Consider the following 72089-nt stretch of genomic DNA (forward strand, 5'->3'; position numbering starts at 1 on the left):
ATGCAAGGACGCACTTTTTTAACAGAAAATATGCTAACAATAAAATAATTTTTTAAGTGTCATCATATAAACTTTTAGGGAATTAAAATATACACTAAATAATATTATTTGAGTATTCAAAGAGCATGAATTCCCTAAGCTACTTATTTTGTTCTTTTTGTAAGATCAGTAGTCCATAATATCTTTATCGGCTTTCATTACTTCAATAATTGCAATTAAGTATACTGTTTTTTTCTTCTCTCATAACTTGTGCTGACAGGCCATTCATTTTTGCTGCAGAATTCCAAAGCCAAAGTTGGAGTCTTAAGGGGTGAAGCTTAAACTAAGATTTGGAATGACACTCCTTCACGTTTTGTGAGTATATGCTTCTAACAGATTCAATGCGTCTATGGTTTTAATTTCAGAACTTAGTTTATGATGTTATGCATCTCTTTTTCTATAGTATCAGAAACAATAACTCTCAGCTCATCACTTGTCCAAACCATCATGCAGCTTAGTCCTTCCATATTTGAAGCATCCTATCAGGCATAAGCTACTGAAGGTGCTTGCTTTCGTGTGCTTGTGGCTGTGGTGGAGTACTTGTATTCATGTTGAAGCAGCAAATGACAGTTTAAAGCCTGGTGATACACTGAATAACACAGATACAGCAATACTACGTTCGAAAAAGGGAAAATATTCTCTAGGTTTTGGTTCGCCAACTGGAGATGACAACTGTTACTTGTTTGTATTCAATGTAAATAAGAATGTTCAAGTTTGGGTGAGTGATGGAAACCAACATGTTCACAAGGATTCTGCAGTTCTGTCACTTAACCGCTCAGGGGTACTGAAAATTGAATCTCAACGAGGGAACCCAATAATCTTGTATTCTCCACCTCAACCTATCAACAACACTAAGGCCACCTTGTTGGACACAGGCAACTTTGTGCTTCAACAACTTCAACCCAATGGGACTAAAACTCTCTTGTGGCAGACTTTTGATTATCCCACTGAAACTTTGCTCCCCACCCAGAAGTTAGGTGTTAATCACAAAACAGGCCATCATTGGTTACTGGTTTCATGGTTCACAGAAACACTTGCCAATCCCGGTGCCTTTAGCCTTGAATGGGAGCCTGTGGAACAAGAATTGATCATAAAGAGACGGGGAAAGGTTTGTTGGCGAAGTGGGAAACTAATGAACAATAGATTTGAGTACATTTCAGAGGATGCACAAAGCAGGTTGAAATATACCATTGTGTCTAATGGGGATGAAAACTCATTTTCTTTCACAGCTTCAAATGAAGAGCCTGATCTAATGTGCTCGTTATCAGAAATTGGGCAGCTATATGATGATAAAGGAAACGTTGCAAGGGCTGATTTGTGTTATGGATATAACTACACTGATGGAGGGTGCCAAAGATGGCAGGATATACCCAAGTGTAGTAATCCTGGTGATGTGTTTCAGAAAAATATTGGTTCCCCCAGTTATAAGAATGTAAGCGTTGAAAGAAATACAAGTTACGGTCACAGTGATTGTGAGGCCAGTTGCTGGAGCAGTTGTGCTTGCAGTGGATTCAAGGAATTATATCCAAATGGAACTGGATGTATATTCTTTCATTGGAATTCAGCGGACAATTATACTTCTGACAGTAGTAGTGAAACCTTTTACTTGCTGGTGAACATGTTAACTCATCATAAGGGTAAGCTTCTTAATTATTAGATTGGTTTCTTTAGTTTATACGCCTTGGATAATTTTTAATTCAATCAGGTTTTTTATAACTTAGTCACATACAGTCAAGATTGTCTGCCCCCTAGCAAAAAGAAGTTATTACTTTGTTTGTTGAAAAGTTATATTATAATAACATCATATTAATTGTTACATATGCAAACAATCTATGCAGGTACAAAAGAGTGGAGATGGACAGGTGCAGTAGCAGCAACCGCTCTACTTGCAATTTGCTTATTCACTATTTGCCTAGTCTTAAAGAAGCGAAAATATGTGTTTCAAGGTAGTTAGTTACCTACCACAAAATCAGTGTAGTACATCACTAAACACAATCTTTTCATAATTTATCTATATTTTAATCTTTCTCACATTCATCAAACAGCGAAGAAAAGTCAAAGTATAGTGATGAAGATGGTACATCTGGCAACTTGTAGTCGATCATCTGCAATGGAAGATTTTGAAGATGATTTAAAAAAGGGACATGGCCTAACAGTGTTTAATTATACATCAGTTATGGAAGCAACAAATGGATTTTCATCGGAGAATAAGTTAGGACAAGGAGGCTTTGGACCTCTTTATAGGCCACTTGAAACCAGTGAGGTTATGCATTAACAAGTTTGTGTCAATTAGAGTACTGAATATTTGTTATTTCACGGTCATTTCAGGGAATTCTTCCAACAGGGCAAGAGATTGCCGTAAAAAGACTTTCAAAAACTTCTGGACAAGGAATTGTGGAGTTTAAGAATGAACTAACACTAATATGTGAACTTCAGCATATGAATCTTGTACAACTACTTGGTTGTTGCATTCATGAAGAAGAGAGGATTCTAATCTACGAGTATATGCCAAATCAAAGTTTGGATTTCTATCTATTCGGTGAGGAATATACAAGAGTCCAGTATATTATGTGTTCTTTCGAAGGAGAGAAACAAAAAATTGTTTTCATTGTTACGTATCAATTAGAATACACATAGAGGGAAACTTTTAGTTTTCTTAACTACCGTTTTTCAGTGATGGTTGAGGGCACTCAATACTCACACTAAAATAGTAATTTTTGTTTGGTACACATACTAACTCATTAATATTTATATATTGACGATTGGAAGATTGTAGAAGAGGAAAATTACTAGATTGGAAGAAGCGCTTCAAAATAATAGAAGGAATTTCTCAAGGATTACTTTATCTTCATAAGTACTCAAGACTCAAAGTCATCCAGAGACATTAAGCTAGCAACATTCTTTTAGATGAAAATATGAATCCAAAAATTTCAGATTTTGGGATGGCGAGAATATTCACACAACAAGAATCAGCCTCAAATACCAACAGAATCGTTGGAACTCAGTGAGCTTGATAAATTCTCTTGGTTCCATTTTCTATGAATATATAAAAATCATTTCAACATGTTACAAATTAGTTTTTCTTGCAGTGGTTACATGCCTCCAGAATATATGATGGAAGGATCTTTCTCTATAAAGTCTGATGTATATAGTTTTGGAGTGTTGTTACTTGAAATTGTCAGTGGAAGAAGAAACTTTGGTTGCTATGATGTTGATCGCCCATTAAATCTAATAGGACATGTATGTAAAATAAGTCATATTGAGTTATTATTTTCTTATTGTTTCCTGTGTCTAATTTGAGTAAAATATTGACAGACATGGGAGTTATGGAAAGATGGTGCAAGTTTAGAGTTAGTGGATCCATCAATAAAGGAGTGGATTGATCCTGATGAAGTACAAAGATGCATTCATATTGGTCTGTTGTGTGTAGAACATTATGCAGATGATCGACCCAACATGTCTGATATTGTATCAATGTTGACAAACAAAAGTGCAATAGTTTCCTTACCTCAAAAACCAGTATTCTACGTTGGAAGAAAGATTCTTCATAATAATTTATCTTCAAAGGGGACTTATACTGATTCTGCAGTAGAAATTACAGCTTCTACAATAGGTATGACTGATTCCTAAGAAATAGAATCAAGGTGAATAATTTACTAAAAAGTTGAAAAATAAATAAAATGCTCAAAGTGAAATTTTTAAGTTTCTCCACAAAACACTTCTAATTTGTGATTTTACAATATGTGTGATTCCTTTACAAATGAGATCTTATGCTGGAACTTCATGTTTCTACTAATTGCACTAAAACCCAGTTGATATTCTTAATTTTTAAGTAACAAAAACTGCATTCATAAACGGTATAGATTATTTAGCAACTTCACTTAGGGCCATATTGTAATCGAATTGTTAATTTTTTTGCTAAAATGTGATTGAGATAACAAAAGCAAGGTCTCAAAAAATAGTAAAAAGTAAAAAACTAAGAGATAAGAGAGGAGGGGATGTTATGAAGTTTTCATTACAATGTAATGAAGCACACTGATCATTTCCCTTTTTCTTGACACGTGCAGACAGAGACCACGCATCTTACATGCAGAATTCCAAAGCTGAAGTTGAAGCTTCAAATATGATTTAGGATGGCTTTGTTTTTGTGAGTTTGGTTTTAATTCCAGAGCTTAGTTTAACTTTATTTTACATTTATTTTTCTAGTGTGTACTAGAAGAACCACACTCTCTCGTCCCTTGTGTGACCCTCCCTCCTGCTGATTACTCTTTCCATATTTGAAGCATCATATCTTGTTGTAGTGTAGTACTTATATTCATGTTAAAGCAGAATAACAGTTTAAATCATGATTGTACCACACCTAGCCAAACTCGACCAAATAAGTAAACAATGTGTATATTAAGGCAGCCAAGTTTCCAGCCTTGGCCGAGTTAGCCTAAACTTGTACCGGTTTTAACCTAAACTAAACATCTAAAGGAACAACCTGCATCTCATATCAACAACATAAGCCATCAAGACAAGTAGCCGGCCTAGACCGACTACTCCAGCATATCCGGTAAGATTAGAGCCTAGGTCGACCACTCCAATGAACTTAGTATGATAGAAGCCCCCGCGTTCAATAAACCTTAAGGGCCTGGGTTAGGGCCCAGGCCCACTCACAGCCCAAGCTAGAGCCCAAGTCAAGGCCCAGCCCATGAGATGGTCAAACATCATTAATGCTCTATAAATATACGTGGACCCCAGCAATTAAAGGTACGCATTCATTAATCACTGATTTGACTCTCTGAGAGCTTTGACTTACTTGAGCTTCGGAGACTCTTCTGCAGGTAACCCCTCCTGGGTTCAAGCTGACATGTATCGACTGGGAAGAGGCCAACTGAAGAGATAGCGGACTACATGGTAAGGTGATACTCGTGCCTAACTTATCTTATTTGTCCTCTACAGGAACAATTGGCGCCCACCGTGAGGCACGAGACGAACACCTTTAGTACCCGTTTTTCTCTGAAGATGGTTTTCACCCGCAGCAGAGCTGGAGCGAACAAGCAAGAGGATGCTGGTCCCTCTGGACCTCCTAGCATCACCCCTGATTTGGCCGCCATCCTAGACGGCCAAGCAAAGATGCAACAGGAACTCGCAGACCTGAAGAAGCGCAGTGCTGAAGAAATGGAGGCGTTGAGACAAGAGAACTCCCGCCTCAGGCGAAGGATCGAGGCTGATCCCAACCTGAAGGGAAAAGCCAAAGAAACCTCTAAAGCTGTGAAGTCTCCGGCTTTCCAGCCTACAGAGGAAGAAAGTGAATACAATCCCACCCCCCACACCTTCACCACCACCCAACAGACACCCGTTACCTCTACCCATCCCCATCACTTTCCATCTGGTCAACCGGGGCTTACCGCACCCCCAACACCCGCTGCCACCCTTCCTACCACCCAGATCCCCTACAACATACCCACCGCCCTCCACACCACACATATTCCACCCTATAACCCACAATATCTTCCCACAACCCACATTCCCCCTCACAACATCACCTCCACCTTTCCTGCTATGATCAACCACCTTGTTCCACCTCACATGCCCCCTCCTCACCAGCCCAGACGCCGCCACCCATTCACGGACTTTATCGCCAACACCCCTCTCCCAGCCTAGTGGGAACCCTTCACCCTGGATCGCTATACTGGCGAAACCGACCCTAACGAGCACCTTAAAGTCTCCATCACCCATGTCGCCTTGTACACGTCCCAAGACGCAGTCTTTTGCAAAGCTTTCCCCACCACCCTCAAAGGTCCTGCCCTAGAATGGTTCACATGTTTAGGCAGAAACAGCAACAGTCTTCTGAAAACGAAAAATATTACCTGAATTTGGGTGCATCGATTTCTGGTGTGAGAACACTTGGTGTTATGCACTACAAATAAGGATATTGCAACTTGGAGCAGTGATAGAAACCAACCTGTTGAGCACCATTCTGCAGATTCTATCACCAAACATCTCTGGAGTGTTAAAAATAGAATCTCAACATGGGAAACCAATGGACTCAGGGCACCTCAAGATCGCCACCTTGAAGGACACAGACAACTTTGCGCTTCAAAAACTTCACCCCAAGGGCCAAACAACTTTAGCAGGAGTTGATACAGCTATGATAATGTTGTCATAAGAACCTCTTAACTACATACACTTCACATTGGAATCATGGGATGGGGAAGCATTTATTCTCGCCAACCAATAGGGGACGTAACAAGGTGAAAATTTTGTAAATAAATCAAACTTTTCAAATCTGTTGGATCACGATCATGTCAAAAGCAAGAAACAACAACGATTCTCCATATAACCATCATCAAAAGTCCAAAAATGAAAAAACGATGATGGTTTTTCATAGAACTGTCACCGTTTTCCCCGTTTTATGGTCAAAATTGCGGTCGTTTTCATTCTCTCTTCTTCTTTGCATTTATCTCTTGTCGCTGCTCCGGCACTGTCGTCAACTGGTCTTGCCGCCATTGTTGGTGGTCTCTTTGCTTGCGTCCTCTACATTAGCCCTAGTCGCAGCCTCTTCACATAAAAAGATGAAATTGAGAGCTGGAGCAGGGACAAGGAACAAAAATAGATAATAGGCAATGAATATAATTTATTCAAGGAAAGGAAAATTATATACCATTCTTTCTAATCCCAAGGAGAAAACAATGACAACCCCTCTCTTGGAAATAGGAAAAACTAATACAAGGAGAACCTTAAAGGAGAAACTAACCTTCTCTCTTAGAGGAGAAACTAATATTCTCTCTTAATTCTTCTCTCAAGCAAATAAAGTAAAAGGATTAAAAAGGGAGAGACTTGGAGATGATTTCCTAAGGAAACACGAGACTCCTTTTATAACATTAAAAGTAAGTCCCAAAGTAAGTTCCCATCAATGTGGGACTTCATTTCTCACAATCTCCCACTTGAAGATTTTGATGAAATTAATCAAATCTTCACACCATGCTTTATTCTCTACCTTCATGTTGTTTGTTCTTCTTATAGACTTCAGTAGGATCGAATCCACGTAGACTTCATTGACACATAATTTTGATCCTCTGAAACACAATGCAACACCTGAGGTTCTTCCTAAGGACCTCTTGTTAATACTTCACTGCTCTCCACCAAACCTGCCATGAACCTACTAACCACTCCCACTACTTATGCAATGTCTGGTCTTGTACACATCATAACATACATAAGGTTATCCACCACTGATGCACTCGGTACTCGAGATTTCTCCATCCTCTCTGCTTCACTGCTAGGACTCATACGTGAGGAACAATTGATATAAAGTGGGGTTGAAATTGGCTTGCAATCTTGCATGTTGAAGCGCCACAAGATTATCAGTAAGTATTTCTTCTGAGAAAGCCAAACATTCCTATCTTTTTTTGTCTCGGTGAATTTGCATCCCTGAAATCCTTGTTTGCTGGTTCCAAGTCCTTCTTCTCATACTCCCTAGCCAATTACGCCTTCAATTCCTGGATTTGAACTTTGTTGGGGCCTACCTCTAACATGTCATCCACATACAACATCAATGGTCTAAACACCCAGTCTGTTGTAACCGAGGCTTATGAAGGAATCAAATCTCTAGTATGAACACCTGAGCTCTCTTTAAACCGTACTGAGATTTGTTCAACCATGCAAACCAAGTTTTATTGTTCTTTAAGGCTTTCTGGTTGGAGCATCATTTCATTTCTGCTTAACAATAACCTTGTGGGTAGTGGGACCCACAGGTGGTACCCACAGGTGGTACCCCTTTCACATTGTTAGCATAGCCCAAGCACTTAATTTTCCCAGTTCCAAGCTCTACTCGTGCTTTGGATTCCTTGAACTGGTAACAACACATTTGACTTCCTCTTGATGTAGTACACCCACAATCTCCTGGAGTAATCTTTGATTCTCCTAGTGATAACTCTGGTGATTCCCTTACATTAGAATAAATCAAGTCTTCTTGTGTTTTCCTTTTTCCTGGTAGTCAAACTAGCAATATGCAATCTATGACTATGTTTGTTGGCTTACCACATAGTGCTCGCGTAGAGGTAAAACAACCTTCTTGAGCCCGAGTAAGAGATTATGTTCTGCCTGGATTTGCAAACTTCGCTCTGACTTATACCCAAGTTTACGATGTCACGTCAACACCGCTTCTTCTTGACTTGTCGATGCAACCATTGCATTAGCATCCTACAACGTATCTCCCAAAAGCACATACACATCTGCCATGATCTTCTACGCTTTCATAACTTAGCAGATCTCTCCTCTTCTTCACAAAATATCTTCGTCCTCCGAGGTATTTTCCATACAACCTTGTGAGGTTGATGCCTCAGAGTTCTTTCCTCCATTCTTCAAATGCCAACAATCTTTCTTCACATGCCCTCTTTTGCCACAATGGTAGCATTTGAGATGCTTATTACTTTGACATCTATCATGAGACTGACTCCCACTAGATCCACATTTTGTTGATCTACCTCTCGTCATCACCAAAGCTTCTATTTGCCTTGCACTTTCCACCATATTCTCTTTGTTCTTTCGCCTAGATTCTTCTTCAAGAAGAGCTTCGGCAACATCCTCAAAGCGTAGGAGGTCAATAACGTTGTAATTTGTAATGTTGATGACAAGCTGATCATACGAATAAGGTAAACTCTGAGGTAGAAGCTCCGCACGTTCATTTTCAATTATGTTGAAATTTGCCGCTGAAAGTTGGGCAAACAATGTATTTAGATTGTTGATGTGGTTTGTCATCGATGTGGACTCACTCATTCGAAGAGTATAGAGTTTTCTCTTCAAGAATATTCTTGTGTGAAGTGACTTAACCTCGTACAGGCTTGTGAGAGTATCTCAAATCTCCTTCGCTGTAGTCTTCTCCGCAATGCTGGATAAAACCGCATATGCCAATGCTAAGTGCAAATTTGCTATAGCATTATTATCTATTTCCTTCCACTTTTTATCTGTAATGCCCTCTGGTTTTTCTTCAATTGCTTCTAGACAGTTGTCCTTTCTCAAAATTGCCTTCATCTTCAGTTTCCACAATGAGAAAATTTTCCCATTGAACCTCTTTATCTCGTATCTTGTTGCCATGGCTTTAAAACCGACTTATGCACTTCTCACTATGAATAGTACTGTCTACTGGAACAATGCGTTAGACCGTGAACCAGTGCACCAGGTAATTCCCAAGAAAGAGAGGTGGGTCACTAATGGACACGCTTAAGTACCAAGTCATTCCTAGCCAGAATTTTCCTAGACATGCACTTTCACACTACCACACTTTATCCACTATCACAGCACTATTCTAATGACAATAGCAGCGGAATATAATCATACGAACCAACAGCTCTGATACCACTGTTGGGTATCAAAGTACTAGCACAAGTACTCACAACTAAAATAAAAGATGAAAATAAAGGAACAAAAATAGATAATAGGCAACAAATATAATTTATTCAAGGAAAGGAAAATTACATACCATTCTCTCTAATCCCAAAGAGAAAACAATGACAACCCCTCTCTTGGAAATAGGAAAAACTAATACAAGGAGAACTTTAAAGGAGAAACTAACCTTCTCTCTTAGAGGAGAAACTAATATTCTCTCTTAATTCTTCTCTCAAGCAAATAAAGTAAAAGGAATAAGAAGGGAGAAACTTGGGGATGATTTCCTAAGGAAACACGGGACTCCTTTTATAACATTAAAAGTAAGACCCAAAGTAAGTTCCCATCGATGTGGGACTTCAAGTGTGAGTCTAAGTCCCACATTGGCTAGAAATGAGAAAATAGAGCACTATATAAGAATAAAGACCCATAAACCCATCACCTTAAGGTTTTGGGTTGAGAGTGGTGTCAATGCCTTATGTGGTTGGGCTCAAGTCTCATTTGTGTGTTGTATCTCCCCAGTGATACCCCCTCCTTATAAACCCTAACAAGTGGTATCAGAGCCGGTGGTTGAAACCGACTCAGACGAGTGCAGTATGGTCGTGGTTGGGAATGCTTCCGCTGGAGGGGGATGTACCAATGTGGTTGAAGGGACTCACCGTTGAGGGAGAGATTGTTAGGATTCCAAGTGTGATTCTAAATCCCACATTGGCTATAAATGAGAAAATAGAGCACTATATAAGAATAAAGACCCATAAACCCATCGTCTTAAGGTTTTGGGTTGAGAGTGGTGCCAATGCCTTATGTGGTTGGGCTCATGTCTCATTGGTGTGTTGTATCTCCCCAGTGATACCCCCTCCTTATAAACCTTAACACTACGATGATGGTTCATCATAACAATCATCGTTGTAGATCGATATATGTCAACAATTATATGTGTTGTGTGATATGATGATGATTTTAACATTTTCAAAAATCTATGCTTTTATAATGGATCGATCAACGACAAACTTAAAACTCTCTTTAAAATTCATCAAGAATCGTCCTTAAAGACATATTTTTGTAGTATTGTCTTTTTATCTTGTTTTCTTATGAACCCCTAAATCCTATCAAAGATAAAGAAAAATGTTTAGGGAAAATAAACATGTTAAGAGGAAAGTTTATTCACCTTCTTTATTTTACTTAATTTATTTAAAATTCATGTTTGTGTCTTGTGTTTTTGTATATTTGCTATTAACGTCTTCCCTTTTTGAGGTTGTCACCTTCTAGTAGAATGAAAGGTTATGGAAAAATCTCGTCCAAGGAAGTGTACTCACCACACATTTAGTTTCGCTAAGAAGATCCATTAGAAGTGAAAAAGCAGAGCATCTTGAAAGATCTTTGAGTGGGAACTTATACACACATTAGTAGTGTTTGAATGCATATCAATGCTCTACAATTTCAATTGACTATGACTGATAACTCAACTGGGATATGATACAAGGGGTTGAAAAGGGGAGCTTACTCACTCAATTAAAGTTTTGATGATGTCCAAGTCAAGCAATGTGATTAGACATTGCCTCTAGTAATAAATTAGATCTTTCATTTGAATGAATAATGCATGCTTAGAATAAATGTAAGCCAAGCCTATAACTTCCTAGATCAACAAATCCAATTCTAACTTGTAAAAACCTAAGTGTTATAGAACTCCCTAATGGATTAACAACTTATCTAATGGATTATCGAAGTGCATTGCAACCACTGCAATCAAAATTCAATCACGATAATTGATTAGGTAAAACTCTTAATACATTAATCTAATCAACATAATTCCCTTTTTAATCAAATCTCAAATTCATTTTTACTATACGAGACATAACATACAAAACCTGATTTGAGAGATTGAGAATTGACAATTCTCGAGTTCTTGAAGAGATTATTCTACTTGGTGTCAAAAAGATTAAGGATGGAGTTAATCTTGGGAGATCAAACTTGGCATTAGGGACCAATTGTCATATCTGCACAAAACTAGGTGTACTTGTTCCTTTCTTTTGAATTATTGTTCTTTTCATTGTTATTCACTGTGTAGGTGAATGTCTATCTGTAATTGTGTGTAACATTGCATTTAGGGGGAGTTCTTGATTAGTGAATCAAGTTATTGGGTCATTAGGATGTAGAATTATATAGGTGATCTTGTAATTTTTAGAACTTTGTTGATTTAATGGAATCCTTATAAGCTTTGGTTTCTTAAAATAAGATTGGATGTAGATTCATCTTGAATTGAATCGGTATAAAAATGTTGTTTTCTCTTATTTCTTTCATCTTTTCTGTTATTGCTACATGTTTGAATTAATCCATTAATGTAGCATTGATAAATTGATTAAGCCAATCATAAAGATGGAAAAACACTTCAAGAACATTTTTAAAAAGTAAAATCTTGAAAACCCAATTCACCCCTCCCCCCCTCTTCATTTGTTTGTACTAGACATATCTGAGTTGACACAAGGCTTTAGCTATATAGAGCTAAAAGAAGGAAACAAACTACTAATAACATAATAACTACATAATCTGTTTATAAAAAACAACACATAACAAATAATTGTAGTAGTAACATAAAGCTAAACAAAATACTAATTTACAATATGTAATACACATGGAAGTGAGAAAATGCACCCTTATGAAGATTTTGCAAATGATTGGAAAATATTATTTCTCTCCCTCTCCCTCATAATTAGGGTTGCTAGAAGATAATTTGTCATTTTACTAGGTAGTCCATCATCTTTGTATTATTATTAGGAGGTCTCTCTTAACTTATTTAAAAAGACTCTCTTGATTTATTGTATTGTGCTCATTTCTCTTCAATCTTCTGAGATCTTTTGAACATCTAGACAACTTATTAGTTATGTTAATGTTCATTGAGAAACTTATTAAAACTTTCTTAGTTAACATTAACAAAAACACCTTGCACTTATTCAAATTATAATATGAACTTGGATCACATTTTAACACCAACATTTTTTTGATGGATGTTGGTTAATAAATTGGATTAAATTGGCTAATAAATGAACTTAGATTGGTTAACAAATAATTGGTTATAACCTTAAAAAATAAATGAAGGATTTTTTTGGTCTATAAGGCCAAGCAATGGCGAAACTTGGACAAAAAATTTAGAGGTATCAAATTATTTTTTTATATATATTTTTTTTTAATGAAATAAAAAAACTCACAATTCCCTCTACATTATGTGGAGCAGAATTTGTAATGCAGTCCAAGAAACTGTTGGTATCGTGCAACAAAATGTTTAGCGTTTGGACAAAAATCAAGAGGGGGTGAATTGGTTTTTAAGTAATAAAATTAACACTTTAAAATTTTTCGAAAATTTTACCGATTAATTTGATATTAGTTCCTTTATATTCAATAGTAGATTCAATATAGAGATAGAGAAGAAGATTGAACACAAGTATTTATACTGGTTCAAATCAAAAGATCACACGTCTAGTTGTTAATCTCTTCAAATAAAGAGATTAACTAAATCAGTAACAAATATTAGATTACAATCAGATAATAAAAGATTAAGGAAAGAAAACACCTATCTTGAACATACAAGAGATGAACACCTTTCTCTGAATCACACAGCAGCAGCAGCACTTAATCTCCTAGAAAACCTCCCGGGAAAAGTTATCGCTCTACCCTTACTAGGTTTTTCAAAGCTTCTTTTGAGAACACTCAGAGAATTCTCTTTGCAGTCACAACACTAGCACTCTAGCTTCTAAAAAAGGTAAGTTCAAAGTAATTCTGATGTTCCTTAAATAAGGGTTCCAAAAATTAGGTCAAAAATTGAACAGTCGCGCTCAAACTAACAAGGATAATCGATCGATTATTCCAATGTATTTTCTGAAAACAATATTTTGAGCAGATAATTGATTATTAGAGGTGATAATCGATTATTCCAGTGCTTTTTTGAAAAATTTGACTCAACTCAGGATAATTGATTATCCTAAGTGATAATCGATTATCACATTGATTTTTCGAGAAATCCTAGTTTTTTTTATATTTGCATGTCGATTCTAACTATTCTAAGTACAATTTACAAGATAACTTTAAACGTAAAAACACATGTTCTTCATATTGACTTCCAGATGGCTTTTAGGCTTCTTTTATCATCATCAAAATCTTGCTTCAGCATTTGACTTGTATTTTGCCTTTTGCCAACAAATACATTATTAAATTTTACAAAGTTTTACCATATGTAGCAGAAAACACAAAATTCTTAAATTTTAGGGTTATACTAATTTGGATAAAGATTTAATTAGGGTTCATGTCGATCTCATATAAAAATCCCTAAAACCATAATTAGGGTTCATACTAATATGGGAAAATGAAGAATTTGGGAGAAATATCGTGATAGGAGAATCATAAATCTAAGATATATAAATCATAATAGAATAGAATACTAATCTTCAATCTCTCTGTTGTGCAATCTCCAGTCTCAATTTATCTCTTTACTCTACTTTCATACTTTATTACTTTCTTGATGACTTACTGAGAAATAACCTTATTATGACCAAAGACAAAACCTTATTCCCTTTTGTTAATCAACGTCCATCAAATTGATTTGTGTTTTATTTTTTAAACAATAATATATATATATATATACATAAAATTATAATAAATTTTTTTAAGTTTAATATAAATAAAATAATAATACATAAATATAATTTTAAAATATATTAAAAGATATATAAAAATAAAATTAAAAAAATTTGGGGAGTCGTGGCTCCATAGGTCCTATTGAATGATTGCTAGTGAGACCAAGAGCTTGAACTCCAAGTTTACTCCATGGTAAAGAAAAGGAGGAGAAATTATTTTTAAGAGAGATATTCAACAAATGTAGAAAGATTGAATAGAACCAAAATGTTTCTACCATCTTAGTTTATAATGTTGTGTTCACTTGGCCATATTTATTATTCAGAGGAAAATGATAAGTGAGAGGAATGATTTGTAGGTGATGTAGTTGTTCACTTCAACATATTTGAGGAAGAGGAAGATGAAGGAAGAGGGAGATTCCTCTATTTTCCATTCCTCTCCCCAATGCCATGATTTAAGAAGATATAAGACAAATTACATTTATTCTTCAGTTTATTTTTCTATTTAATTATGATAATAATGTAAAAATATTACTTTAAAATTATGTTACATAAATAATTAATACTGAAAATTTCAAAATTGTTATAAAAGAAAGTTAAAAAAGGAATTATTAATTTTAATTTTTTTATTAAAATATATTTTAATTTATTCATTTCAATATTTTTTTCTAAAATAAATCTAACTCATCTAATTATAATTTTAAATTACTTTTAAAATCAAGGATAATTTGGTAATATTATTTTTCTTTTTATTAAACTTAATTTTTAATCTATTACATCTATTAAATTACTTACAAACTTTTACAAATTTTATTTTTAAGTCCACTCACTTTCATCCCTACATTCCTTCAAGTAAATAACACAATCTTCATCGTCTAATACACTTAAATTCATTGTCTCCCACTCTTTTTCTCAAATTAATGAACATACCAACTACTCACGTTGTTATCTATAACAATAATCTATAACAATAATAAAGAGGATTCTCTCTTTTGTGTCCACATTTCATAATACCAATTCTACCTTTTATAATATGATTATTTATTATTTTTTAAAATTAATGGTTATTTTTACCTATTTTCTATAAAATTGTTTATCTTATTTTTTTTATTCATCAACAATTACATTATTAACATTACATTATTATCATCTACTAAGATACTATTATTCATAATTTAAAAAATGCGTATACACAGGCGCGATAACGCCTGTGTGTACGCTAATATATATAATGTACAAGACATTTTATATATATATATATATATATATATATATATATATTTTTTTTTATATTTTATGTAAATAAAATTGTTGAAAATAATAATTCAAATATCCTAATATATGTAAAAGGTTTACATTTTTTACTATCTATTTGAAGAATTTTACAAGTTTCTTTATTTAACAGTGTTATACATGTTAAGCCATCCTAGTTGTGTTATTTTTTAGGATCCAACTTTTACACTCATTTTAATAAATTATTTACTAACAATAGGTTTATTTTGTAAGGAATATTGGATCATTTAAGTCTGGTATTCATTATCTATAACAATCTTGATAAGTTGACATTTTTTTCAATCATTACATTTGACAGTAACTTTTGATGAATTGATACTTTCACCTAAGTTGTTACAAACAAATCACTGAATAAACATGCCGTCATCAAATCATTAAAATTCAAATGATTACTCTTCATTCAACTTAAGACGACATATCATATAATAAGCTTCATTCACAAAAGATGAAACACTCAACTCAAGATACAACTTTTTTTACAAAATGCAATATAGATTTTGACACAACAAACCAGTGGAGATTTTGAGATAATACTCTTTTAAGTTGTTTGTAAGTAAGAGAGGTAGTGATAAAATACTCTTGTAAGTTAAAAGTTAAAGTAAACAATACTTATTTGTAATATATTGATGACAATGGAATATTTAGAGAATTGCTTGAAAGAGAAGAGGGTGTTACTCTGTTGGAAAGCAAAAATATATAAATATGTACTTATATTTCCTTATATACACTTGTTAGATATGTAGCACAATTGTAAAAATTAAGATATAAAATAATCATAAAATATAATTTTACTTTTTTATACTATATGCTAAGTGTTTGACAAAATAAGAAATGGTCTATTATTAATATTTATTTTAACAAAAAGTAATAAAATATTTAATTAAACGTGTTTTGGTCCCTCGGTGTTTTGAATGAAAATTCGAATTCATCCTATTAAAGTTAATACAATTTTAAAAATTTGTGAATTTAAACAATTTTGCTAAATTTATTTAATATTTTAAATATATTTCAGGATAATATTTAAGTTATTTACACTGATTAATAAATATTTACTTCAATATTAGTTTATAAACTTAATAAAATGTAGTTAGAATATCTAAATTTACTCACATTTTTGAAATTAATATATTAAATTAGACAAAATATAAAAAAGGACTAAAATTTTAAAAATTAAATAATTTTATTTTAATTAAAATAAAAAATTAAAAATATATTTAATCCTATTTTATTTTGAAAAATACAAAAATCCTTTGTCACCGCTCTACAAAATTTCCCTCCCAAAAACACTTTTCGTAAGACTTTTAGGTTTCCTCTAATTCGAAAACAATGGTTCCCGCCGGAGTTGAAAGCCACCACCACTAGGCGCGCCACCGGTTTCATTCATCCATTCATCCATCTATCTTTGGCCGCAATGGACGACGCAAACGCTACGGTGACGACTCTAGCGGAACTCCTTCAGTCTCCTCGCCCTCTTACTGCCACCGCCCATTCCATCTTCTCTTCCACGCCCCCGCCGCACCGCTGCACCACCTGCCCTGTCCTTACAGCTCTTCCCCGCTCAACCGTCCTCGTCGGAACCCTAACCCTCCCCGCCCTCTCCCCTACCTGCTCCTGCCTCCGCTTCTCCGACGCCTCCGCTACCGTCTGCTGCGACCTCCTCCACTTCCGCCCTGCCGCTCTGAACAGGGAAATACGCGTCACCGCCTGGAATTTCATCCCCTTCAAGCGCCACGTCTGTGATGTCGCCCACGGCCTATTAGAGATTATCAGTTGGCGCTTCTCCGACCCCAACCACGGGTCCAACGCTGTGGACTCGCTTCCGCTGGCGCCGAATTGTGTCCGACTATCCGGTGGCAGAAGGAGAAGCGTCCACGGTGTGGTGGAGTCCGTTGGTCCCCTCTTTGTCGTGCCGTGCACCATGGCGGCTAGTACCTCTGACTTGAATTCAGGCTCTATGGTGAACCTGCCAGGGTTTTCAGTGCAATTGGTGTGTTGTGAGTGTAGGTTTTGTTGTTCCAAGGGGGATGTTTTAATTGGCAAATTGAGTGAGAGTAGGAAGGGACATTCTTTTACCAAAATGGAGATTGTGTATTTTTGTGGCAGTGCTTCTTCCTCCTGGCACCCTGCAATCACCAAGCTGATTGACGAACGCGTTGTGGTGTCTGGTTTGAAGAAAAAGCTAGTTTACCTGACGAAGGAGGAGTCTCAAGTGATGTATGTGACTGAAGATGAGTCGGTTCTGCATGTTGGGTCTTGTTTGGAGAAATGCATGCCAAGCCTGAGTGAGATCAAGGGAAAGGGTGAATGTGGTTCTTATACTGGTGTAATTAAAGGTGCGTACATGCAAGGGATGGTTCTGGAGTTGGACCATGATGTGTGGCTTCTTTTAACTGATCAACTGCATACCTCGATGCATGGTCTGAGAGTTGGCTCCGTTGTAAGTGAAGCAAATTTGCCGTTTTCTTGACCTGAGATATCTTTTGGATTGTGAATGTAGCACCATATTGAAGAACACAGTTCTTTTTTCCACTGTCAGGATAAATTTCACCTCCTGAGGTATTTATTGGGTTGTAATGTAGCACCATGTTGAAGAACACATTTCTTTTCCCAGACATCCAATAGGATGTGCTCATTTATCACTTAGTTCATTAGTATGTTGTGGCAATAGGTTGAATTAATGTTAGATGTGTGTGTAAAAGTTTTTTACGTAGGAGTGCTTACAAATTGAACTCGTGAACTATATAATTTGCAACCCATTTTGAGTTTTAAGTTTTGACACCAAAAATCATGACCGTTTGCAGTTATCTGTAAGAAATGTGCATATTGTGAATCCGCACTTTTCATGGACAAAGATAATTATTCTTGGGGCATGCATCAAGACCAGCATTATTGTGCAATCCTTCTCCCCGTGCCAAACTGTGTATGTATTGCTATAACTGTGTTTGCTTGTGTTCTGTTCAAATTGGCATTGCATAAATGCTTAGATTACGACAGTCTGTAGACGTTGAGCTTGGGCTAATGCAAGCAACTGCATGTGACTGAGATACTGAAATATGCATGGTCATGTTCTGAACTGTTGTAAGTTTTGCATAAGACAATATTAGCTGCATATTTTTCAAAAGCTCTCTCAATAAAGCAGCCAAGAAAAGCAATTGATTTCCTTAACAATTTATGCACCAATTGTTCCTTAAATGTTTCTGACCTATTTGTTAAGTCTATTTGCCTATTCATATTCTTTGCAGAAAAGTTATGATTCAGTTCAGTATTGCAGGTGTAATGTAGTTTTTCCTTCTTCCGGTATGCTAGGGAAGTTCATTCAGTCGTTACCGTTTTCTGCAAGACTCTGGTATTAAATAGTTCGATTTACTTTTACTGCAATTGTTTGGAACTTTGAGTTTTAAAAATTGCTGGAATATATGTCATTCCTTTTTCGTGGCAGGGTATTACTTCTTGTCTCAAGCTTCCGGAAAAAGTTTGCTGGTATCTTATCTGACAAGGAGATTTTGGGATCAAAACATGTAATCTTCTTCCTTTGAGTTTAAGGTGTTCTTAGGTTGGCTGAAGCTCTTTGATCTGTTCCATTTCTAATAAATTTAATTATGCAAGGTTTTAACAGAAAGAAGGGCTAGTTCAGATGTATGCTAGTTCACTTTTCCCTTCGTCAATATTTCAAACTCAGGTTCGTCAACAAATTGACAGCTGGGAATATTTCGTTGGTACCAATTTTAAGCCTCAGTTTGGTAATACTGTTTTCCTTTGGTAGCAAGGTGCTCCTGTGTGGCTGTGCACTCATGACTTGAATGGTTGTGCTAGAGTACTAAATTGCAGTTTTCTGAAATTGGTATGTTATTTGTGTTTAAATTTATTTTTCTTCTGATACTTTGTAAAGTTTGGATCTAACATGGTCTATATATAGCATACAGGCTTTACTTCATCCGAAAAAAGAATTTCGTTATGTTTTCATAGAAGGAATTTGTTATTAAACATTGAAGGATAATTACTTCATTTATTACAGGTAATACCGATCTCTATCTTCATTTGTCGCTGTATGCACACCTTGCTAAGAATTATGAAGCCAGAAAATCACTGTAAATTATTGCCTATTGGCAACCAGTTCAGTATTTTATCACGTGAAGCAAGATATAATGATAGATCATTTAGGCGGATCATTCAAAGTGAAGATGTAGGTGTTGTTTTGCTTGGATACCTTAAGGTTAGTGGTTCAATTTATCTTTCATTTCCATGTTTGTGAATAAACCACAATTGTCAATGGTTGTTATTTCTTTTTATTCTTTTTAACGTGGCATGATTTTCTTTGATCTTGGAGGATGTTGATTACTAATAATTTGGTTATCATGCTTTTGGCTTTCTGCTTTGCCTATTCAGGTTGATCCATCGACCAGAAGACTGCAGCTGGTTGATGCAACTGGTGGTGTTGATATTGTTATACCAGACCTTCCCTTAACTTGGAATCCTAACGAAATATTTGAGGTTTGTTGTCCCATATGTGATCCATATTTTCTTAAAGAGGGACTAAAATGAGAATATATTTTTGAAGGACTAAATTAAACACTGCCCTTTGCAGACTTAACATTTCTAACCCTTATAAATTTCTTAGGGAAGAGGTTCTGCTGTACTGGAAAGTGGGTTGCTTTGGTAGACTCAAATGAGGGTTCAACTGATTTCATAATTTAGTGGAGACTTGTAGCCAAGTATCTAATTTCTTTTACAAGTTGATTTTGTGAGGTTGAGTTAGTTTTATTAATTATTTTTCTTGACAGTTTGAAAATAGTGTTTAAAAGTTCCTAACTTAATCACATAGGATTAGGTAATTAGGCCGTCCACAGAATTATGTGTTTAAACTAAAAACAGTCATTTTGGATTTCAGGTGACGGACTATGAGGTTTTTATGGACAACATAGACGAACCTATGGATCTGATCGAAAGGCTTGGGAGTGAATCATTATCATGTAGAACAATCTTTAATTGCTCCAAAGCAGAAAGAGAATTAAGCACTCCATTTTTTGTTTGCTGTCATTGGAAGAATGTTAAATGCAGAAACATTCCCCTTTACTCATGCATAAATAGTAAGAATGAAAGTGAGACACTAGAGCCTGGATCCTACTATTTGCTTAGAGTATCTCACAAATTTCCTCTTCAAGAAAAGGTTTGCTTGTGTTATATTTAGTCAGAAATTATAGTCATTAATTTCATTATAAACTGCTATCAAGTCTTCATAAGAACAGTTTCATGGTAAAAAAGGAAGTGTAGAGTTAAAGATGAGAAGATTGTGAATATCAGCTTAGACTAATGTGTTTAACCCTTTCAGATTTTATTTCTGGAAGTTTAGTTTCTCTGCAAGTTTAATATTATTATATGACAGCCTGGTGGCCTGTTATATTTTACGTCTTTTTGTTTATTTGTTTACAACTAATCTTTCTTTGTTATGATAATTTCAAAATCCATATTACATAATTAAATGCCTTATGGTCAGTTGAGATTCTTTAAAATCTTATTAAGAATCCAATCTGTAGAAAACTGAAGATTTATGCTTTGTGAGACAATGAATGAAGAATTTTCCAATATTATAGTTTCCTTGATCCAGTAAATGTCAAATTTGCCCATTAATACTTAAGAGCACAGACGTGAGTTTTCTGAATTCTGATTTTCATAGGGAGATAGAATCCTAAATTTGTCAAAGACTACAAATTCCTAACCCTAGCTATTAGGTGGGTACTGGAGATGTCTTTTTGTCTCTAGCTTGATCCCGCGAGGGAAAATCTTTTAGTTTTGACTTGAAGCATCAAACATGATCATAAAGACATGCTGGCTAAAACCCTGTGCTTAGTTTATAATTTAAGTAGCACATAGGAAATAGAAACTGCCAGATTTGAAGTCCTGACCTCTGTTTTGATGTCATTTCAATTATTGAGGATTAAAAGGTTAAGCTATCACGCATGCTTGAGAGTGGATTTTTATATTTAATGACAATATACAGAATATCTTAATGCAATAATGTACTCTGAAAATCAATGTAAGATGAGTACAATGCTGTTTAGTTGCTTGCAGATCCATGTAAAAGACTTGCTGAAGTATTTTGATATGATAAAGGAGGTGCTTTTTTGTTTTTAATCTTTACATGTGTAGCATTATGCACCCTAAAGTGTTCCATGGTTGTAATATATCCGCATTCTTTTTCGGCAATTCTACTCTGCTAAGGCTCCTATTTCAATTATTGCAGTACTCTAATAAAGCAGGATGTGGCAAGTCAAGTACTTTTGTTGAAGCCGTGCTTTTTCCATTCATTTTATTGTTTGATGGGAAGAGTGGAATTGCTCATCCATGCAATGATTCTTGGGACAAGATAGAGGAACTTTCGAAATCTTGTCTGAGTGGTAATAATGAATATAAATTTTCTAATAAGAGGCAGAAACTTACTAAGGAATCAGTAAGTTCCTCAAAGGAAGAATTTCACACTTCCAAATATGAGCTGAGTGCTTGTTCTAATTCTTCCAGGAAACCAGAAGAGAACAGAAAATGTGTCAACATGAAATCTTCTCATGATTTATCTTGTCTGGTTACTTTTAAAAGCCTCCAAATTGAGAATGAGATTTTCCCAGCTATCTTGCGCTCTACATTACCTATGAAAGATACAAGTTTTAATTCAAAACCTTCTTCAAGGAAAATTTTGCTAGAGTTCTCATCAGATAGATTTTTAAAGTACCAGGTATATCTTATTGTCCTTGGCCTGCCTACCAAGGATAGTAGGTATTAACTGATTTTATATAGTAGTGCAAACCCAAGTATTAATTTACTATCTACTGCATTTCAGTTGTTGCAGATTGGTCATTATTACATCATATATCATAAGACAAAGGATTGCTATCGAAATACAAAAGATGCTGACTTTGGTAGGAGTGACACTGCTAAATTACTTGTTGATTCCAGAAAACGTATTTGGAGCCTTTCATTTATTTATGATGAGAACCTTTCTCATCATCTATCAGTATATACATCTGCAAAAGATTCTTTATCTCCTTCGGTTGATGGAGTTTCACCTAATCATCAAAAACTTCTGCCGAGGTCCAGTGGTGAACCTTCCGGTGTCAGTTCAGATGTTTGCTTATATCTCCCCATCAGTCTTGCAGATGTCTTTGAGGATAATGTTATGGAATTGGAAGATAGTCGAAGCTTGCAGTCTGTAATATCAGAAGATAGTGCTAACCTTTCTTTAGGTACTGGGACTTCAGAGGATAGACCTAAATCTTGTTTTGGAACTCAGAGATCAAACAGCCTGTTCCCTGAGGGCAATTTGATGTCTCTTGAGGGAAATGTGATCGAAATTCATAAAACTGACTCTGGTTTCTTCAGTTCATGCTCAAATGGTGCAAACGTTGATTCTCTTCAGTTGAAAGGCCTCGTTAGGACAAGAAGCAATTTCTGCATTCACGTTTTAGTGCATCACCATATTGTAACTGGAATCCCATCTTACTCTATATTAATCTTCATATTTTCTGTGCTTATTTTGCAACATAATCTTGTTAATTTATTTCTTATTAGGTGAATATTTTTGGTTCTGTAAATAAACATACTTTCCCCACTGGATTTGGACCTGGTGTAACTGCAGTATTTCATCGAATTCTCTATGCAAGGTATGCGTTGGATTATCCGAAAAGAAATAATTGGAAACCAGTTTTTGTTTCACTGCACTGTTAAAGAAAATTGTAATATTGACAGTGGTGAACTGCTCTGTAAAATCAAAATCCATTGACGAGTGTGTTGCATGTATTCTTGTATGCCTATCTATTATGTATACATAATTTTACTCTTCCATTTTTCCATATGCACTTATATGAAGGAATATTCTCCCATTTATTATGTGAAATGTCTTTAATTTTCAACATGATTGATTCCTTATCTTCTGCTCTGCAGGGCACAAAGTAAATTTATGTTGGTGCCTGTGTCGTTTATTGTAATAAAATCCATAAAAGTATGTGATAAACAATGCGGTGACAGGCCCTCTTTTTTAAGCTCTACTAAAGATGCTGACCATGCATCTCCAGATTATATCTCTTGTTTGATCTCCCAATTGCCTCAGGACTTGACCCACAAGAAAATAGTGCTTCGATGCAGGGTAAATTGATTTTACATTTATCCATCAAATATTTGTGCTCTAATTCTAATAGAACATTGTTTTTTATGCTGTCATTTGCGAACAGGTGGTTGCGGTCCTTGTTTTAGTTATAGAGAGAAAGACCACAAATTTTATTGCAGAAACAAAAGTTAATGCTCAGGGGACTCTTTTGGACATTCCACTTGCTTGTTTTTTGTTGGGTAAGTTATATGTGTAAGTGTTATTCAAGAAAAGTCAGCTATAACCACTTTCTTTGTCTTGCATGTGCATGTATTGTTGGTCGAATGTGGTTTAACTGACAGTTGTTTTACTTGGTGTTCTATACATTATAAACATCTTTTAAATATTTTATAAATAATTCCACATAATTTGTCCATTTTTGTGGCTTAGCTGGGTTTCTGTTTCCTATATCTTCTATTTAGTTTGTGCTCTTCTATCATTTCTGACATGGACTCCTTGTTTAATTATTGCGTTATGCCCATATCTATTGGTATTCACTTGGCAGCATTCTTATATAAGTTGTATTTATATGTTGGGTTGTAACAAATTTTGTAGGAAACACCCATGACCATTTTTGTATGGTATTTTATTCTTGCAGAAGATGGATCATCATCATGTTGTTGCTGGGCTAGTGCTGAAAGGGCTGCAACTTTGTTGAGACTACGTGAAGAACTCACCACATCCCATCATCTAGGGAGAATTTTGAAAAAGCACAAAAAAATTACAGTGAAAAACCATGGATTATATGTTGATTCTTCTTGCCAAGATCATATTTTTACAGTTGCTTCTGGGAATGCTCTTTGCAGTTCCGACGAAAACATCCTCAGGCTCATTATATTCAATGCATCCATCGGAGGAATATGGGTGAGTTAGCATATAGTGGTTGGAAGTAGTCAGACATGATTAGTTTATTATCATGAAGATTTTGGAGTAGAGTAATATTGAGACTGGTATATCGTGTTGATTTTATCAAAACTACATTCTTCACAGGCAAAATGAAAGAAAAACCTCATTTGTGAATAAGTAATATTAAGTTTGGTGATGTGATACTTGCGTGACTTTCTGTGATTTGTTACTCACTGCTTGCTCCCCTCGTTTATAAGTTAATATATTTTGCATCTGGCCTCTCATCATTTCAGTTTCTTTGGCTCTTACATATTTGTCTAATTAAGGCTTTTAACCTGACATGAGCAGAATGTTGTTGCTAGTGGGATGGATGCCGGGGAAACAAGACAGTTGGGAGAAGAATACCTTAAAGAAATGCTGAATGTGCATGACATGCGGAATATGTGGGCCGAAGAAGTCTCTTACCCACGCACTCGGGCTGAGGCAAGAAATATGATTCAGGAACTTTTGAAAAATTAATGCGTATGAATGTATTTTGTGAATAAGTATACGGCAATTTCTATGTAAGATTTAACGGAAGTAGCATGCTCAAATAGGTGTTGTAATTAGGTTGTGTTCGGCCAACCTCTTTTGGGCTTCTCTTTTATGTGAAAAGAGAGTAGAAGTTGTACCAAGCATTTTTTGAAAAACTTGTGAAAAGTATAGTTTCAATTTTATATATGGAGAAAAGTATTTGAATACTATTTCAAATGACAAGAAAGATAGTTTGTCCTAATTTTGGTATGATAGAAGAACACAAAGGTTTGTTTCGTTTACAAAACAAGGACGACTGAAAACGACAGATCCTCATCTTGGTTTTCTCTCTGCTTCCTTCAGTTCAAACGAATACTGAGGTATTGTGGCTGACAGAGTATCGTCACTGAAGGAGGATCGTGGTGGAAAAGGAGTCACTTTGGTTTTTTCTCCTTTAATTTGAAATCCACCCAAATAAACAATTTGAAAGCTCGAACGAAGAGATGCCTTGGATTTAAGCATTGTAGTTTTTTGCTGTGATAGTGGATAAAAATGGACTAGTCAGCAGTTAAAAAAAAAAATTGATTTTGAAAATGGCACGTCAATGGCGTAAAAAAGAATCAAATTTTGGTGTTATAATATTATTTTCGTTATTCTTAAGAGGGAGTAATGTATAAGTACAAGACTATTAGAATTGAGTCAAAACAAAGAGAACCTTTAACTCTCTAGATTTCAGTCACTAAAGAATTCACTACAATCTCTCTAAAACTCTAATCCTACTTATTCTCTTTATAAATGTTCCTACCAAATACTAATGTACTGGTAAACACAAAGTTGTATAGGGACCAATGAATCTAGTAATGCACACGTCCACCCTCTTCACTTCTGTTCTAAGTCTGGGAACCTGAATGTCTTCTCCCACGTGCCTGAGTGTCTTCTCCCAGTTGCCTGAGTGTCTTCTCCCAGGTACTTGAGTGTCTTCTTCCGATGAAGGATTCTACTGGCAGGGGGCCTGCGAAGTCACTCCGACGCTCAAGTCAGTGTCAGAGTAATAAATGACTACAATAGTAAAAAATAGCATGGTGTTTTACCTCGTGAACAGTGCCTTTTATACTACTTTAATGGGCCAAACCTTATGGGCCTAGGACTGACAGTGCTTAATTTGTATTATGTCTCATTAGCCGTGCTTAATTAGTCTAATTCCTATCTTACCGCTAATGTTCCTTTCTGCACGCGCTTAGTACATATGACAACTTACTCTGCCGAGGTATCCTCTGCCCTTGTGTTAAGGACATCGAGACTCATTTCTTAGTTTGCTATCATGACCTCCTCTCTTGTCCTCAGATTATTTATCTGCCCTGATAAGTCTGTATCACGAAATTTGGATGGAGTATATTGAGATTTGTGCATATCAGGATTATCGGGCTGGAGTATCTTCGGCCCTTCAGGCTAAGATGGAATATATTTGGATTGCGCATTGGCATGTACCACGATTACTGGGCTGGAATATCTTCGGCCCTTTGGTCCTCTTAGTGGCTCCACATGCACCTTTTCCCAATATATACACTAGTCCCCCAAGAGTTGAGACTTACGTAGTTGATAACTCTTAATACTGGCAAAATCTGTGCAGAGGTGACTTCGGTTTCCCCCATTACCTTTATTTCGAGAAGTTTTGCGCGTGCCAAGATATGTGGTTTCCGACATCATCGCGTATTGGGGAGTGGAAAGGTTTTGCGCCAATTGAGTGGGCTTGGGCTTGGGATTGATGTGACTGCGCCTAGGGAATTGTGACAGACACTACATGATGACCGTTAGATCACTTCAATCCAACGGGTGATACGCTTTCCACTGTTCCCCTGATCTCACTATAAATAGGGTAATTACTTTTTGGGGCCCTCCTTAGTTCCCTTTTCTCTCCTGAGACGTCTCGCTGGTTTTGCGACTCTTGGCAGGTATGTCCTTGTCTTCATTGTCTGATAAATCAGCCTCTAGGGTTCACGCAGGTCGAGTAGGTCCATCCTCGGCCCACCCCTCTAGCGATAGCACATCGTCTGACGAGGAGAGCTTATCAGACGTTCCCCTTCGCTCCGGCTATGAGTGGGTTGACAGTGTTGTGCGTGAGTATTTTTCGAAGTATAAGTGGTCTTTCTCCATTCGCAGATTTGCCGAGTCATATGCGATATTAGATGAGGATAGTCCTGACGAGGCTGTATCCTTAGACCGAGTTGGCCGCGTAGACAATGCTTGTCATGGGCGGGAAGGTTACTCTGATGAGTTCTTTTACATGTACTCTGTGTTGTTTACTAATTTACACGTGCGATTACCATTCGATGAATTCACTGTTGGGGTCTTGCGAACCTTAAATGTGGCCCCCTCACAGTTGCACCCTAATGCATGGGCTGCTTTACAAGCTTTTAGGTTTCTATGTCGAATCTTGGGGTTAAAACCATCTCCAGCTGTCTTCCTGTATCATTATAGTACTCGGCCTAAGGAACCTGTGAAGTGGTTGTCTTTGTTTGGTCAGCCGAGGGTCGTAGTCAATCTCGCTGGCTGTTCTTATTTCTTTGATGGCGATACCCCTAAGTTCCCATTTTACTGGACGCGTAATCCATTACACTATGATGCGTGGCCCCGGACTATGATGTCAACCGAGGACTGCGAAGTTCTTAACTTGCTTGACTCTCTTCCTCGACGACTTCCTACGAAGCGTATTGTGGCTATATTGAACTCTCCTCGTCCCCGTGGGGATATGTTGGGTATGTGCAAATTTTGCTTGTGGTATGCTATATGTTAACCTTTCTTACTTTGTGTTTGTTTGTATCAGCGCTAATGGCATCTCATGAGGGTGTTGGTGCGGGGCAGAAGAGCCGTTTTCATTTGCTTCGTGAAAAGCTGAATGAACGCAAGAAAGGCGGAGATCCGACGCCAGGAATGAGTGCTGCGATTCAATCTAAAATTGTGGCGAGTACTAGTAGTCCTCGGCCTCCTCCAGCAGCGGAGAAGAAAAGAAAGAAGACTACTCCTAAAGATGGGGGTTCACGCCTTTCCTCTCCCAAGCGTAGCCGCGTGTCCGAAGATACCTCTTACCAACGCTTGATGGGGTCTGAGATGCAAATTTATGATGGAATGAGCATCACCATATCCCAAGAGGAGGCTAACCTGATTACGGAGACTCCCGTGCCGACCTTAATAAAGGCTTTTGTAGAATATCAATCTCGAGCTTTGGTGATTGGAAGACACATCGACCATGAACTGATCAAAGTCGGTGAGACGGAAGATCTTGAGGCCGAGGTAGCTTTGCTGAAGAAGCAACTGCGAGCTGCCAACTTTGAGAAAGAGAAACTCTCAGGGGAATTGGGTGACTGTCAAAAGCAACTGCAGCAGGCCATCAGTGATAGAAAATCTTAGCGCAATCATTGTTTGGAGGCTGAAGAGAAAGTGAAGAAGACTGCCGAGGAGGTGTCTGTGCTGAAACGTGCTCTTACTGAAATGAAGACCGCGAATGCCGACTTGGACAAGGAAGTATGGGAGTTGTGGGAGAGCGTAGTTGAGGAGCATGAACTTGGCTTCAGGAAAGCCTTGCGCCAAGCCGCTCTGCTTTTTGAGATTCCACTAGACGATGGTCACTTTGATGTGGGGAAAGATGTATATCAGAAGTCTTTAGTGCGCATCAAGGACATTCCTTCCATCCCTGATCAGTCCGAAGACATCCCATCTACTCCTTCTACTGAGGCTGTGGAGGGGGGAAAGGATGATACTGATGCTGGTACTCGCGATGAGCAATGATAGCTATATCTTGGGCGTGTAAATTTTTTGTGTAGTAAGACTGCTTATGCAGGTCTTTTGCGATGTTTTGTGATTGTAATATTGACATCATATGATTTTTGTTTTAGGTGCGGTTTTACTTATATTATGCAAATGTTGACATTACCCTTTTCTGTGGGTTTAAACGATTTTATGGTGTGCGCTCCCTTATTGTGTTTGTATGTTGTAGTTGTTTTAGCGTTTGTTGCGTGCGTAGTGATATCGATTTGTTGTTGGATGCGTTGGAAGATTGATTTTAAGTAGTCGACCTTAGTTGGTTTGCAGTTGCCAACAGGGACTTATATGGTGTCAACCTTAGTTAACAAGTGATGCTAACAGGGACTTATAATGAATGTTGGATGTCCTGGTGAGGACAGGTCGTCGACCTTGGCTGACAAGTAATGTCAACAGGGACTTTGCTTTTCTAGGAACCTTGTGACAGGACTAGACATAGATGTGTGTTCAGCTGTTTCATTGATATTGGGCCTCATTAAAACCTGTCCGGCCAAAACCCTCCTTAGGGAAAAAGACCGGAGTAGGAAAGAGTACCCCAAGTGACAAGATTAGCTGTAGTAAAATTTTAAATGTGTTACATTCCAAGTCCTAAGGACTGGTGTTCCTGATAATTGTTGCAGCCTGTATGCTCCTTTGCCTTCGTCTGTGAGGACACGGAATGGACCTTCCCAATTAGCGGAAAACTTTCCCTCGACCTTCCTTGCATTGTTATTCATTCGCCATACCAGATCTCCTGGATGAAATTTTCTGGGCTTGACCTTGGAGTTATATCTTCTTGACATTCTTAGTTTGGCCGCGGCTTCTTGAATCTTGGCTAGATCCCGATGTTCTGTCAGAAGGTCTAGATTGTTTGCCAAGCATTGAGAGTTGGTCGTTTCTGCATATTTCTGTTGACGCAGGGAGGGTTCTCCTATTTCAACTGGAATCATTGCGTCTGTCCCATAAGTAAGGCTATAAGGAGTTTCCTTTGTTGCGGATTGGGGCGCGCAACGATACGCCCATAATACTTCTAACAACTGTTCAGGCCAAAGTCCCTTGGCCTGGTCTAGCCTTTTCTTTAATTCTTGTAGAATGACCTTATTAGCTGCTTCTGCCTGGCCATTCCCCTGCGGATGCTCTACTGAACTTGTTACGTGTTTGATGTGCAGTCCTTGGTAGAATTCTTTGAGTCCGGTATCTGTGAATTGCTTGCCATTATCTGTAATTATGGTATGTGAGATTCCAAAGCGACAGACAATGCTTTTCCATACAAATTTTTGCACCAATTGTGCTGTGATTGTTGCCAGCGGCTCTGCCTCCACCCATTTAGTAAAGTAATCGACAGCTACTAGCAAGAACTTTACTTGCCCCTTTCCAGGCGTGAATGGGCCGACGATATCCATTCCCCACTTGGCGAACGGCCAAGGTGAGGATATGTTGTGTAATTCTTCCTGCTTGACATGGGATATGTTCCCGTGTTTTTGACAGGGTATACATCGCTTGACAAACTTGGAAACATCTGCTACCATTATGGGCCAATAGTATCCTGCCCTTAATATCCTTGCCGACATCGTTCTTGCTCCAGAGTGGTATCCACATATGCCTTGGTGTAACTCACGCATAACATACTCGGCCTGCTCCATGTCGATACATTTCAGTAAGGGAGAGGTGAATCCTCTCCTGAATAATTCATCACCCACCAAGGTGTATCTTGCTATTTTTCTTTCCCAATCTTTCTCTATGGGCTCTGATTTGTTTCCAATTTTCAGGAAGTGAACAATGGGTGTTCTCCAATCCGAAGATATTTCGACCTCGTGACATTCAGGTATGTTGGTGGAGGGAGCTATTATCTCTTTCTGGAGGATCGACTTGTATATTCCTCTGCTTTTGGTGCTAGCCAATTTTGACAGGATATCTGCCCTGACATTGCATGCTCTAGGGACGTGCTCAACCTTGTGCTCCTCGAACCCTTGCAACATGTTTCTGACTATGTGATAGTATTGAAGTAAGAGGGGATCCTTGACTTGGAACTCCCCAGTTAAGTGTCCCACTGTGAGTTTTGAATCGGTGCGGCATACAATTCTAGCTACCCCTATTTCCTTGGCAAGTGTCAATCCTGCCACCATTGCTTCGTATTCCGCCTGGTTATTAGAAACTCTAAATTTGAATCGTAGAGATTGTTCCAGGACTATGTCGTTTGACCCTTCCAGTACAATTCCTGCTCCCCCTCCTCGTATATTAGAGGATCCATCGACGTGCAATGTCCACCAGACATTTTGAGTGTTGACATCTTGTAATTCTGCTGCAAAGTCTGCAAGTGACTGTGCTTTTATAGGGCCCCTGGGTTCGTAATGAATCTCGTATTCTGAGAGTTCTATTGCCCACGCGGCCATTCTCCCTGCAAGGTCTGGCTTCCTCAAAATCTTGTGTACAGGATGGTCCGTCCTCACGATGACACGATGGTTCTGGAAGTATGGTCTTAAGCGGCGGGCTGTCATGAGTAGGGATAATGCCATTTTTTCTACCGTTTGGTATCTTGTTTCTGCATCCTGCAAGGTTCGACTTACAAAATATATCGACTGCTGCTCTCGCTTCTTCTCCTGAACTATTGCAGCACTTACTGCATCTTCTGTCGCAACTAAATACACTACCAATGGGAGTGAAATGTCTGGGCGTTGCAGAATGGGGGGTGAAGTCAAGAATTGTTTGATGCTTTCAAAGCTTAGCTCGCATGCTTCGTCCCAGTGGAACCGAGTGGCTTTCTTCAGCAATTTTAGGATGGGTTTGGCCTTCTCCGCAAGCTTTGGCATGAATCGACTCAGGGTTGTTAGTCTTCCCATCAATCGTTGCACCTCCTTCAAGTTTTTGGGGCTTCTCATACTCGATATTTCTTCACATTTCTCGGGGTTGGCCTCGATTCCCCTGTTTGTCAACATGAATCCGAGAAATCTTCCTCCATCAACCCCAAATACACATTTTTCTGGGTTGAGTCGCATACTTGACTTGTTTAACGTGGTGAACACCTCTGCGAGATCTTTAACATGCTGCTCAATGGAATTGGATTTTACTACTAAGTCATCAACATATACTTCAAGATTTCTGCCTATCATTCCTTTGAAAATTTGATCCATGAACCTTTGGTATGTGGCTCCTGCGTTTTTCAGGCCAAATGGCATGACCTCATAGTAATAGTTTGCCTCCTCTGTGATGAAGGTTGTCTTTAACTTGTCCCTTGGGTCCATTGGGATTTGGTGATATCCTTAGAAGGCATCTAAGAAACTTAGGACGTGGTGGCCAACGGCACCATCTACTAACCGATCAATATTAGGTAGCGGGTACGCGTCTTTTGTGCATGCCTTGTTCAAGTCTATATAATCTGTGCACATCCGCCATTTCCCGTTGGGCTTTTTAACAATGACTACATTTGCTAGCCACGTGGTGTATCGTGCCTCCTGAATGAACCCAGCCTGTAGCAGCTTAGATGACTCCTCCCTTGCAGCCTTTCTCTTTTCTTCTCCCAACTTTCTTTTTCTTTGTGCCACCGGCTTTGCCTCTTTGAACGTGGAGAGTCTATGGCATGCCATGTCCGGGTCTATTCCTGGCAGGTCGGCAGTGGTCCATGCAAATGATATCTTGTTATGTACTAGTATTGCTGCTAACATTGATTTTTCTGATTCGCATAATGTAGCTCCTATCTGTAAGGACCTTCCATTATCAAGGGGTAGTACCTCAGTTCCCCCTAGCGGCTTAACCCGCTCCTCATCTTCCATTCGCGGATCTAACTCTTGAATGGATGTTCCATCCACATGGGTGATTTTCTCTATATTGTTTGACGATTGTAACTTACGCGGGTTTGGCATCCTTAAACTAGCTTTGTAGCACTCGCGCGCTGTCCTTTGATCCACATGAATTGTTATTATGTCACCAGTAAGAGATGGGAATTTCATAGCTAGATGCGAGGTGGAGACGATGGCTCCCAGTACATTCAAAGAGGGTCTTCCGAGGAGTACATTGTAAGAGGTATTTGCATCCAGGACCAAGTATCTTATAGATATTGTTTTGGTGACCTTGCCCTCACCGAATGTAGTATATAGGTCTATGTATCCTCGCGTTTGGACCCTTTCACCGGAAAAACCAACGATTTCATCTACAAATGGAGACATTTGCTGCTCAGGGATTTGCAGTTTCTTGAAAGTTTCCCAGTACAATATATCTACCGAACTCCCTTGGTCAATTAGGACCTTTTTAACCGCAAAATTTTCAATTTCCACAGTGATTACCATGGGGTCATCCTGCTTAGGATCGATAGCTTTGAAGTCATCGCTAGTGAAGGTGATAGGAGGCATGTTTCTTCTGATGGGTGCCGACACTGCATTGACTGATTGCACTACTCTTAGATGTTTCTTACGAGCTGTTGTAGTAAATCCCCCTCCAGCAAATCCGCCGGAGATCGTGTTAATGGTTCCTCTTAAGGGAGGCTTGGGGCCTTGCTGCTGATTCCTTCTTTCTTCACGGCCATGCCGGTTTGATGTTCGATAGCTGTGATGAGAGTCAGACTCTCTATGGTTAAGGGTCTCTTTATGGTGAGTATCATATCTCCTTGTATCTCCTACTCTGTCCCCGTTGCCTCGAGCTACAAAGCGCTGGAGATGTCCAGCTTGAATGAGTTCCTCAATCTTATCCTTCAGAGCTGTGCATTCCTCTGTTGAGTGGTCAAAATTTCCATGGTATCTGCATTGTCGTGTGGTATCTGCATTTGGAGGTGTGCTTGCTCTTCTAGGAGTAGTCAAGAGGTCAGTGTGCAAGGCCTCTTCTAGTACTCTTGACCTCAAGGCATTCAGGGGAGTATACTTGGTGAATCGCTGGGTTCGAGAATGGGTCGGTGGTCTTTGTGGGGCCTTACGCATTCTTACGTCAAATTTTCTGCTAGAGGTGTTGTCCTCGGCGGTAACTTTGTTCTTGAAGTCCTTCAGCTCTTCCATCCGTATATATTTAGCTGCCCTTTGCCTTAGCTCTGCCATACTGGTTGCTGGCCTTTTGCACAAGCTATCGGCGAAGGGTCCGCTTCTTAGCCCATTGATCATCTAGTGGAGGGCCACCTCTGGGCTTAAATTATCTATGCTGAGAGCAGTTTTCCCGAAGCGTTCTACGAATGCCCTGAGGGGCTCTCCTTTTTCTTGGCGCATATTTATGAGGGCTAGAGATGTGAGGTTATGCGGGCGTGATGTGGCGAATTGAGTTTCGAACTGAGCAGTTAAAACGTTGAAACAATCAATGGAGAAGGGCGCTAGGCGAGTGAACCAACTAAGGGATGCTCCTTTAAGAGAGATGGGGAACACCTTACACAGAATGACATCTTCGGTAGAGTATAAGCCAACTTGTGTGAGGTATACATGTATATGCTCATCAGGGTCTATTGTGCCATCGTACCTATCGATGACCAAAGTTTTCCATCCCCTAGGTAGGGGGGTCTCCATTATTCCGTCAACAAAGGGGTGCTTACGCGCTTTTTTCTGCACCGCGAGAGTGTTGGCGGTTCCCCTAGTTTGGGGGTTTTGTGTGCTCTCCTCGACGGTCTCAGCGCGTTGGGGTTGAGAGGTAACTTGGGTTTTACTGGGACGCGGTTGCTCCCTTTCACCCTCTTCATTGTTGCCTTCCAGTTTCCGTTTGATACTAGCATTTTCAGCTCGAAGCTCTGCCAACTCTTGTTGTATGGCTCGCATGATTGCCATCTGACTGCTTTCTACTACTTGCGCCTCCTGTCCGTTGCTTGTCATGTTTCTCGTGGACACCATGTGCATCAACTTGCCTCGTCCCCACGGTGGGCGCCAAATGTTCCTACCAAATACTAATGTACTTGTAAACACAAAGTTGTATAGGGACCAATGAATCTAGTAATGCACACGTCCACCCTCTTCACTTCTGTTCTAAGTCTGGGAACCTGAATGTCTTCTCCCACGTGCCTGAGTGTCTTCTCCCAGTTGCCTGAGTGTCTTCTCCCAGGTACTTGAGTGTCTTCTTCCGATGAAGGATTCTACTGGCGGGGGGCCTGTGAAGTCACTCCGACGCTCAAGTCAGTGTCAGAGTAATAAATGACTACAATAGTAAAAAATAGCATGGTGTTTTACCTCGTGAACAGTGCCTTTTATACTACTTTAATGGGCCAAACCTTATGGGCCTAGGACAGACAGTGCTTAATTTATATTATGTCTCATTAGTCGTGCTTAATTAGTCTAATTCCTATCTTACCGCTAATGTTCCTTTCTGCACGCGCTTAGTACATATGACAACTTACTCTGCCGAGGTATCATCTGCCCTTGTGTTAAGGACATCGAGACTCATTTCTTAGTTTGCTATCATGACCTCCTCTCTTGTCCTCAGATTATTTATCTGCCCTGATAAGTCTGTATCACGAAATTTGGATGGAGTATATTTGGATTTGTGCATATCAGGATTATCGGGCTGGAGTATCTTCGGCCCTTCAGGCTCAGATGGAATATATTTGGATTGCGCATTGGCATGTACCACGATTACTGGGCTGGAATATCTTCGGCCCTTTGGTCCTCTTAGTGGCTTCACATGCACCTTTTCCCAATATGTACAGTAAAGATCCAAAAACGCCTTGGAGCTCATTGCAACGGGATTTTCAATTTGAACTTATCGTTTCCAATCACAGAGTAAGTTTAATTTTACTTTCTTCTAGAGAAATTTTTGGGTTGGCATGCATGTGACCCTAGGGGTGTTGCATGTGATTGTAACGGGCTCCCTAGATTCCTTAGACCTTCTGAGATTCCAAGGGTGTGTTTGGATCACCAAACCAATAATCTCTGTGTCTTTAGGGTTTGGAGGAACGTAAAAAATAAGGCTAGAGTTGTGTTGAAAGCTTCAATCGAGTTAAGGGAAGTTAGAATTGATTTCCTTTGTATGATTTGTTGTTACAGTAAATAAATTACATCTGCAAGTTAAATATGGAAATGAATTTGGATAGTGCATTGTTGAACTTGATGTTGATGGATTTATTAAATGGTGAAATCTAGACTAATGAAACCCAAATGTGATTTATTAGATACATGTTGAAATTGAGTGGTTGGAATGAGATTGTTGAAGTTTGGAAAAGTAGCTCCTGATGGTATAATATACCTGTGTTTTGCACTAAAATTAGTAGTTTTCAAATAGAATAGAACATAACCAGGGATGTCAACCGAGCGAGTAGGATACAAGTAGTAGCTCTCCCGTATTCTACCTGCTGGATAAATATTCGTCCCGTATCCATATCTGTTCGGGTATCTGTTATGCGGATACCAACATATTTTTTTAATATCCACGAATATTCATAGATACCAGATACCCGCGGGTATTTATAAAAAAAATATATTTAACAACACGTTTTAATCATAAATCAAGTAAAAATACAATGCATAACATTTATAAATTTCAAACAAAGTGCAAATATTCTATTTAAATAGTGTTGAATGACAATTTACAAATAAATGAAGATTTTTTAAAACCAATCGATAAAAAATAACTCATTTAAAATCAATGTGTGATAATGTTTTAATAATTTTTTTAATTTAAATTAGAGTATAGCGGGTACGGGTATCCACGAGTACGGATACTATGATACCTGTACCCACCCCGTTAACATGCGAGTATAAAAAATACTCGTACCCGTTATCCGCAGATATCCATTTTCAATATCTATTTCCTACCTGTTACGAGTTTTATCTATAGATACCCACAAATACCAGTGTGACGTCCCTAAACATAACAAATACCATCAGGAGCCAATTGCACAAACTGCAAAAATCCAATTCTGGCACAAATTTTGGTGTGACGTTGGGTGGTAGTATAAAAGCGCTCGATGTGGGTTTCAAGATTTAAAGTCAGAGAGCTCCAAACAACAAGTCATTAGGTGTCACGTTGTGCGATCACTTCCTAGTGAGCTCTAGGGGTATGCTATGTTGGATGTTGCTTGAACGTCTTTGGTCCACACATTACAGTGAGCCCCTGAGTTCAATGCATTGGGCGCCCTCCCCTACTGTAGGACACCATTTCATGTTATGAAAAATGCTTGATTTTTCTTAATGTTTGTGTGCTCAAGTGTGATATCTTGTTAAGTAGTTGTGAAAATGCGATATTTCGGTATAAGAAGAGGATGATAAGGTAGTTATTTCCAATGGGAGATGCTATCATAAAGGTTGGTATGAGATGTATTGATGATAGAGATTTAACTGAGATTATCCCGACTCTACTAGTACATGGAATCAAATAGATGTAGAGGACTAGTTATGAGCATCGAGAGAGGTTCTTGTCTATAATGTCGATAATAGTCAAACTTGTTAGACGTAGAATTCACCCTATCATGTTTTATGAATCAGGAGAAGGCCCAAATATGGTATAACTATAACTCTTGGGAATAAAAGTGATTGAGCACTGACCGATGCAAAATCTTAGAGTGTTAGTCAATACATCAATCCTCTGGTGGTCATGGGTTTGTATGTAAATGTTGCTTTGATTAAGAGAATACTATGAATTTAATATTGATGATAATAATTAGTAAGTTTGGAAGATGACTATGTGTGATTTAAATTTATAACTATTATTCTAATTTATTTAAAATTTATAAGTTTTGAATGAGGAAATTTTTTTTAGTAAGGTTTTTTTCACCTTTTATGATAGTATATTTGTTTTGCAACAACAAAGTTCATGAATAAATGAGGAAATTGTTTGTAACATTTTATTGTCATTTTGAAATACTTGAAGAAACTATTTGAGAATTATTATACATCTATTTATAAGCTCTATTGTTTTGTCAATGTTGTTAATATACAATATGTGCATTTAACTTAATATTATTGTTAAATACTATTTTTGAACAATCACCAATTTCTTTAAATCAAATAATTTTTTTAAGACACATTTGATTATTTTTACTCTTTAATATTTTTGTTTATTGTACACTTCTTTCACAAGAAAATGTTTTAACTCCATGTACTCAATTGCATATTCCCTTATGTTGTGCACCTTTTTGACATTGAAAGATTAATAATATCTTTCATTTCATTTGTGTATGAAATTTAATTAATACTTAAAAATGGTAAGGGAGCGAGTACAACTATATCTGTAATCTAATAAGGATGAGGATGAGACAAAAGCTTTGATGTAAAGAAGCATTAAATTCATCCCATGCAACATTAATTTCTCTTCTCTTCTTTATGTAACTTCTCTAATAGCTGACAATAGTTATCTCTCTACATTGCATATCTTTTTACTTATTTGAGTGATAAAACTGCATATTATACTAGGCAAATTAGCTTGGTCAGGGTGGGGACGTCTGTGTCAAATGAAGTTGACAAATATTTTAGCTTTAGCTCGAATTCCAAAGAGATATTTAAATGAGGCTTTGGAATTAGGTGCAAATCTCTCATCAATAGATGATAAAAACATTCTCTATAGCACAAACCTAACCTTTTAGAGTATTCTCCTTATTCATTTCAACTTAAAATTTTTTATCCGTGCTTATCGTGTAATTGATCTTCATTTGTGTATCACACGAAGTGAATCTTGGCATGTACTCTATCGTTTACCAGATGAAGCACATGCACTAGTATATGTCAGACGAAAGTTCTTCATGTTCTTCAAACCTTATACTCTGTTGTCTTTAAAGCATTCAATTAAAATATCAAGGTGTTGCATTTTTGCTTTAACAAACTCATAACTACAACATGTAATAACTTTCCAATAACACTATTTAAGACCTATTCTATTTTTCACTTTTCCTCAAATTGGAGCATATCAAGGAACAAACTCAAAGAAAGAGACATAAAGTACCTATTAAGATCAGAAGAGAAACCTTGATACCCTTTTTATAATGTTGATATCCAATGAAGAAACATTTGAATGATTAAAGGGAAAACTTATCTCAACCATGTGTAAGGTATGTATAAAGCATGTGAAACCAAAAACACGTGTCACTAATATCATAAGGTGTGACTACATAAGTCTTCGTTAGAAAGAATATAATATGGAAAGACACAAAGAAAAAGACATTAGGAAAGACAAGAAAAAAAAACTAAGATCAAGAGAGAAACAATGATACCTTTTTTTAGAGTGAATATATCTATTGAAAAGACATTTGAATGATTGAAGAGAAAAATTATTTTAACAAGGTGTAAGAAAACTAAAAAACTATATAAGAGGCGATGACGAAAAAGTACAGGGTGAGGTAACTAATCACTAAGGACAAATGACTACAACTATGAGTTAACATATTGCAAGGACAATATTCCCAATAATTGGTAAGGTAAGATGACTATGAAAAAGTGCCCAAGTAGTTTCAATAAGATGTTTGTTTTTGCTTTCAACCATTCCATTTTTTTAGGATCACGAGGATGCAAAGTTTAATAAAAGATACCATTGAATTTCATGAATTGCTAAAATTTGTTAAACAACCATTCACAAGCATTATCACTAAAGCAAACATGTATGGATATACTAAATTGTGTTTTAGTTTCCTTAAAAATATTAGGAATATAAAAAGCGGTTATGATTGGATGATTGGTTATAAATGGGCATGAGATTGATATGCATGAAGTTGGTGAGACATGGCTGTGGTATGGGTAGGACGTAATTCCATGACCCTCTTGATGAGAGCTCATGGTGGTACCTCAGGTAATGGATGGAATTCCACGAACTTCTTAGTAAGATTTTGTGGTGGTGCCTCAATATATAATTAAGTAAGGATTCAAGTAAGGATTGCATCCTGAAGCTCTAGAGAGTCAATTAGTCTTAAGTAGAGCGTACTGACTCGAGTGGTGAGAGTAGCAGGAAACCCTAGTCTTTGGCTGGCAAGATAATGGCCTTAGATGTTTGAAGGTTACCTTGGGCGTGGTAGGGTGAAATCCATTGGCAATGGCTCTGCAAAGCAGTAGAGACCACCACAAGTGCAAGCATCCAGTGAATCTAACTGATTATATGTATCCGGATAACTGAGTCTTAGATCTTGCATTTGTCTGCTATCACATGTTTGGATGATTGATATGTATTCTTGACTTTTAAATTGCCTGCTTGGATGTATGATAAAATCTTTTTACTCTAGCTTACCCTTTCTTCTTGCTTGTGTTTGTCTCGTGTGTGGTTTTCTCCTTTTGCGATGATCATCAATTTATTGATGTGAGCAAACATGGGAACCCCTGTTGATCGCAGTGACTATGAAGATGTTGCAGCTTGATGGTCATGGATTGGTATTTGAGTCACTATTGAGGCCATGTTTGAAGAGTTTTAATTATTTTGTAATCCCCTACTCATGGGCAAGTCTTTTGGCCCACTGTTAAACTTTTATATTTTGTTCCAAACCATGTAATGCCTCTGTTTTCAGTGTTGGTATGATTGGATAACTGTAAAACTCTCACACCCCAAATTTCGTGCTCTTTGGATATTATTAAGTATGCGACATTTATTTTATTAGATTATGTATTTAAATGGGACGTTACAGTTATAATACACTCTTCATCAACTAAATTCAAGTACATCTTGAATAATTATCAATCAAGCAAAATATTTAAAATCTAAAGGAGTAACAAAATATGGGAAGGACCCCAATGAAAAGGAGACAAAGTTTGTTTATTAAGACTCACAAATCCAGAGTACACAAATATTTCAAACTTGACACCATCTTCTACAATTGTTAACTCAAGATATTGTAATTTTGCATGCATCATCATTGAAGAGATCGTTGATGCACATATTGATGATGATGGATAAAAATAGTAAACATATGATTCACATCCAATGTCAATCGTGTGACCCAACATCGGATCCTACAATATAATATTATTTTTAGTGAATATGAGAATAATATCATGGGATTTAGCCAATTGAAAAAGATGCAGTAAATCAAAAGGGGAATCAGAGAAATAAAGAACAAAGTCAAAAACAAGAAATGGAAGGGGTTAAATAATACCAATGCCATAAACTTGTATTTTTTAGCCATTGCCTGCAATTGTAAAAGGTAAATTTGTAGTTTTAGTTAAGAAAAAGAAAAGAGAATGATTACGAGACATGTGATTAATTGCATCAGAGTCAGGGATGAAGAAAGACAAGTAAATAAATTACCAACGGGTGTCACTAAAGAAATGTTACTAGTTGATTGGTGTGCTGATAAAGTCTTCAAATGTTGAAGTTGGATCAATCGAAAATAAAAAAACATGTAACTCAGTAGTAAAAAAAAGATGAAAAAATCCATTATGTAGATTGATGTAGTATTAAAAGACATTTTGTAAAAAATTGGTCAAAACATATGAAAGAGAGGTTGAATTGTATTTTAAATTTTTTTTAAAGATTTTCGCATATATTGTTTGATAACACAGTTAGATGGTAGTTTTTAACTTGAGAGGCGATTTCTCACAAATAACTTCAAAAATTAGAATTTTATTATAGAACGCTTCTAATGAAAATGTTTCTTCCAAGTCATGCAATTCATAACTAATTTATTATAGATACATATTACACATCCAAAAGGGCAACCATTATTTTTTCAAAAGTATAATATAATGAATAAAGAAAGTAGATGGGTCATTTTAAGATAAATAGAAATATAAGAAGAAATCGTGGGTGTCACAAGCACCATCCTCTACTTCTAGTTTCATGACTTCACACTATAGATGCATCCTTGACCCAATATCGAATCTTAAATTATTTTAGAGTATTTATTTCATGCCATCATTTCTATTCCCAGAGACATAAAAATGAGAGTGAATATGTTTACTTCCATTGTGTAAGTATGAAAAAATATTTTTCAATATGTATATTTTCAGAAAAAATGACCAATTTACAATTTAAAATATTTCTATTCCCATGAGAAGGAATTAGGTGGTGTCTAATATTCGCATGAGAATAGAAAGTATTAAGTATGATGACTACCTATTTGCACTACTTCCTTTCTTTCTTTCTATCTTTATTTTTCTTTAATTTTAAAACAAAATACTCTCTTTAAAGAAATTATCAAACAGATCTATAGAAAAATTGTTTCTGAGAATATAATGGTACCGGAAAACAAAAGCCCTCTTCGTCTTTCACGAGAGAGCGTCCAGCTACCATACAAAAACCTAAAATATTCACCGGAGTTCGCTGAATTGAAAGGTTTACCTTTCTTGTTATAAATCGGAATCAGCAGAAATAAAGTCACACTTTCCTCAAAATTAGCTTAGCAACACGTAAAGAAAGAAGCAGGAGCATATAACGAACCTCCAAATTTCCAAAGAAACTTGAACCAAAATCAAGAAAATCGGAAATTCAATGGCTCTGGTAAATCATATATAAATGAGGGAAGCTATAAGAAAACATATCAGCAAGTTAATTTAGGAAATGATGAGATAAAATTATGCATCAACATAATTTATTCCACATTAGTTCCTATGTTCTTCAGTACACCAGCAACTTTTAAACATGTTTTCCCAGTAAAGTTCATGGCACCCAGAGCCATTTCCAGCAGAATGGTGACCTATTTATCAGAAGTAAATTTGAATACACCCCACCCCACGCCTTGTATATATAATAGAAAGGGAACATGGGAATCAAATGTGCCTAAACCTGTACAGGCTAACCACTAAGAGTTTATACCAGCCACACAGTAACAAAGTAAGCTCCCCTGTCATGAGAAAAAGAAAAGACAAGAGGGAACAGATCAAGCTGAATATATCATGATACACGGAGAGCCTGATTGCAGATATATCACAATGCAACCATATTGTTATGGCATTATGATAAATATACAGAAGGGGCAGAGAATTTGCCACAGAAGCAACTTCCACTTCAGATTGCTCCATATATACTCAACAAGTACAGACGCAAGGTTGTACAGTTGATGAGATCAGCACAACTATCAACTATCAACTAAGCACAGTCTCTGAGTTCACATGACCCCCACTGCTCCCAGTATAATTGTTAAATCCAACCACAGGCACAGAGCGCTGAGCAAAATCTAGTAATAATTTCCTCTGGTTATCATTGGTGTGAGGAAGACTTACACGCAAGAGTTCAACAGGCATTTCCCTACTAATTGCTTTAGCAGCATCAGATCCAATTCCCGACACATTAGGCGTCCCTTGTACAAGCAGTGATTGCATGATACTCTGGTACTTATTCATGCAATACATTGTGAGAAGGCCAAAAAATTCATCAAATGAGGCCTGCCAAAATGAACGATTAGCTATATAACTGCCAGCACCATGGGGATCAGTAAGAAGTTCAGTGGCCCTCTCAAGAACAGATACTAAAATAAGGGAGGCACCGTCTCCAGCTGGGCTTCCAAGGGGGCGTAGAGGAGGTTGCTCTGTGGAACAAACTACAGCTGCAAGACAAGCACCTAGGGCACCAAGATCCATTCCCTGAACACACTTACAAACAACCTTAGCAAGGTTACTTGTAGTCAAGGCAGCTTCAGGTTCGGATGGTAGACTACCAAATAAAAATCTCAAATGACGAAAGATGGTCATGCTGACTATCCGCATAAGCTCACTACCAGAACCAAGTAGCTGAAGATACTTAGACACAAGTTTACGCCCTTTGGGTATAGACACTAACCGTAAGAAAACAACATCATCCTTAGCACCAAGCCCAACTTTGCTTCCATTCTTTCCCAGTGGATCAACGAGTTGGATAGATGATGCTAGTCCTTCCATAAGGATCTTCCGTCTTCGTCTTAATTGAGTCCCACCATCTTGTAGTTGATTACACTTTAGAAAACGATCAATATCCTCTACATCAAGAAGAAGATAAAGACCATCTTCAATTGCGACTCTGGCTGCAAACAGAGGCTCCTGTTCAAGGGGCTTCTCTGAAATATTTCGCTCAGAACTACCACTAGTGGAAGAATTTGATGGATCAACTTCAAGAAGAGCATGAGGTCTACGAATAGCAAGGAATGAAAACCTCCCTAAAGTATCCACCTGAAAAGAACCAGGGGTGTCCAGATTGGCACGGATTCGTGCGGGAACATCTTTTAGTTGTGTTGGGCTAAATGAATGTTTCAACTTAGCCCCATCTTTTTTAGCAAGACAAGCTTGGTGATAATAGTCATCATGATAGGGGTCGTTGCAATGAGTCACAGCTTGCTGCATTCTAAGAATACTCTCAATTTCATCACTAGTCATATATTTTGACCTAAACTGTAGTGAACCACTTTCATTCTTCTGGCTACTAGCATCGGAACCTTGTAGCAAAAAACGATGACTCTGTTTACCCTTATGAGTTGATTTTGGCCTGTGTTCTCTGGTATCGGCAAGACCAAGCATATGATCATATTTGCTAACCATGGATGATCCAGAAGAAAGCTGAGGGTTCAATAAATGGGATTGGAAACCTGACATGTAGCGTCCTGGTTTGTGAATGGGATGAAGATGTCTATGCTGCTGCAATTGGGTCAATAAATGAGGTGATAATGATCCACTCTGATGCTGTAATTGTTGCTGCAACATATTACTGAGGAGGTTTGGATGATCTCCAGAATACAACCCAGATTGGTTGACCCAGGGATTCTGCATTCGATAATTTAGAGGTGAGCTAGTAGTAAATGGGCGCACATTTCCACTAAAATGTGATTCATGTTTTGGTCCACTCAACTGTAGCGCAGAATTGAAATAATGTGAACGATTTTGTGACGGTAAAGCCACCTGAGCTCCACCAGTATGAAAAGGAATGTTCAAGTGACCTGTACTGTGATTTGGGGAAGAATGTTGGGACCTACCACCAGGTGGAGGATACGATGTAAATGAGGATTTTGGTGCCAAAATAGGTTCACTAGAAAACCGAGTAAGCTCTGGTCGCTTGTCAGGATAAGAAGATGTTCTATACAAGGTCTTTGATTCTTGTAATTGGGCAGTAGAGGAATGTGGTTGTGATGACCACCGCTTTCCATCCTCAGTATTTTCACTATCATAAAAAGCCTGATCAAACCAGTTAGGTACGGGTTCACTAGAGCAATGTTGGAGTTGGTGTTGCAGCTGTCGCTGCTGCTCAGGATATGAAGATGTTCTGTACAAGGGTCTTGAGTCATGTAGCTGAGTTAGAGAAGAATGGGGGTGTGATGACCATCTATTGCCATCCTGAGATCCTTGCCCTTCACTGTCATAGCTTTGCTGATCAAACCAGTAGGGAACGTCATCCCTTTGTGACCATTCAGAAGCAGAGGAATCTGTCAAATATAGGAAAATAAATATTTCAGTCAATGAAAAAATGCATGATAAGAAATGGAGGATAGATCCTTCATAAACCAAAAATATTTCACTCAAGATAGTAAATCTGCATCATCTAATGGAAGTGAAAAAATTGTTAAGCTAGAACCAAATACATTCTCAAGAACCTTATTGATGCTTTGCTTTGAGTTTTTTACACCATTGTTAAAATGCAAAAGAATTTTACACACACACACTAGAGACCTCCTGCATTATCACAAAACCAGAGGAATCTCCTCAATAACTACATATGTAGCATAGATACTAACACAGACACTACACAGGGACACGGATTTATACATCAGATCATTATGAGTTATTTAAATTGACAATCAAGATTCATGTATTCAAAATCATACATAATTTAAATATTTGTGATTGTGTAGGATTTGTTACTTATTTCTATAATCATAATAGGAACTTATACAATAATTTTGAGTTTTTAGAAAATCATTGTATTTGTCCTTATTAATATAAAGTTGTTGAGTCAAAATTATGTTGGAGACAAAAAAATGTCTTTTGAATTAGACACTTCACCGATGTGTTGTACGCGTGCCGGTATTCAATACTTGTTAGACAAAAGGATACACAATTTAAGAGACGTGTCCGAGCTTCATAGATAAATACATATTGCACAACTTTGTATCTATTAGTGTGATTACTTCTAAAGAACCAAGAATAGCACAATTAATTCTCAAGCAATATGTTACTGACTTAACATTTACAGGCCCCTTCTATAACGGGTGGAACTTCCCCCACTTAAAAGATCATCACATTAATAGCTTGCAGCAGAAGCCAACAGATTTGCATATAAATCAATGCATGTACACAGCTTAATATCTCTAAATGTAAATGCATGTTAACAAGGTTCTCATTGACAAAGCTGTAAAGAGTGTAGGTATTGTCATTGAAGATCATGGAAACAGTGGAATGGAATCATGGTTTTGTTTTGTCACATTTTGGGATTTCGGGTTCTATGTCACACAAAACTATTCTTGAGTTAATGGGTTTTTTGGCTAAAACCCAAGCCCAATAAACTGTTCTCTTTCATGCACAATTGGTTTCACATAACTAACTACCTAGTTAATGTTACATTTTTCCGACCTTCCTGTCCACCAAGCAACTTCCTTCCCTAAAGGAAAACCTAATCAGTTGTGGTTGTTCCAATTGCTCAATCATGCCAGAAGTGAAGCTGTGGAGACGTGTACCACTCATGGTTTCACATTTTTCTCCTTCATTCATAGTTGTCACTGATTTATTTTAGTGATTTATGTTAAGAAGTGACCTGTTTTATGATCCCACAATTTACAATGCTGTGAGTCCTTCATAATCCCAACCACATAATCTCAATTTTGACTACCTTGAGTAGCAGCAAATCCGAAAAGTCAGAGTATGACTGCCTTTTCTGTAACTTTTACTGTTATTTTGTGAGGAGAACTGAGAACTACTGGTCATATGCAACATCTTTAGCCTATTATTTTAAAACTGCCTGGCACCAGCATGCATTGTTCGTCATCACCATTCACACATACATTATTTCGAGACCACCTTGTGTCAAAACAAAAAATTAAAGCCTTTTGTTAGAAAGAAATTGACCATCTCCAAACCCTTCTCAACTCCACAAGCCTCCATCGATCATGTTCCTTCACTGTGAAGTGAAGGGTATGAGTTCCTTAACATCTCCATTTCTATTTCCCAAAAGTATTAGGATTATTGAATTTGGGACAACAGATCATTACTACTTTTCCTGCTTACTTCCCATCCCACTCCAAAGTACCTTGCAAACCATTCATAGTCCTAATGGAGAACATGTCCCAATTCATCAAACCAACAACACCAACTCCAATCTTCATTCTCCCTTTGCAACATCCTTTAAGTATTAAATTGGCTAATAATTTGATTTCTAGAAATAAGCTTACTCAAGCCTTGAACTAGTCAGAAACTTTTTCAGCCTCATTGTATCTACCTTCTCTCAAGGATGACTAATCTAAATGCTAATAAAGGCAAGATGTGATATACTTCCTGAAACAAAATACATTTGATGACAGCACCAGAATAAAGGAGATGCATTCCAGTCATCTGGCCACCTCAGAAACATGGCCAACTTTCTCGATATACCTTCATCACAAGTGTTTACATCCTCCATTTAATTAACTTACATCTCTATTTCCACATTTGTTTGCATAATAATTTGCTGAATCTTTCTAAGTATGATGTTTGTCAAGTTATATTAGGACTACTGGGACTTGTTACAGAATCCGTTTCTATTGGAACTAGTTACAGAATCCGCTTCTAAGGTTATATGGCTTGTAAGTTTTATTAATGACTGTACATGTGACATGGACATACCTTACAAAGCACGATGTTGTTTCGCATGCAAAAAAAGGTCTAGCTGAACATGTTTGCCATGCTTTCCCTCTGCACCCTTACTATGGTTATGTTAGATCCAAGAGCTGTCAAGTGTGTCTTAATTGGCTATCTCTCAAATAAAAATGGGTACAAGAGCTATCACCCTCAAAGCCATTGGGTCTTTGTGTCAATTTTCACCTTTCACAAAATGCAATACTTAACTGTCAGCTCTCAATTTCAGTGGGAATGCATTCTAGAATTTGAGTCTGTCTTAGAGTTCAAAGAAAGAAGCTGATGAAAGTTACAATGAAATATAAGTTGAAGATCAGTTCATTGGAAAATAATATCAAAGGTGGGAGTCATTAAACTGAAGGTAAATGTGCCGGGTGATTACCGTGAAGGTAAATATACCTAAATTTACAAGGCACCAAGTAAATGATGTCTTCCTTAAGGGGCTTTCCTAGTGCTAGATTCCTTGGTAATGAATGGTATTCATTCACCATTTTGAAGGGAATTGTTCAGACGTGTGATATATCTTTAAGATATCATTGGATACTTATTTTTAGGATATCATGGACTTTTTGTTCTTTCCTTTTATTTCCCTTTTTTAATCTTTACGCTTGAGAAGGGAGATTATTGATTGTAAACATAATTAATATACAATTTTTTTTTTCTTTCAACTAAATTATATTCATACTTCTAAATAGTCTCTTAATGTGATGCTGTCTCATTTCTTTCTTCCAATTTTGTTCTGTACAGTATATTGACATCAAGTAAATCTAAGACAAACTTCAAAGAAATTATAATAAAAGGCCTAACTAAAAAGGGTCCCCGGAAATGTATTAGAAGTGATAGGATTTTGCGTTTTAATATAATAAATACATTAAAAGCTTCTAATTACTTAAAAAATGTATTAAATGAGATAGGATTTTGTGTTTTAATATATAATGAATACTTTGCTTTCCAATAAAAAATTTCTACTTTACTTTGTTAAGGCCACTTATCGTCATATTAACAAGAAAATAATTTTAGAAAGTAACAAACATTTTCTTCCTTTGACACCACAAGATTATCGTTTGCCATCACAATTTAAACTATTGAAATGCAATACTAAGAACCTCAAGTGTTAAAAACTATAAAATTTAAAGAAAATGATAAGTGTTGAGAAGTAACAACAATTAGCCAAATTTATTGCAATTGCTTACTCACTTTCTCTTGATCCCCGTTCACCAATAATTCCCGGGCTTCTTGGTCCACTAACAACCTTGTTCAACTGAAATAAAAATAAATAAATAAAAACTTAATATCTAATTTTGTTGAATAGAATATATGATCACCAAAGGAGAATGGGTTTATTTTCAAAACAATAAAACTGAAATATAAAATCAACCACTAATTGAAACCATGTAGGACAGGGAATAGATTATAACCTTACAAGTTGACTTTGTGATGTTTGGTTAGGTTCAATGTTATCAATATCAAATAACGGAAAATATCGAAAACCCCAAATCTTTTATAAAGTTATAACTAAAACCATGACAGGTTATGGTGGAAAAATTGTGGTCAAAAGAAATATAATATATGCATTTTTTAAGAAAAATACAAAAATATAATTGTAATGCAAAAGTAATGATATTATGTCGGTGTGACCGACAACAACTACTAACGATGAGCAGCAACGAGCTAGGATAGGCAGCAACATATGTGCAAACTACATTGACACTAAAGAAGAATGGAGCCAAGGGCTATTAGGGTATTAGGTTAAATTAAGTTTTATTGGGGTTGGCCCTATTTTTAACAAAGTATCAACTGGAGCTTAAACCCAACGGAAGACAGAAAAGATAGCATTAGTGTTGAGCCTTACAAGTAGAGTTTCTTCTCTGTGTGCTACCCCTTTAGAGTAAGGTGTCTTCTCCGCACTTTGATGCCCCTATTTCTTCTCCACACCACTACCCCACCTTTTCTGCCATATTCATTTTGTACCGGCCAACGGAAAAAGCGACCGCCATGAGAAACCTGCTTTGCCACCACCTTGTTATGGCGATAGGCTACAAAGCCACCACCAGTTTCCACCATGGTGCTACCATAACCGAGTTTTGATAACTAGTTAGGTTTAAAGTTCACTTTCTAAGAAATACATTAAAGTGGATGACATCAGACTTGGGAGATACATTAAACTCATGCAACACCTTGTCAACATTAAAGATATATTGAAGAACATGTTGAAAGTTGCTTCATGCAAACAACATCTCTGGAATAGGAAAGATATCAGGGTTGCAAAGTAAGTCACGTCAATGTTCAGTCAAGAACATTTAATGTGTCTTGAAACCTCAATGTGTACTCACAGTCAAAAAGAAAGTATTAGCCAGTTGTGTCGTGTTACAAAGAATAATCGGTCTTAGTAAGGAATAGTGGTATTCCAAAGAATATTCAATCTTAGCTAGGAGTAGTTGCATTCCAAATAATATCTTATGTTTAGCAAAGGGTGGTGACAATATTGATAAAATCGCAAGATCATAAACTCGCACAATGTTGCAAGTTTGGAGCACCAAGCGAGTTGACACGAAGGGCAGATTGTAAGTAGTGCAGATCGGAGTGAGTATGCAAGGATACTCGTTGAACCGAGGATTGTAGGCCATGTCGATCCTTCTAGTCCTATGATTGATCGACCCAACCCATGAGAAGGCCAACGCTCTTGCCTAGGGTTACATTCTTTGGCGCCGCTGCTCTTTGGGTCATCGATGCTAGCCAATCTCAGAGTCATTAGCCTCACCGCTCCCAGAGTCACCGACCTCGCCGCTCTTGGAGTCACTAGTGCTCATCACCCTCGCCCTCGCACGTCATGCAGTTTGTGATGCTTAGCCTTTAGTTCTCTCTTTTTATTTTGCTCTCCCACCTCCGTTTATTTAAGGGTTCCTTTTAGTGATGTAGTTGCCTCGGTTGTTTTGCAAGCAACTCGAGTGGTTGTTGTGCTGACATCCACACTCATTGGTTCTTTTTATACACGACTAATGCACTATATTTTACTACTTAAACTTACTATTATTATAATAATAGTTATACTTATTATTATTATTAAAAGTATAGTTATTATAATAATTATAGTTATTATTATTGAGTTATTTTTATTACTTTTAATAATACACTTGTTTATGGATTTTTTTTTATAATTGTGAGTCTTACAAGTCGGGTTACGATCCTCGAGTTATGATCTTTTATTGTCTTTCTGATCCTCAAGTTTGACAACACTAGTGGTGACGTTCCAAATAGTTCGAAATAATACTCAGTTTTAGCTAAGCATGGTTGAGGACCAAATAATACCATTTCCATCAAGCAACTACTAGTGAAAATCAATTGATTGAGAAATGAACATAATCTTTATTAACATACGAATTAGTATAAAAACACATTATAAATTCTTATCCCTTAACTATTTAGATTACATGTTAATGAACAGTAACTAATCTTAAAAGGACACTTTTGAAAATTTGAAAAGCAATTTTGGACAATCCATCAGTCAAACTTGAAGTTACATATGATGTTCCTCATCAAACCCAAACCCTTAAGAAAATAGTTTGATAGTGTGTCAGTCAAGTAAAACTATTGTCTAATGACATATAATTATGTTAACTTGCAAAAATTTTAAAAAGTCCTAAAACATAATTCAACCCTCCTTTATAATGTTTTTGACCTGGCAAAAATTTAAAAAGTCCTAAAACATAATTCAACCCTCCTTTCTCGTGTTTTTGACTTGTTTATATACAAATCATCATGAAGGGACGATTGCAAATAGATATAATTCTCGCAATCATTGTTTTATGGACTAGTAGTATCAAATTACTATAAAAAAGATTGAATACATGCCTTTAATAGATTTGATTCCAAAGGATAGATTACAAGTGTACACCTTTATTTTAGGTGCAAAGTAATGTAAGATCGTGTTAGCTAAATTTACCAATGATGAATTGGTTTTACCTATGGGGAGAAGTGGAAGAGCATTTCACTTGGTAAACTTTAAGAAGACTAAGTTGTAAGATTTGGAGGAAGAGAGTAGGGGACCTATTTTAATTGATTTGAAGGAAGAATTCCAAGGAACCTATTTGGGAGGTTGAAAAAACTAAAAAAATAGTTCTATGGAGATATTAATCAAGGCCTCTAGACTAGTTTCTTTTCATCCCCAGTCCCACATTTAAGCCATGAGATTTTTCATGTGATGGACAACTCTTGGATTGAGACGTCCCATCCTAAAGGTGTCCAAAATTAGTAATTCAAAAGGTAAGGGCAAATGTATCCTCCACATAGGACTAAGGATCTCTATAGTAGTAACCTTTGATGGACTTTGAAGAAATGAAGAGCCCAATGTCATCATAGGGGGCATGGGTGACTAAAGATTCGAGTCATGATTAGCAAAATGCATTGATGGTAGATCATAAAGAAACCTTAAAGTGTTGATCAAAAAATAAAAATAAAATAAAAAAATACAAAGAAACCTTAAAGAATGCACTATGGTTCTCCAACTCTTTCTTAGCTCTAGCAGGTATAGATGCGAAAGGTAAGAGTTCATTATAATCACATATCACAATACAAACTTGCCCAACGTATGCAGATATATGGTCAAGGTCATCAAGTATTGACAAATTCCATACAAGCATTAAGTGTCAAGAGCTTGGACCTTGGTCCAAACAAATTTACGAGTGACACATGAGGGAAAAGATCAATTTGATAGTAAGGAGGGTAGGTTGATCACATTGCACAATTGAGCGTCAATCTTCTCTCATTGGCACAAGCAATAACTACTAAAGATTATGTTGATACACGAGCCAAACAATCTATAGGGTGATGTTAGAAGCCCAAGGTGGTAGTTTGAACAGTTGGTTTCTCAAATGGAAATGGGAAATTAGAAAAAGGGAGTGTAAGAACCACTAAAAGCCATGGTAAGCGGGATGGGAAAACATTGGAACAGAAAAACAACACATGGAAGATATTGTGTGTACTTTACTGTCTGTCAAAAGTGTTATTGAAAATCAGTGATAATGTGGGTTTTTCATGGCAGCCCATGGAAGATATTGTGTGTACTTTACTTGACGCCACAACATGACAGTGGCAATGCGGGTTTTTCATGGCAGCCCATGGCAAACACATTTTGGATAACGAGCAGTGAATGCAGAACAACTATGATGGAAAAGGCAAAGGAAACCCTATGGAAGCAGCAGCAACATGGAAAAGAAGACTCTTCAGCTGAGGCAGCAACGCTTGTGAAAACACCCTAGTTTAGGCACAAGAGATTTGATCTCTTTAGTGTGTTCTATTGGGTTTAAAGCCCAAATAACTTAGATAAAAATTGGGCTATTTATGGCCCAATAAAATCTTTATACTTAACCTAATATTCGAATAACACCTGTGACTTCTCCTTCATCCCATGCCCACTGCCGTCAGTCGTCATTAGCAAATTGCATGTCTGCTTTTATTTTTTGCCAAGTGTCACCTACGTTCTTAATTTCTTTTCTTTTCTTCTTCACTTCCACAATTGAATTTCTAGATATAATATCATTACTTTACATAACAATTGTATTTATGTATTTTTCTATAATGCATATATCATATTTCTTTTGACCAAATGTTTCTGCTATAACTCGATATGATTTCCATTATAACTTTATAAAGGATTTTTGGGGTCTCCGATATTTTGCACTATCCAATATCGATAACACTATCTGTAAAACAATGTCAAATTGAGTTGGGGTGAGGGTTAATGGGTTATGTTTGCTAAAGTGGGGCAATCCTACACCACTTTCGCAATCAAAAAAGACACTACACATGGGCACATAACAAATCCCGTATCAGACCTCCGATGAAGATGCAGTGGCCTTATCTGAGTACGTTGACAATTGATTGGGTCGTTGATGGCCAATGTCAAACTGGTCACATCAATCCATGGCTGTGTCAAAAAAAAAAATCTCCAAAGGAGCGAAACCAAGTCATCAAAAGAAGGGTAACAATTAAGGATGAAAACAGAGGCACATTTCTTGGAATGCCTTTGCTAGGGACTCTGGATACCACGTTATGACAGAAAACAGAAAAACTGGACTGAAACTGTGGCTGAAAACACAGCAGATGTAAGTTTGTATAGACTTGTGGAATTAACTATACCTAAATAGAAAATATTCCGTTTTCTCTAAATCAAATATTATACACCGACAAACTATTATTAATGCAATAAATGCAGAAATTATATTCTGATTTTCAACGTTATCTCACCTATTTTTTACTATAAAATAATAAAAATACTTCTACCTATATGTAGAGTTTTATTGAATACTCCCCAGCATCCAGAGAAAGCATGATATATCACAGTTTCAGAACCTTACCTTTAAAAAAGTTGTAGTAAGATCATCAATATCAGAAAGTGATCTTATATCCTCTGCCTGCAATGTGGAAATGTAAGTTAGCTGGACAAAATTCTAGCATCTTGTCTGCAAAATTAATTTGTTATGCCCACATTGACTAAGAATTGAGATTAACTAGATAAAAGTCAAATATAATGTTTTAGCAAAAGATTAAGTAGACCACAACTAAAAATTCCAAGGCAACACAACATAAATTTAAAAATGGCCATGAATGACAGCAACTATAAATTAAAGTGCTTTCATGCAATATCGATTCACAACCATCTCATTTGACTACATCAACTACTCAAAAAGTTTATGTTTGGGGTGATCATGCAAATGAAATTAGTTTGTGGTAACTATTTAAGATATCATCATTTTTTAGAGAAAGCACTCAATATTTAGGTATCAATATCAGTTTTGGCAATTCAAATGACGCAGTGTGATATTTGTTTTCACTTAAGTGCAAGTCTCACTCAGATAAGTTAACTTTGTAAAAAGCTACACATATTGTTGCCACCAACTTTAAATTTTAGAAAAAGAAACAAAATTAGACTGAATAATACCTCTTCTTTATTGAGAAATAAATCTTCCTCGTTGAATTCCACAGCAAGCATGGCCTTATATTCATCTTCCTCTTCTAAACCCCCCAACTCAATTCCCTCAACAGCATTTTTCCCAAAGAATGCATATTGTGATGCATCAAATACTTCACCATCTGCATAAAAGAAGAAAACCAAATCAAAGAGATTTCAACAGTTGTAACATACAAAACACAGTTTGCACATCTAAAATCCCATCAATACGAAACACAAACTAAACACCATATAAAACAAAAAATCGATGATGAAAGGTCACAAGATCTTCAATGAGCATACAAAAACAAGGCTCTCAAATAGAACATTGAATGAAATAGCATATTTGCAATCTTATTGGCAGAGTTATACATTACTGATATACACTACACTCACCTACTAAAGGAACCAACAACAGCATAACCAAAGATATCCAGAAAAGAATAAGAATTCGGACTCTAAAATCAGCAGGATAAACTTTTCAAAATTAGCAAAATCTAAATTTTAGTTCAGACCTTACAAGAACTCATTGTGCTGCAGTGAGCTAAACATATTAAAAAAAAGAAATAGAAACTCAGAGCAGATAGTTTAATCCCCGTTTTATTTCGCGATCAAACTCCTAAGTAGAACCAGATCTACATGCAGAAGCAGAATCAAAGAACACAAAACTCGAAAGAAGCGATTACAGCAAGCGCGTAATGAAAACAAATAAAAACGCAGGGGAAGTAAAAACATAACAGAAGATAACAAAATAATGAAAAGAAACGAACTTTTGGAAGTTTGTCCTAATGATTTGTGATCATCGGTGCTGGGAGCAGCGGCACCAAAGCCATCCATGAAGGAAGAGAGAAACGCGAACGGTGAAGAGGCGAAGTTGAACGCGCTTCGCGAAGTGATGTGTGCGGAGAGTTATGTGAATTAGGTCATGGCAGAGATTGAAGAATGGTTTTGGGTTGAGAAAGGGAAGTGAAGAAGAACCCTACCACAGAGAGAGAAGAGGGAGAGAGAGGGTGTGTTATAGTTGAGATAGCGTACCTAATTTTTTTTTAATTTAACTGAGGGAACATTTTTGGTGAGATTTTGTTTCGGTAGTTTTCCGGGGAAGATACCAAAACATAAGATTTTTTTTATTGTTTTTATATTTATTAGTTATATGATTTCAAAAATAGGTGAAATTGCAATTATTTGAAATTAAGTTTAACAATATAGTTTTAAAATTAACCATACATTTCTTAATAATTTAATTAAATAAAATTGACATTTTCTTTAATTTGTAACTATTTTCTTATTTTTTATGTTTTATATTTTGTGATAATTATACCTTTGTTATTTTTCTTTATACGAATGAAACACGAGTTTTAGTGTTCACTTTTTTTATAACAATAATAGTAAAATTATAATTATAAAAGTAAATATAAATAATTTTTACAATTTTATATATAGTTTTGATTTATTTGTACATACTTTTTATTTAGTTAAATTTTAAAAAAAAAATGTCACTCCAAGAATAAAATTGAAAAAAAAAATGTAAATATCAAAAAGATGAATCTTTTAGTATACAAGTATAAATAGATATAGATAATAATATAAGAATAGATATAGATAATAATATAGATTTATTATTGTTACCGATAAAACACATGTATTAGGCTAATTATTATTAAAATAAATAAAAATATTATTAAATTCATAAAACAATAAGTAATTTATAATAATAATAATAATAAGATCAAAATGAATAGTGAAATATGTAAAAAAAAAAATGGTTACCTAACAATTTTTATGTTACAAGTCTCACATTGATTAAAAGATAAGGTCAATTTAGAGTATATAAATAGGTGCAAATCTCATCTTATAAGTAAATTTTGTGGGATTGAATTAGTCTTAAAATTCATTTTTTAGCTTGATATCAGAGTCATGGGTTAAAATCTATCATAATGATATTTGTTGTTTAGGTCTATTGTTCCACCCATTAATGACAAGTCTCACTCGAGATGTATATACTTTAATGTGGAGGTGTGTTGAAAGTCTCACATCGACTAGAAGTAAGGGTAAGTCATGTTAACTTGGCACGATTTCATTGTGAAAAGATCATATCAAAATGACACGACTTTAGTGCAAAACATTTTTAAACTGAAGATGTGTAAAGGTGATACGACTTAAATTCAATGCATTTTAATCTAAAGTCATACCAAGATGACACGACTTCAGTTCAATTTTGATAAATGTTGTGATAGAGTGACACAACTTGATGTCTACATTTCTTCTAACTTGAATTGTGAGCAATATTTTTACTAGTGTCCTATACGAAGTCATGCATAAAAAGTTATTTTAACCCATTAATCAACTAATATAATACACAATAATAACTTGAATGGCTTCAAGTCTTTAATATTTCATTAACTCCCTAAAATGTGTTTGTGGTGTCCTTTGTGAATATTTTTCAACCACTCACTCTAGGTTTCATACTTACTTAAATGTTTACTTTTAATAAAACATTTATATCACTTTAAAGCACCATTAATGGTAGCAAACACATATTTTTGTCTTTTTAACCATAATGGTGTACTTTTGCTGAATAAAATATAAAATAAAATTAGAAGAAAAAAATAGAAATAAGAAAAATATCATATTCAAATGGATATAAGTGAGAGCTTTTTCCTACACCATACATTTCTCTTCCTACACTCCTAAAATTTTATAAATACCGTAAATGACCTCCTTTAACTTTGACTAGTAAAAACATAATTACCATTTCTCTCCTTATTTATTCCTTTAACAACCCTAACCCCTCACATTTACCCAAGCATCGCACACTCAACCCTTACATTCAGTGTCTCCCCACCCCATGATTGTTTTTCCTCCTTCCTTTGACCTTGCACCCCGCAAGCACAATCATCCCTTCTTATATCTCCTCTATGACGCACATTTTTCTTCGTGCAACACTCACCTAAAGTAAGTTTCACTTTTTTGTTTTACTTTTTTATTGCTTATTAATTTGGGAATAATCAGGGGGTGAATAGAATTTCAAATATGACATTTAGATAGTTAATTTTGGTTGATAGGTTACAAATTTGTAGCAGGGTGAGATTTATTGAGGGAAAGCATCAAATTTTGAAATTTGTATTATCTTAAATACTAGATTTCGAAATAAGGTTTAGAAAATACCGGACTTTGAATTCGGGTTTAGAAAAGCACCGAAGTTTGAGATTCGATTTTGAGAAAGTACCAAAATTTGAAATTTGATTTGTAAAAGTATTGGATTTCAAAATTCAGTTTAGGAAAGTGTCAGATTTCAAAATCCGGTTTAGGAAAGTATCAGATTTTGAAATATGATTTAGGAAAGTTCCAGATTTCGAAATACGATTTAGGAAACTACTGGATTTCAAAATCCGGTTAAGAAGTCTCCTAGATATCAAAATTTGGTTTGGTTTTTTTTTTTTTAATTTGATGTGTTCTACTTTTGTTATTTTTAATTGTAGTTATTTTGTTTGTTTGTTTTTCTTTTATTTTCTTTTTAAGTTTAGTTATTTGGTGTGTTATGGTTTTGTTTTTTTAGTTATTTGGTGTGTTATTTTTAATTTTTGTTGGAATTTGTTTGTTACAAAATTGGCAAGAACACGAGGTGCCTCTATATACTGGGCTGAGAGTTCTGCACAACGTGAATCTAGAATGAGACTTACGACATCTGTTTGTATAAGAGGTCTTCATGGTGAAGCTGAAGAAGCTACAACATTAGTTGGTCTTGACGTTCATGAATAACACAAGGATGTTGGCATTAAGAGACAAACATTTTTCATTTTCATGTTGGTGAGATGACTGTTACACAAGATGATGTGTTAGCACTACTACATTTGCTTATAGTGGGACAATTTTGTCTAAACGAACCCTTACGCCCATCAATTCTGCAAATGTTTGCATCTTACTAACATATGACCATGCCGAGCCTCGGGGTAACAATGGGTAGACGATATGATGTCCACCATTGGTATAAGACAACTTTCTTGTAGGCGAACTTGTAAAAATAAAATTAATAAATGAAAATACTATATTGATTACTGATAGAAAATAATAATCACTTTACCTGCATAAAATGAGAACCATGAACATGTTCTATACTGATTAATCGATATTGTCTTATATCAGAGTGTAGTACGTAATGGGAAAATCGTAATATTTTGAACCGATGACAAATAGACTATGATGACATTATATCAATTAGCAATACCATAGCCCATATCTCGTATAATCATTCACTTCTCCATATTAGTATGTAATTAACGAAACAAATATTTATGGAAGAAAAAAGTAAGACATAATAAGTGAAGTATAAAACATAGCAAAAAGTACCCTTGACTGTGAATCGACTAGTAAAGACTTCTTTAATTCTTCTATTTAAACAAATCATGTCGGATTAGAGGACAAAAATCTTCACCCATCCCCAACAAAGTAACAATGTCTATATACCCATAATGATCATCGACAACAACATCAACAACATCGACAATTTAAGGGTGACAAGTCATATGAGATTGATCTAACATAGATATTCGCCTTTGTTGCATACATCCAAATCTAGCATTCACCTTTTCTTTAGATTGCTTGTCTTTCTTTGCTGAAGAAGTATCATATTTAGAATGTAAGGCGTTTACATGCTCGAAATATGAAGGTTCACGCTTTTTAGACCTTTGAGACCGATAAACTTTATTCTTTTATGCACCCTTCCTTTTAAATTTATACAATAGAATAACCATTGATGTCATAACAGGACAAGCAATTTCAAGTAACATGTTTGATCGTCACCTTTCCTGCAAGGTTCACTTCTTTGAAACGATTCAACATTAGATCAAATTCCTTTTGAATGCATAAATCTGCCTACGATTCAATTGATGAAATATTCGAAAAGCTCAATATACTCCACATGATATGAATTTTAGGTAGAGGAATAACCCAAGGTCATATCTTTGTAATTCACAAGCACATGATAGACCATATGTTCGTCTCAAAATGCAATCACAATTTTCAATATCAATTACAATATGCCTAATTCGATCGAACTCATCAACAATGAGTGTCAAAGCATGTTTTGATATAAATCACACCAATCTTTTACACCTAGTATGCTTAAAAGTTCCACTTCTCAAATTTAGACTTTTTTTTCAAAATGATGTCTTCATTTCATTATGTTGTAGGATCATGTCGTTATGAATTGCATCCTAACATGTCTCCTTACTACTTCGCAATACCTTTTTTATAATCTAATGAGTATACTCAACCCTAATACAAATAAAATCAAGAGTAATGTAAAACATCTAACAAAAACAACTAAATAAGAACAAATGCAAACATACTTATTTGATGTTGTGTTTCCTAAATGTGTTACTTTGTTTGTCCACGCCTTCATAAAGTATTTCTTATAAGAAATGATCTATAAAGGCCATGAATTACAAACATGATGAAGGTGATCACACAATGACTAAAGGTTGACTCATGTTCACAATCCATGACATTTTCCCATGCTTCCATGATAACATCCCATGCCTCAACAAAATTGACTAACATTTTGCACTTGGCTTGCACATTTTCTCGAACGTGGAAATGACATAGGAGATGATAACATTAAGGAAATACAATGCTAATGACATTCATCAAAGCTATGTATTTATCATTAACAATGAATTTAGAACCACTCTCAAATGTCAGAAATAATCCTCTTAACCTTTCAAGAGCCTAAGTGAAATTATTTTGTCGTTCACTTGATTATAATGCAAAGGCAATCGAGAAAGTCACATCAATAATCTCAACTAATGACAACCTATATTTGTTGGTTTTGTATGTGTTATCTATTAAGAAAACAATGTTAAATGCATTAAATAATTTTGTTGCATCATGATGTGTACAAAAGAGGTCACTTAGCACCGCAAATTCGTCTACACATCTACTCTAATGGAAGTATTTATCACGTTCTAACAATATCATTAGTTGTTGTAATTCAGTTTTGAAACCTCTTAATGATCAAGTGTATCTTCCATTATATAATTGTTTGATTGTTGTCACATTATACTCATTAATTTATTTGAGAGTAAGGAGAACGTTTATAGGCTTCACTTAACTCTTAGTCATATCAACAAGCAATGAATGTTCATTAGGTTTTAACATATCAGCATAAGGTGACCAACTAAAGTCTTTACAAATCATGATTATGATATCCACACATTACTTTCGAGATTCACCACTCTCCATTACCAATTAGTTTGCCTCTCAATTTAAAAGAACAATCACATTTTCTTATGTCAGATATATTAGGTTGAGCATTAGATTTGTATTTTATGTACTTTCCACCTTTTCCACATTCTAACAATACATATGTCTTTTCCCTAGGATGACCATTAGCTTTATCATATTTTATAATCACAACAACAAAACCATGATAAAAAGAAATCCCTATAACACATTGAATTAACTCATCACATGTAGGAAAGATCTCATCAATTATGAAGTTATCAATATAATCTCCCTCGTACATTTCATTTACAAAAGAAGAGAAATTTGAGATGAAATTCTCATTTAGTTATGATTTCATAAAACATAAAGGACAATATTTCATCTTATATATCAGCACTCTAACCACCTATTGACATGAGCATACAATACCTAACTTGTTGAATAATAATAACTAAAATGAAGATTAACAACAAATCCATAAAACAAAACACAAGAAATAAGTAAAATTAAAAAAATAGCAAAATCAGAACATATCAAATTAAAAACAAATGGATTTTGAAATCTGGGAGACTCTTTAACTAAATTTCGAAATTTGGGAGATTACAAAACCACATTTCGAAATTCAAGATAATCCTAAACTAGATTTTGAAATCTGGTATTTACTGTAAACCAAATTTCCATTTCTACAAACGAATTACAAAATCTAAGAGACTCCTAAACTGTATTTCAGAATTCAGGAGATTACAAAACTAGATTTTGAAATCCAAGAGCTTACATAACCGAATTTTAAAATTTAGAAGAATAGAAAACGTGATTTTGAAATCCATAACACTCCTAAATCGAATATTGAAATCCAAGACACTCCTAAACCAAAATTTCATTTCTACATCGAAATTCGGGAGAGTCTTTAACCATATTTCAAATTTTGGGGGATTACAAACCAAATTTCGAAAACTGGGAGATTACATAACCGAATTTCAAGATCTAGGAGAGTAGAAAACAAAATTTCGAAATTCGGGACACTTCTAAACCAGATTTCAAAATTATGGACACTCTTAAACTAAATTTCAAATTCTAGTATTTTAAATCAGATTTCCATTTCTTCAAATTGGATTTTGAAATTTGGTACATGGATGAAAAATGAAAAATAGTTACATAATTTGGCCGATTCTTGTTGAAAAACCCGAAAACAACAATGTAAATGAAGAAAAACGAAGTAAATACATACCTTTATTCTTTAACAAAAATGAAGATTAAATATGAAATTCGTTGAAGGAGAAGAACATCATTGAAAGAAGAAGAAAAACACTCAATAAGACAAAAATGCCGTTGAAGTCTATTTCATGAAAATGACTTGGCGGTGCTGGTAGAAGTAAATATAACAACGACAACAAAAAAATGTAAGCAATAATTACTAATTACCTAATTAATTTAATTATATATATATATATATATATATATATATATTATCTAGGGTTATAATGGGTATCATGGTGAAATTTTGGGGTGCAGAAGAAAAATGTTGGGTGCAAAAAGAAAACCTTTGAATAAGTTAGTACATTAACATAACTCATGATGGGTTTTTGTTCAAATACTTCTTGTTAGTGTAATTTAAAATTAAAAAAAAAAAACATGAGCTTCTTCCCATTGTTCCCCAAAAGCTACTAAATTAGAAACAACTTTTTTCATTTGGCTAAATAGGTTGTCCTTCTTCATTCAAAGTGATTTATTTTCTATCTTCAAATTGTAGAGCATGTATTTATAACTATATATAAAGAGGATTCCCTTTTTTTTTATCCACATTTCATAATTTCAATTTTATCCACATTTTATAATTATTTGTTAAATTTTTAAAAATTAATGATTACTTTTATATGTTTTCTATAAAACAGTTTATATTCTCTAATTTTTTACCTATTAAATTTTTCATTCCTTTTACTTTATCTTTAATAAATATAAATTTATTTTGTAAATTAATTTAATAACATTACAACATCAACACCTACTAATATAATATTAAGCATATTTAAAAATTGTATACACACAAGTATGACAACGTCTATGTTTACGCTAGTATACATAATTTCTTTTCTTGATTTCCCAATTTTCAATATTTAGCATAATTAACAATAGAAAATGATAAATAACACGAGACTTTCAATTTTGCTTAAAATTGAAAAAAGTAAACAAAGTTGACCAAAACATTAATAAATAAAATTCAAAGGAAATATGGGATGTTACCTTTTTAATTTTTATCACTGATTTTTTATTTCATCATTATCATAGATGACATCCCTCCTTTTCTTGTTTCATGTGAAGTTGGTAATATACACACTGACTCGCATGGCTCACACTTCTAATGTAGAAAGAAGATCACATGTAAGACTCAAGAAAAATATATTTATTAATTAGTAGACTAAATAAATACAATAAAGTTCTTATTAATATAAGTAAAGTTGGTTTTTATGATCAAATGTTCTAGTTCAATTAGTTAAAGTTTGTTAGTAAGAGGTTATAAATAATTAATTTAATTTTGTTTTTTTGGAATTCAATTGGGAATTAATGGCTATTACGGGACATTAAGAGGATGAACCTCAACAATAGGCACTATTGAGTGAGTACATTTTTTTAGGATAAAGTTATTCATATATTCTATATTGTGGAGAACAATATAGAATGGCGAAGGGAAAATAATTGCATATAGAGATGTGTTGAGATTATGTGGGTAGTATTCCCGAAGGCCATTGATTAAAGAGCAATGTAGTATTCTTAAGGGGAGTAGAAACTTTGGTGAAATCGGTGAGAGTTTTCCTTAATTCTTATCAATTTTTTGGAGTTTGTTTGAAAATATGGTTTAGAGTCTAAGCTACTTTGTTGCAATACAAACATTCAAAGGGTGATAAGGATGCGATTTCTTGAATCAAGGAAAGGAAAAAGAAAAATCGTGATCATGGGAAAAGAGTAAGGGCAACTAATTGAGTCTATTTTTTTTATTATTATCTGTACTATCATTGTTGGATGTCAAAAACATGTTTGGTTGAGAATATAGAGTTTTTGTGATTTTGATTGGATTGGAGGTAAGGGGAGTATGTGCGAATTTAATAGTTTGCGAGGAAGTTAATTAATTGTGAAAATATGGTTTGAGTACATAGGTGCTCCAACCAAAATTATTATAATAATGTTAGTTGATTTTTGTTTTTTGGTCTCAATTATTTGGAGTTTTATGGTACAATCAAACTTGGAATTAGTGTGTTTTATTGTATGTGAAATTAGTTGTAGTGTTATAGGTTTTTCTAATCTGATCATAATTTGGATAATTGGTATCAATATGAATTGATGAAAATGATGAATATTTTGAAGTGTTTTGGATTAAATGGTACAATTTAGAGTGTTAATCTCATGACGATGCATAAAATTGGTTTTGGCACTATTGATGAATGTTTAAGGATCATATTACCTCATTTATAGAACATGTTTAAAGAGGAGTGGTTTAACTTGTTTTCTTTTTTGTATAAATTGTATTCTATACATTCGTTTTTGTTTTGCACGTTTCTACTAGGCACAACTTGTGAGTTGTTGAGTGCCACAATTACAATGGGCTATCAAGTTTGATTTTGTTGGGTGCAAATTTGGTCTCATTGGATGCTACTGAAATAATGTGTTCACTGTTTTAGAATAGTGGGGCAGGGATTATTGGTTGTTGGGCACCATACCCCTATATGGGCATCGTTGGGTGCCAGATTAGGTGGGTTAGGCGGCTCTTGACCAATGACCTTTCTAGTTGTATTTTATGTGCTGCTATCTTGGTACAATTGAGCACTAGGTTGAGGATGTCAAACACCACTTAACAATGTATTTTGTATGATGACTGGTGGTTGCATTTGTTTTTCGTGATAACATGTTTTTAGTTGTTGTATGAGACAATATGTACTAGGTATGGTTGTGTGCTACAACTGATGGTTTGAATGGTGTTGTAAGACACTATGTGTATGTTTGGATTAGTTGTTATATATTATTACTAATTTAAAATTGTGAGTATAATGTTTGATGTTTTATGTTAGCTCACCCGTGTGTTTACTTGTGTGTCCACTATGATCATCATTTTATATAGGAGTAGATGTTAACAGATATGCATCCTGGATGCACAATTGTGAGGAGAGTGTTGGTCTCTTGGCAAGCGTACCAAAAGTCAACTGTAGTATAATGATTTAAAGTAGGAGTGTTGAACCCACGAGGAACAGATTCAGTGAAAATTAATAATTATCTCAATCAGCATATATATACAGAAATTTTAATTCGATGGATCATCGGCAGTTAAACTAAATTGCATAAATAAAATACAGTAAAATAGAAAATTAGTTAAAAGATCAATAAAAGAAACTGGGATTGAATTTCATCTATCTCCCTTGTCTGTAATTTGGATGAATATAATACATAACATCTGAAAATACCAATATTGATGCACACTCAAAAATCATTTATACTGATTCCTCGCATATAAAATTCATAAGATTAGTTCCCTGAATATTGATTCCTCACATATTCAACAAACTATCCAGCATTAGGATCGAGTGTTAAAAGCAATTGATATATTGAGATCTATTCCTAGCATCACAGTATATCAAGTATCATTGTTCAAATCAGATTTTCAGAAATACTTTCCAGGCAGATCTAAAAATTAAAATCAAAACATCTATTGATCAGATAGAAGTAAGCATTAAGAGCAGAATAATAATACCAATATTGAATAAAAACAGAAGTGCTATATATAAATATCACCAGATTACATCCAAGTTTGAGTAGATTAAATTCAATCCCAAGGGAGAATATTAGCCACTCATGGTAGCTATCAAATCCTAAGAACTAAAGAAGAAGAAGAAGAAATATGATCTGTGTTATGCTCCTGGTAGCAGCTCTGCAGCACGGATGCACTCCTCTTCCAAAATCTTTAGCTGCCCTGCAGTTTTGAACCTCCAAAGTATATATACAGCCCAAACTCTCGCTTGGGCTACTGAATCTCGCTTGGGCGAGATAGAGTACTTCAGCATGAAGGAAGGGTCTCGCTTGGGCCACTCATTCTCGCTTAGGCGAGATAGAATTCTTCAGGTTGAAGAAAGGTCTCGCTTGGGCGACCATGTTCTTGCTTGGGCGAGAATTGAAAAACTGCTCATGGCTTCTTCACGAAATCTCGCTTAAGTGAGATCAATCTCGCTTGAGCGAGAAAGGCGGCAAGTGTCTCGCTTAGGCGAGAAAAATTTAACTTTGGACGAGCCTGTCCTAGCTTGAGCGAAGCACCTTAGCTCTGAGCGACCTGTTGCAGATTTTCCTCCTTTTCTTCTCTATTTCTTGCTTTCTCCTTCACTCTTCTTGAGTTCTCTTTAATCTTTCCTGAAAAACACAAAAAATAGGATCAAATGATTTCTTTAAATCAAAACTTAGAAGCATGTGATTGAAACTTAGATTTAGGGAGAATCAATATGAAATGAACACAAATTAAAAGCATAAGTGCCAGATTTTGTTATGAATCATTACTGAATTTTGGCACTTATCAGAGAGGTACCAAGGGCTTTATTGGAAGAGTTATATAATAAAAGTATTGCAAAATAAAGTATTATAGATTATGATTTTGTAAATAATTGTTTTTTTTTCTTCATATATATATATATATAATTTTTATTTACTAGTTTATATAATAGTGTAGATTAGTGGATGTTACAACTAAGGACATCATATTCTTAAGATAACCATCTCAAAATTAATGAAGATTTAACATAATCAATCTTCTACTATCATCCTTAGATTTTAAGATTTGATAATAATTTATATTGTATAAACACTAATAACTTAATTTCCATCAAAATCAATAAGAGTTTGAATGCAATAATTTAGATTTGAGATATTAACTCTTTTTTTAAGTTAATCATATTACTAGACTCAAATTTGTTATTATATCTTGTATATAGATGACAAATAAACCTGTTTCCGTGGGTATTGTCTGAACCCGTCCCCGTTTTGACGGGGAATCCCCGTATTGACTGGGTGTGGAGAATCCCGACTTTTTCAATTGGGTATGGGGATGGGTATGAGGATGCTTATATCCCCGCCATAATACTCGTCCCCGCCACATCTCCTTCCCTATTTAAATTATTAAAATATTAATTAATTAAGTAACCATATATATATATACTTTTTATTTTTTATTTCTTCCAATTATTTGGTTTGTCATGAAATTCATTCACATCTCCAATATATTTTTCATCTTATCATAACTTTTATGCAATTATGTTAAAATGATGTATGTCAATTGAAAAAAAAATTATGTTTCACATTGAATATTTCTATTATTTTTTAATATTTTTATTTATTGTATATTTTCATTTAACATGAGAATGTTTAATACTCTCAATTTAATTGTTTAATAGCATAAATCTTTTATTTACTAGAAATATAAAAAAAATATTATTTACTTGTTATTATTTATTTTTGTTTTATTTGAAGAACTATTTTGTTTCATTAAACAATTTTCGTTATTTCTCAACCATTGAGTATATATGTTCATATTTGAAAAATTTTCTTAAATCTCTAGGTATTTTTCATCTTATCATACCCTTAATTATACATTTATTTTTCTTTGTGCGATTTATTTCAATAGTCTCTCAAATTGTTTTTAAGACACACTTTTTAAATTTTTTTATATTTTTATTTGTTGTTTATTTTCATCATGTAGAATACTATTTCTAACTCATTATCAATCATACTGTAATTTTTTCACTATAATTGTATAAATAACTTTTATTTACTACAATAAAAATTTAATGTAATTGCCATACATATTTTTTATCACCATTGAAGTTCAAAAGATACAAGATATATGTCAAAATTTTATTATTATGTTTATTACTTATTCTTTGCGTCATTTTGATCAAGTGGTGTATTACAACTTTTATTAGTGTATAAAAAAAGATTTATTAGAATTTAAAAAATTGAAGTAAACAAACATTTAAAATATATTTTAATTTGAATATTTGTTTTCCTTTTATATTTTTTTTTAAATTTTTAAATTTTATCAACTAAGTTTCATTAATGTTTGCAAATTTAATAAATGTTTTAGTTCTCATAGAATATTATTTGGTATTCTAATCTAAAATGTAAACAATTATAATTTATTTTAAAGTACTTGATATCGAAGAAACAATCATCTTCTTAATATTGAATATTTGATAATATTATGTTTCTTTTACGTAATTTTTTATTATTTTATAAAAAATTAATTAAAATGAATATTGAAGTATAAGAAAACGGATACATGTATGGGTATACCTGGTACCCGATGGGGATGTGGATGAGACAAACGTTTAATACTCATTGGATTTGGGTATGGGGATGATGATGAATTTTTTCTACCAAGATAGGTATAAGATAGCGAAACCCGTCTCTGCCTCGCCCGTTGCCATCCTAGTCTTGTAATAGGAGATAAATTTCAAAACTAATATCAACATGATATTGATATTTCAACATTAGAAAACAAATTTAATACTTTAAATTTAAAATTTTCTACTTTTTTTTAGTGCAAGTGAATAGTTCTTAAATTCTAAATTTAGGAGGTAAATGATCTTTAGAAAATCATTTCAGTGTATACAAAGTAAATTTAAAGAAAAAACATTTTGTACAAAATTGTTTTTTCTTTAAAATTTATTATATACATCAAAACAAGATTTCTTCAAAATTTCAAGAATACAACATAAATAATAGTAAAAAACTTTAGCCTAAACAAGGCTTTAGAACTCGGCAGAAAAAACCTAATCAGAAACGGGGGGCATAGAACCACCCAATTGGAAAAAAACGTTCAAAGGAGTTTTATAATACAAATGCCGCAAAAGAACAGATAACAGAAACTCACTGTGTTCTATCTTCTCTGCGTGTGTGTGTGTGTTCGTCGTGCAAGTAAATGGCTAGAGCAGCTTGCAACCATCTTCACTTGGTTCCCAGTTTAGTTCATCCATTGAAGTCGACCCTCTTCACAAATCACACTCTTTCCACCACACGCACTCGCTTCTATGACATTCAGCGAAGGTTCTCTTCATCCAAGATAAGCATGAGCCTCAAGGCTGGTATCGTTGGCCTTCCCAACGTTGGCAAATCCACTCTCTTCAATGCCGTTGTAAGCCACTCTCTCTATCTCTCTCTGGGTATTCCTTGAAATTATTTCCCCCCCTCATATGTATCCTGTGATCCTGAAGCATTGTGGAGCACTAAATGTGGATACTTTTTTAAGCTGGATTTTGAACCTTGGTTTGCCACACTGACTAGCCCCTTCTGCTGGACCAAATTGTAGTTGACAAATGAAGGGTCTTTATGCTCTTTGTTTTTTCATCCTTGTATTTTTTTTTTTGGGGGTGTAAATGTTCTTTGATTAGGCTTAAGTACAATTTTTAACGTTGATGGGTATTTATTTGAGTATGCTTAGTTGAGTTTATGGGGGTATTCCTATGTACTGCAGGACACATGTTTTGGAAATTTGAACATTTTTTAATCACATTCTAAGGGGCTAGTTCCTTCCACTAGACTCAATTGCTGTTGGAAAATGAAGGGTCTTTCTTATCATTGTTTTTCATTCCCGCAGTTTGTGGGTATTTTGGCGGTTTAGGCATTGGTCATAGACTCTTTGATGGGTATGTATTTTGGGTATGCAAGTTGAGTTGTTTCAGCGAACATCTTTGGAAATTTGAATGGCTCTATTTGAGTAGCAGGTTTTTTTTTTTTTTTTTTTCTTTTGATGGATGGTTTTCTCTAATGATGTGAGCTGTCCTTGTTTGATGTGATTTATAGAGGGAAAGCTTGTTGTTGATTCGTCGTTTTTGAACCTCGTACATGTGCCCTGATTCAAATTTACTATCAATTTTGGGCTTATTTGTTTCTTGGGTTTGAATGAATGTGTTTAGGGAGAGAGAGTGATACCCGTTGTATATTCCAAATGCAATTATGTATCTGGCGTGTGTTAAATTTCTGTTCATATATTCTAGTTCTCGTTCCTATGTAATATATTCTTCTTCTTCAGTGAAAACATTATTCTTGTAGTTGCTTAAGTCCCAAAATAAATTGAAGGCAGCTTCTTTCTTGTTGGTCTGTACATCTATACAAATATCTCCTCCATTGTCTAGATGAAAACCAAAAGAGATATAGTTAAAAAGAGAACATTATTCAAATAAAATATTGATGTTTTGGAAGTGGGATTTTGCCATATTAGTAAAGACTCATGGTAGTTGAATCGTGAATCGTATCGTGTATCGGAGAGCTTAAATTTTGAATCGTGAATCGAATCGTATCGTGAATCGTACGATTCATAAACATTTTATAAACATTAAGAAAATGCAGTTTATACTTAAATATATAATATATATAAACATGCAAAGAGACAATTAATAACAAAACAATCTCATAGTCAAATAGAGTGGTTGTATCTATGTGTATCTAGCACGTAGTTTCAATATTTCAGCAACACGGCCTTCAGAAACGATGTGGTTGCTGCTTAAGGTTTCTTTAACTATAGTTATATGCTACTAAACAAATTATGCATTATAGTCATCCAAAAAAATAAGTGTTGTTGCTCCTTGTATCCTAAACAACCTCAAAAAAACATTCTATTTTAATCATTCATAGTTAATCCTCATCTTCTCCAATCACGTGACCGCTGTACTACAAATGCAGAGCTCAAAACCCACTGAACAAATGAAAGGAGGCATGCACGAGATGACATGAACCAACACTGCACCATTGCGCGACGACCACCGCACCACTACGTGACTACCGTAGTGAAAAGAGATGATGTGATGATGAGAGGCGAGAAGCAGCACATGATTTCAAGCACATTAACGTTAATAAGTAACATTAATAAGATTCAATGTGTGAAAAAATAAAGGGGAAACAATTAGGGTTTCAATTTGGGGTAAATCTGTAAAAGGAAAAATTAGGGTAAATTCATATCGTGAATCGAATCATGATTCGCACGATTCGGACTTGTATCGTACGATACAGGAGTAAAAACGATACAACTCACGATTCGTATTGCTAGGGACCTGAATCGTTTCGTATCGTGAATCGTACGATACTTACTACACTGGTAAAGACAAGATGGGAAGCATTAAATTTGGTTATCAGGGATCATTCAATGGTCAAGTTTTGATTTTATCATTTGTTAAAACATAGTTCATAACTTACAAACTTTTCTAAGAAACATATATAGAACTGAGTTCAATAAGTTTTCAATTATCAGTTTTTGGTAGCAGGGGAGGGGGGAGGACATGAAGATTATTATTCTTAGTAATGAACAAAGTAAGCATCTGATATTGCATTGCTGTTTTAGCCGTGAAAGTAGAAGAACTATTTTGTGTAAGAATGCAAGAATGTTTGACTAAAGTGGATAAGAAGTTCTCAATGTGTAAGAATTCCAAGCTTCCCTTGATATTTTGAAATTTGTACTTTACAACAACAAAAACAAAAGCCTTATCCCGATGAGGTTGGCTACAAGGATCACAAATGGCCACTTGGCTTGATTTATGGCTAGAGATTCATACTTTCTATGGAAAAATAGACTCTATATACTTGGTATACATTTTGACATGAATTCTCTGCTCATGAATATTAAATAGTGAGGATGTGCTTAAATGTAGCTATTACGAAGGGAAATAGATGTGTATATTTGTTTAAACTTCTTTCTAATTGTCCACTTATTTGTAGAGTACCAAAGTAATCTATAAATGTCAAAGAATCCTTTAGAAGAGCACACAAAATGTACAGTTCACTATCAGGGGTTTTTGTGGAATTGATTAATAGATCCCTTAGAAATTTGAAAAGTCGACAGAGGTTAAATCTAAGTGTGCTGTTTCATGAGTCTTACTTATATACTTCAGATTAGGCTTTCTTGTGGTTGGGTCACTTGTATTCCAAAAAATAATTTAATCATACCAAACAGTAGAATACATGTTATGAGATTTTGAAATTTACATGTTTTGAAATAATGGCTTGGATTTGTTATTCCTGGTAAGTGGATAGTCAACCCTTGAATCAGTCTTAAGTTTTATCTATGAAATAGCTATGGACAAATATAAACTTGTGAAGGGCTACTTTTCAAAAATGCAAATGTCACTATTATATAATTTATATTATAATTAAGTTTGCATTAACTACTTATGCCTCTTTGTAATCAACTAACTAGCAAAATATTGTGAAGATTATTTTATCTAGTTTGTTTAATTTCTGTTCAATGTTTGTGCTGATTGTTTTATTGTTGTTTCGTTCGTAGTCCTAGTTCCCAAATTTATCATAATGTATCAGATATTAATTATATAACGGTTTTGTATGTCTAGGTGGAAAATGGAAAGGCCCAAGCTGCTAATTTTCCATTTTGTACAATTGAGCCAAATGTAGGGATTGTTGCTGTTCCCGATTCTCGTCTCCATGTACTCTCTGATCTCAGCAAATCTCAGCGATCTGTTCCAGCATCAATAGAATTTGTGGATATTGCTGGGCTTGTCAAGGGTGCAAGTCAAGGCGAGGTTTTTTTAATTTCTCTTCTCTCTGTTTTTGGTCTCAACAAACACTTGTTTTTTATCTTATTTTTAGGCGGTAGTAAGTTTGCATTTGCATTGCATTGATCTCTATTCTCTTTTCAACTGTTGCAGGGGTTGGGTAACAAGTTTTTG

The 72089-nt window shown here is 35.4% G+C and overlaps 4 protein-coding genes and 1 pseudogene across 4 annotated transcripts in view; 3 read left to right on the forward strand and 2 right to left on the reverse strand.

Moving 5' to 3' along the window:
- The first annotated feature begins 224 nt into the window (after nucleotides 1-224).
- LOC114169177 lies at nucleotides 225-4469 on the forward strand (annotated as a pseudogene).
- Nucleotides 4470-16627: 12158 nt separating this feature from the next.
- Nucleotides 16628-25027, forward strand: LOC114168733 (CST complex subunit CTC1). Its single transcript, XM_028053645.1, has 16 exons — nucleotides 16628-17766; nucleotides 18131-18249; nucleotides 18601-18675; nucleotides 18769-18847; nucleotides 18946-19008; nucleotides 19093-19170; nucleotides 19345-19542; nucleotides 19716-19820; nucleotides 20218-20496; nucleotides 21571-22056; nucleotides 22162-22800; nucleotides 22890-22981; nucleotides 23262-23463; nucleotides 23549-23663; nucleotides 24062-24327; nucleotides 24658-25027. The coding sequence occupies exons 1-16, from the start codon at nucleotides 16741-16743 to the stop codon at nucleotides 24826-24828; spliced, it is 3993 nt and encodes a 1330-aa protein (XP_027909446.1). The 5' UTR covers nucleotides 16628-16740; the 3' UTR covers nucleotides 24829-25027.
- Nucleotides 25028-29189: 4162 nt separating this feature from the next.
- Nucleotides 29190-31862, reverse strand: LOC114170132. The gene has a single exon (XM_028055615.1). The coding sequence runs from the start codon at nucleotides 31860-31862 to the stop codon at nucleotides 29190-29192; it is 2673 nt and encodes an 890-aa protein (XP_027911416.1).
- A 10089-nt stretch (nucleotides 31863-41951) lies between these two features.
- On the reverse strand, nucleotides 41952-55203 carry LOC114168702 (protein PAT1 homolog). The gene is made up of 5 exons (XM_028053610.1): nucleotides 54933-55203; nucleotides 54154-54305; nucleotides 53570-53626; nucleotides 48411-48474; nucleotides 41952-44812 (listed from the first exon to the last, which is right to left on the reverse strand). Exons 1-5 carry the CDS (start codon nucleotides 54997-54999, stop codon nucleotides 42510-42512), a joined length of 2643 nt encoding a protein of 880 aa, XP_027909411.1. The 5' UTR covers nucleotides 55000-55203; the 3' UTR covers nucleotides 41952-42509.
- Nucleotides 55204-68194: 12991 nt separating this feature from the next.
- The window catches only part of LOC114168564 (ribosome-binding ATPase YchF), an 8654-nt gene continuing 4759 nt past the window's right edge, over nucleotides 68195-72089 (forward strand). Inside the window, exons 1-3 of the mRNA XM_028053439.1 lie at nucleotides 68195-68548; nucleotides 71754-71942; nucleotides 72069-72089. The exon at nucleotides 72069-72089 is cut by the window's right edge and continues 33 nt beyond it. Of these exons, the coding sequence (XP_027909240.1) occupies nucleotides 68336-68548; nucleotides 71754-71942; nucleotides 72069-72089 (423 nt within the window). The 5' untranslated portion in view covers nucleotides 68195-68335. The remainder of the gene's footprint in view (nucleotides 68549-71753; nucleotides 71943-72068) is intronic.

Source organism: Vigna unguiculata, chromosome 11 (assembly GCF_004118075.2).
Source record: "Vigna unguiculata cultivar IT97K-499-35 chromosome 11, ASM411807v1, whole genome shotgun sequence".
NCBI lineage: Eukaryota > Viridiplantae > Streptophyta > Magnoliopsida > Fabales > Fabaceae > Vigna > Vigna unguiculata.

What these genes read in the sequence shown, in the direction of transcription:
- LOC114168733 (XM_028053645.1), top strand. Translation starts at nt 16,741, where the DNA reads ATGGACGACGCAAACGCTACGGTGACGACTCTAGCGGAACTCCTTCAG. An exon ending in GTCTGAGAGTTGGCTCCGTT is followed by an intron (nt 17,767 to 18,130) that starts GTAAGTGAAGCA and finishes GACCGTTTGCAG; the next exon opens with TTATCTGTAAGAAATGTGCA. An exon ending in AATTTCCTCTTCAAGAAAAG is followed by an intron (nt 20,497 to 21,570) that starts GTTTGCTTGTGT and finishes CAATTATTGCAG; the next exon opens with TACTCTAATAAAGCAGGATG.
- LOC114170132 (XM_028055615.1), bottom strand. Translation starts at nt 31,862, where the DNA reads ATGGACCCAAGGGACAAGTTAAAGACAACCTTCATCACAGAGGAGGCA.
- LOC114168702 (XM_028053610.1), bottom strand. Translation starts at nt 54,999, where the DNA reads ATGGATGGCTTTGGTGCCGCTGCTCCCAGCACCGATGATCACAAATCA. An exon ending in TATTTCTCAATAAAGAAGAG is followed by an intron (nt 53,627 to 54,153) that starts GTATTATTCAGT and finishes TCCACATTGCAG; the next exon opens with GCAGAGGATATAAGATCACT. An exon ending in TTACTACAACTTTTTTAAAG is followed by an intron (nt 48,475 to 53,569) that starts GTAAGGTTCTGA and finishes TTTTTATTTCAG; the next exon opens with TTGAACAAGGTTGTTAGTGG.